The sequence below is a fragment of the Hemiscyllium ocellatum genome, chromosome 37 (assembly GCF_020745735.1).
Source record: "Hemiscyllium ocellatum isolate sHemOce1 chromosome 37, sHemOce1.pat.X.cur, whole genome shotgun sequence".
Taxonomy (NCBI): Eukaryota; Metazoa; Chordata; class Chondrichthyes; order Orectolobiformes; family Hemiscylliidae; genus Hemiscyllium; species Hemiscyllium ocellatum.
The window spans coordinates 12,980,243-13,041,190 of NC_083437.1; the positions used below are offsets into that span (position 1 = coordinate 12,980,243).

At 41.9% G+C, this 60,948-nt stretch overlaps 2 protein-coding genes across 2 annotated transcripts in view; one reads left to right on the forward strand and one right to left on the reverse strand.

Moving 5' to 3' along the window:
• LOC132833555 (uncharacterized) overlaps window positions 1-12,226 on the forward strand; it is an 18,300-nt gene extending 6,074 nt beyond the window's left edge. Inside the window, exons 3-5 of the mRNA XM_060851917.1 lie at window positions 4,102-4,209; window positions 7,800-7,903; window positions 12,054-12,226. Of these exons, the coding sequence (XP_060707900.1) occupies window positions 4,102-4,209; window positions 7,800-7,903; window positions 12,054-12,226 (385 nt within the window). The remainder of the gene's footprint in view (window positions 1-4,101; window positions 4,210-7,799; window positions 7,904-12,053) is intronic.
• Window positions 12,227-24,961: 12,735 nt separating this feature from the next.
• On the reverse strand, window positions 24,962-55,497 carry srm (spermidine synthase). Its single transcript, XM_060852122.1, has 8 exons — window positions 55,216-55,497; window positions 48,160-48,280; window positions 44,300-44,392; window positions 39,474-39,627; window positions 37,987-38,070; window positions 36,611-36,756; window positions 27,459-27,581; window positions 24,962-25,408 (listed from the first exon to the last, which is right to left on the reverse strand). Exons 1-8 carry the CDS (start codon window positions 55,344-55,346, stop codon window positions 25,394-25,396), a joined length of 867 nt encoding a protein of 288 aa, XP_060708105.1. The 5' UTR covers window positions 55,347-55,497; the 3' UTR covers window positions 24,962-25,393.
• Window positions 55,498-60,948: the final 5,451 nt, after the last annotated feature.

Genomic DNA, 60,948 nt, shown 5'->3' on the forward strand with positions numbered 1-60,948 from the left:
GGAACCTTGTCAAATGCTTTGCTGAAGTCCATATGGACAATGTCTGTCACTCTGCCTTTATCAATCTTAGTCACATCTTCAAAAACCGCAATCAACTTAGCGAGACATGATTTCCAAAGTACAAAGCCATATTGACCATCCCTAATCAGCCCTTGCCTTTCCAAATACTGCCCCTTAGAGTGCCCTCCACCACTGACATAAGGCTCATTGGTCAATAGTTCTCTGTCTTTTCCTTACACCCTTTCTTAAATAATGGCACCACATTAGACACCCTCCAATCTGCCGGCACCTCACCCATGATTATTGATGATACAAATATCTCAACAAGGGGCCCAGCAATCTTTTCCCCAGCTTCTCATAAATTCTGAAAAACACCAATCAGGTCTCAGGGATTTATCTACCTTTATGTTTTTTATGACTTTCAGCACCTCCTCTTCTGTAATACAAACACTTTTCACAACATCATTTATTCTCCTTATTCACTACATGTCTTTCTCCACAGTAAATACCGACGCCAAATATTTGTTTAATATCTCACCCATCTCCTGTGGTTCCACAAACTGACAACCACATTGAACTTTAAGGGCCTTATTCTCTCCCTAGTTACTCTTTTTGCCCTTAACGTACTTACAGAATCCCTTTGGATTCTCCTTAACTCTCATGTCCCCTTTCTGTCCTCCTGATTTCCCTTTTAAGTATACTCCTACCGCCCTTATATAGATCTAGGGATTCACTCAATCCCAGCTCTCTACAGCTGATAAATGCCTCCTTCCTTTTCTTGACCACAGCCTCAGTCTTTAGTCATCCAGCATTCTGTACACACATCAACTTGCCCTTCATCCTAACAGGAACACATGTCTCTGAACATTAGCTGTGCCTTTTGTCATATTCAGCACAGGATATATACAACAGAATGTCATGTGTTGCCATTAAGAACAATGTATAACTTAAAGTTATTTCAGATTTTTGTATTTTTTTGTGTTCAGAAGGGGAAAACATAGTGAGTTATTTTCAAGTTTCATTCGTGAACCTTGGTGACAGACGTCTGGGAGTATGTTTTGTTTACATACATTTTCGTGAGGTTTTACAACCTGAAAGTAGCGATAGGGTTAATGGTTCAATGTATTACTAAAACATTGGAGAGAAAAAGAATTGTTTCATAGCAACTGATGTTCCCTCTCTGCTCAGAGGGTCCACACGTGTCTATTGGTATGTGGACATACTGACCTCCGGTCCTGAAAATCATTGCCAAGTATGGACCTCAGAGATCTGGGCAGCAGCAAGAAAAGTTAAAGGGAATGTAGCTAGCAACAGGTGTCCAGGAACACGGGAAGGCAAAACAATCCAGAAAGTCAGTCAGTCTGTGTGTGAGTTTGCCATGAAGCTGAGGCTGAACTATTAAACTCTCTGGCAAGAAAGCTGGCAAGAAAGCTGAATTCAGGGGCACCTGTCTTTGCTCTGAAGTTAAAGTAATAATAAGTTTAATTTGTAGGTTGTTTTATGTGTTTCAGGGAGGTACTGCAGAAAGGAAATTGGTTACAGTTTTGCTAACTTGAGTAAGATTTCTTGGTGTGGAGATAGCAGTGGCTTCTTGCTGAGATTATAGTATGGCTAGGATAAAATGAAAAATGTGACTTGAATTTTTTTGCTGTTAAAATCTTTCCAACATTTTGTCTACTGTAACAGAGTTCATGTTGTTCCCCTTGTTTAATAATTATTTAATTCAACATTGCTAAAAGGAGAATAGAAGTTGGAGCTTTTTGTTTTACTCTCATCAGAACTAGGAAGCAAGAAACAGACTTTGAAAGAAAGAGACATCATTTTTGACATGGAGATGCAACAATAACTGTTAACTGTCACTCTTAATTTTTATACCAGGCAGGTAAATTCTGATTGGTCAGGGAGTTGCCAAGGAGTTGCAGCAGAGGTTGACTGACTCCATACTCCCGATTTATAATATGTACAAATTCCTTTTGCCCATATGGCTGTATAGCCCCTGATAAATCCTGCACATGGCAACAAGTGTTCCATTTCCAGGCTTCTTCCTCCAGAAGCTGCTGCTACACATGGACCTCAAAGCAAAAAGCACTACAGGGAACATTGGTGTTTAGTATGCATTTATGTGTGTGGCTTCTTGCATGTACATCACATTACAAGCCTAGCTAATGATCTTAAATTGGTTTCCAGCGTAACTCTTCGCACAGTCTTGATTATTTATCCAATGACTTCCAATGACAAAATTGCACCTAATGGTGGATATACGTTCCTGAGGGACGTAAACAGGAGTAACAGTGACTTTCTGGTGGTTGAAATATTGCAAATGCGCATATTGCAGGGGGCAGGAAGTTAATGGTCTTTCCATCAAAGATGCACTTGTCTCAGAAACCGGCAAAGATGTTAGCAAGTGCTGGATCTAGAGGGGATCCACAGTGATGATATCTATGTGAGAGTACATGCTGTCATTGAAATCAAACTCAACTGCATGAGTTGTGAAGTTTGTGAATTCATTGAACATAGATTTGGATACATTCTAGATTGTCATGATAAAGTGAATTAGTGCAGCTTCTTTGAGTGGCATGTTGGTAAGTAAGCTGGCAGTATGATCACGTAGGCGTGCTACTGGTCTCAATGTGTATGTCTTGTATGGTCTTAGCAAATGTGAAGTAGTTTGGTAGCTCAGTTAAGGACCCTGTAAAATGTGACAAATCTCTCCAAACATGTCCTTTTTCCAAACAAAGCATTTATTCTCATTTATGGGCTCAATTTTACAAGATGAAGAATCAAAGGGAGGTACCTGACAACTGAGCAAACATAGTAACAACCACTGAACTATGCCTCAGTCCTGATAATGGCCCTATGAAGCCAGTGCGGTATGTATACCCAGATTGTGTTCTGCAATGACGTCAAGCCAGGAATATGAGAAAAAGAATAAAATTCATGGGTGCAGCAATTGGGAAAAAAAAATTCTTCAATTAAGAAATTCAACAAAATTAATTTGCAATTCATTCTCTCAGTCACCAAAATGCTGAGCCCAAAGGGTCAATAATACCAGGGTAACTAGAGCAATTGTATTCTTTAGTGGGGTAAGCTGCAGATAATTAAGAGTTCCTTAACAGCACTGTTAGCCTTTCACCTTCTGTGACTGGTTATTTCTGCAAATTGTGGGATCTTCGTGTTGGTATCTTATTTCCGATCCATTTATGTGTGCTCAGCTTATATTCGCTCCTATTCAAGATTTTCATCCTCATTTTCAAATGCCTCCCCAACTTAGTCCTCCACATCTTTGTAACCTATTCCAGCTTTAAAACTCTCTGAGATGAGATCAGCTGCGATCATATAAAATGAGGGAGCAGGTTCAAGTTGCCTTCTTCCGCTTCTAGTTCTTATGAGAAATCTGTGCTGCCTCCTATTATTTGAGGTCGCATGGTGGCTCAGTGGTTAGCACTGCTGCCTCACAGCACTAGGGTCCCAGGTTCAATTCCAGCTCTGGGAGACCCTCTCTGTGGAATTTGCACATTCTCCCTGTGTCTGCATGGGTTTCCTCCCACAGTCCAAAGATGTGCAGGTCAGGTGAATTTGCCATGCTAAATTGCCCCTAGTGTTAGGTGCATTAGTCAGAGGGAAATGGGTCTGGGTGGGTTACTCTTCAGTGGGTCGGTGTGGACTTGTTGGGCTGAAGGGCCTGTTTCTACACTGTAGGGAATCTAATCTATTATCAGATTCTCGTTATACTTTCAAGTATCTGGAACAAAACTCTGGAATTTACTGTGTCAAACCTCACTGCCCCTCAGCCTTTTGTCCTGACTTTAAGATGCAATTAAATCCTATTTCTCTGAAAGCTTTTGGTCACCTTCCTTAACACTATCTCATGTGAATCAATAATTACATTTGCTTGGTGATGCTCCTATGAAGCGTTTGGAACATTTTTCAAAGATAAAGACACTTTATAAATGCATATTGCTGTTTTTGCTAAAGCAGAACAATTTTTTGATTGATTCTAATCAGACACACATATTGAAAACAGTGAACCAGTACAATCAGAATTTAATTTATCTAACTGAGGAAAATGCTTCATCTATGCAAATTACTAATTTTATTCAGGTATCTTAGTTCCAATGAAGTCTGTACAGCTCTGCAGACCTTAGGATTTCTTGTCAACCAACAAGACCTGAAGAAAACGATGAGGAATTTGAGACTTTCTAAAGAAGAGTAAGTAGAACAATTGCCACATTTCCTAGTCGGAATCAACATTTTAAGTCCAGCTCTCCTCGTATTACACAATCCATTCAATGCATCTCCACCACCAACAATCAGACCCCACCACCATACATATACTTCCATCCCCACCCCTATCTGTGTTCCACAGATTACCTCCATGATGCCCTCGTTAGGTCCACCACCCCGCCCCCACCAATGCACCCTCCACATCTGGCACCTTCCCTTGCTGCAGTACGAGATGCAAAACCTGTGCCCATACCTCACTCTTACCTCTGTCTCAGGCCCCAAAGGATCCTTCCACATCCGGCAGACCATTTTCCTGCACATTCAAACACCTCATCTACTGTAAATATTGATCCCAATGTGGTCTCCTATACACTGGGGAGACAAGACGCCAACTCATGGAGCATTTCAGGGAACATCTCTGGGACACACGCACCAAACAACTCCACCATCCCATGGCTGAATACTTCAACTCCCCCTCCCACTCCCCCAAGGTCATGCAAGTCCTGGGCCTCCTCCACCACCAAATCAAAGCCACCCACCAACTGGAGGAAGAATCTCATCTTCCGCCTTGGGACCCTTCAACCAAACGGCATCAACATCGACTTCATGAGTTTCCAAACTCCTCCTCCCCCCTCAACTTATCCCAGATCCAACCATCCAACTAGCAACACCCTCTTGAACTATCCTATCTGTCCATCTTCCTTACTACCTATCTACTCCACCATTCAGCCCAATCTCTCACTATTACACCTCACCTGCATTCACCTATCATCTTCCCAGCTACCTTCACCCCAGCCTACCCCCACCCCTCCATTTATCTCTTGGCCCCCTTCCCCCACCACATTCCTGATGAAGGGCTTATGCCCAAAATGTCGACTGCCCTGCTCCTAGAATGCTGCCTGACCTACTGTGCTTTTCCAGTGCTACACTTTCTGACTCTCAATCCTTTTAATGCAGCTAGACAGAACTCATTTGCTGCTTATTCCCTTTGATTTTACATTTTACTAAAAGTGATGACACCAAAATTGGAGGTGTAGTGGACAGTGAAGAAGGTTACCTCAGAGCACAATGGGATCTTGATCAGACGGCCAATGGGCCGAGGATGGCAGATGGAGTTTAATTTAGATAAATGTGAGGTGCTGTAATTTGGAAAGGCAAATCAGGGCAGGACTTATACACTTAACAATAAGGTCAAGAGTAAAAAATGAGGTCTGCAGATGCTGGAGATCACAGCTGCAAATGTGTTGCTGGTCAAAGCACAGCAGGCCAGGCAGCATCTCAGGAATAGAGAATTCGACGTTTCGAGCATAAGCCCTTCATCAGGAATAAGAGAGAGAGCCAAGCAGGCTAAGATAAAAGGTAGGGAGGAGGGACTAGGGGGAGGGGCGATGGAGGTGGGATAGGTGGAAGGAGGTCAAGGTGAGGGTGATAGGCCGGAGTGGGGTGGGGGCGGAGAGGTCAGGAAGAGGATTGCAGGTTAGGAGGGCGGTGCTGAGTTGAGGGAACCGACTGAGACAAGGTGGGGGAGGGGAAATGAGGAAACTGGAGAAATCTGAATTCATACCTTGTGGTTGGAGGGTTCCCAGGCGGAAGATGAGGCGCTCCTCCTCCAGCCATCGTGTTGTTATGTTCTGTCGGTGGAGGAGTCCAAGGACCTGCATGTCCTCGGTGGAGTGGGAGGGAGAGTTGAAGTGTTGAGCCACGGGGTGATTGGGTTGGTTGGTTCGGGCGGCCCGGAGGTGTTCTCTGAAGCGTTCCGCAAGTAAGCGGCCTGTCTCACCAATATAGAGGAGGCCACATCGGGTGCAGCGGATGCAATAGATGATGTGTGTGGAGGTACAGGTGAACTTATGGCGGATATGGAAGGATCCCTTGGGGCCTTGGAGGGAAGTGAGTGTGGAGGTGTGGGCACAAGTTTTACATTTCCTGCAGGAGTGTTGTTGAACAAAGAGACCTTGGAGTGCAAGTTTATAGTTCCTTCAAAGTGGAGTCACAGATAGACTGAGAAGTGAAGAAAGCATTTGGTGTGTTTGCCTTTTTTGGTCAAAAATGCATTGAATATAAAAAGGGTACAGTGGCTCACTGGTTAGCACTGCTGCCTCGTAGGGCCAGGACCCAGGTTTGATTCCAACCTCGGGCGACTGTCTGTATGGAGTTTGCACATTCTCCCTGCATCTGCGTAGGTTTCCTCCGGGTGCTCCGGTTTCCTCCCACAGTCCAACAGATGTGTGGGCCAATTGAATTGGCTATGTTAAATTGCCCATAGTGATAGGTGCATTAGTAGGGAGTAGGTGAATGGGTCTGGGTGGGTTACTCTCGGAGGGTCAGTGTGGATTGTTGGGCCGAAGGGCATGTTTCTACACTGTAGGGAATCTAATCTAATCATAAGAGTTGGGATATCATGCTGTGGCTGTACAGGACACTGGTTAGGCCACTTCTGGAATACTGCGTGCAACTTTGGTCTCCCAACAACAGGAAGGATATTGTGAAAATTGGAAGGGTTCAGAAAAGAGAGAGCCTAATAGGCTGGGGCTATTTTCCCTGGAGCATCAGAGGCTGAGGGGTGATCTTATCGAGGTTTATAAAATCATGAGGGGCATGGACAGGGAAAATAGACAAGTCCTTTCCCCAGGGTGGGGAAGTCCAGAACTAGAGGACACAGGTTTAAGGTGAGAGGGGACAAGGGGCACCCTTTTCACACAAAGTGCGGTATGTGTATGGAATGAGTTGCCAGTGGAAGCTGGTATAATTACAACATTTATTAGGCATCTGGATGGGTATATGAATAGGAAAGGTTTAAAGGGATACGGGGCAAATGCTGGCAAGTGGAACTGGATTTATTTGGGATATCTGGTTGGCATGGACAAGTTGGAAGAAGGGTCTGTTTCCACGCTGTACATGTCTATGACTCTATGTTAACTTATGATGGCGAGGGTTTATTGGGTACCAACTGTCGTGTATAGAATGAGCAGCCAGAGGAAGTGGTAGGGGGCAAGTACATTACAACATTTGGACAGGTACATGGATAGTCTAGGTTTCGAGGGATATGGGCCAAACATAGACAACCAGACTCATTCAGTTTAGGAAACCTGGTCAGCATGGATGAGTTGGGCGGAAAGGCCTGATTTATGATGTTCCGAGATCACAGGAGGTGGAAATTTCATGGGTTACTTGATGGTAGGAATACTCATTGTACTTATAAGATGTCCACTGCATGTGCACGCTTTGCTGATGCCAATTAATGCAGCTTAGGAGTGGAAATCTGGTTGATATTATTCCTGTCATAATCCTCATGGACAGGGGTCCAAATATCAATTTGTCTGGTATGAGTATGGATGAGGTAAAAGGACCACATTAGCTTGTCTGTTCAGTATCCTACCACATATCACCCACTTACTGAGAAAACCGGGAAACTAATAACTTCCATTTTTCTTGTCTATGATGAATGGTTCAATTGCCTTGGTCTTACTTCAGCTGCAATTTCTTTGCTACCATTCTGTGATGTTTTTTGGAGTGGAATAAGGGTTAGAGTATCGGAAAACTTCCCAACTTTCTGATGTTTGTATTTTCCACAGGGGAGTAAGTTTCTCTGATTTCCTTCAGATTGTAATGGAGCACCAGGGAGATTCGAGAGACACTTACGAGGAGATTAAACTGGGATTTAGTCTCTTTGACTGTGGTAGGTAATGTAAGTTCAAATTTAAAAATTGAAGCAGAAATTCTCACCAGACCTAAAATTGAAGGATATAACATTGCACCAAGATGCAGAATGACAAAATGGTAGATTGTCTGCCTGAAAGAATATCTGTTACTTGCAGATATTATTAAGCTGAGGTCCAACTGGAAAAGAAAACCATGGCAAAAGTTTAAAGACAAGCAGAAGAGTAATCCCTAATGTCCTGACAAATATTATTCTTTCAATTGATAATCTTGTCAATATTGCATTACTGGTTGTACACGCTTGATGTATGCCAACTGGCTATTGGGTTTCAACCATCTACGCTTCAAAAATATTAAATCTGGCTCTAAAGCACTTAGAATCATAAAGACATACAGCATGGAAACAGACCCTTCGGTCCAACCAGTCCATGTCGACCATAATCCCAAACTAAACTATTCCAACCTGTCTTCACTTGGCCCATAGTCCACCAAACATTTCTTAGTCTACTTATCCAAATGTCTTTTAAATGCTGTAATTGTAGCTGCATCCATCGCTTCCTCTAGAAGTTCTTTTCACACACAAACAACTCTTTGTATAAACATGTTCCCCCACATGTCTTTTTAAAATCTTTCTCCTCGACCTCAGGAATATCTACCCTAATCTTGAAAACCCCCACTCTCAGGAAAAGACACCTGCCATTCACCTTATCTATACCCCTCATGATTTTGTAAACCTCCATAAGGCCACTCCTCAACCTCCTACACTCCAGTGAAAAAAGCTGCAACCCACCCAGCCTCTTCCTGTAATGCAAGCCAGGCAACATCTAATAAATCTTTTCTGCATTCTCTCCAGCTTAATAATATCCTAATTTTCAATCATTTTGAGATGTCTGTAAACGTGCTGTACAAATGACTGTAAAAACTGGGGCTTTTACAATGATTCAGTAGTTTTATAATCATCATTTCTTGAAATGAACATTCTTTTCCCAAGATTACTTAATTAATTGATTTTAAATTCCTCAGATGCCTTTGTGAGATATAAACTCATGTCTACTAAATCATTATAGTGTCATAGAGTCACACAGATATACATCATGGAAACAGACCCTTCGGTCCAACCCGTCCATGCCGACCAGATATCCCAACCCAATCTAGTCTCATCTGCCAGCACCCTGCCCATTTCCCTCCAAACCCTTCCTATTCATATACCCACCCAAATGCCTCTTAAATGTTGCAATTGTACCAGCCTTCACCACATCCTCTGACAGCTCATTCCATACATGTACCACCCTCTGCGTGAAAAAGTTGCCCCTTAAGTCTCTTTTATATCTTTCCCCTCTCACCCTAAACCTGTGCCCTCTAGTTCTGGACTCCCCGATCCCAGGGAAAAGACTGTCTATTTATTCCTATCCATGCCCCTCATAATTTTGTAAACTGCTATAAGGTCACCCCTCAGCCTCCGACACTCCAGGGAAAACAGCCCCAGCCTGTTCAGCCACTCTCTATAGCTCAAATCCTCCAACCCTGGCAACATCCTTGTAAATCTTTTCTGAACCCTTTCAAGTTTCACAACATCTTTCCGATAGGAAGGAGACTAGAATTGCCCACAGTATTCCAACAGTGGCCTAACCAATGTCCTGTACAGCCGCAACATGATCTCCCAAATCCTTTACTCAATACTCTGACCAATAAAGAAAGCATACCAAACGCCTTTTTCACTATCTTATCTACCTGCGACTCCACTTTCAAGAAGCTATGAACCTGCACTCCAAGGTCTCTTTGTTCAGCAACACTCCCTAGGACCTTACCATTAGGTGTATACGTCCTACTAAGATTTGCTTTCCCAAAATGCAGCATCTCACATTTATCTGAATTAAACTCCATCTGCCACTTCTCAGTTCATTGGCACATCTGGTCCAGATCCTGTTGTAATCTGAGGTAACCCTCTTCGCTGTCCACTACACCTCCAATTTTGGTGTCATCTGCAAACTTACTAACTGTACCTCTTATGATCGCATCCAAATAATTTATATAAATGACAAAAAGTAGAGGACCCAGCACCGATCCATGTGGCACTCCACTGGTCACAGGCCTCCAGTCTGAAAAACAACCCTCCACCACCACCCTCTGTCTTCTACCTTTGAGCCAGTTCTGTATCCAAATGGCTAGTTCTCCCTGTATTCTATGAGATCTAACCTTGCTAATCAGTCTCCCATGGGGAACCTTGTCGAACGCCTTACTGAAGTCCATACAGATCACATCTACTGCTCTGCCCTCATCAATCTTCTTTGTTACTTCTTCAAAAAACTCAATCAAGTTTGTGAGACATGATTTCTCACGCACAAGCCATGTTGACTATCCCTAATCAGTCCTTGCGTTTCCAAATACATGTACATCCTGTCCCTCAGGATTCCCTCCAACAACTTGCCCACCACCGAGGTCAGGCTCACTGGTCTATAGTTCCCTGGCTTGTCCTTACCACCCTTCTTAAACAGTGGCATCACGTTTGCCAACTCCAGTCTTCCGGCACCTCACCTGTGACCATCGATGATACAAATATCTCAGCAAGAGGCCCAGCAATCACTTCTCTAGCTTCCCATAGAGTTCTCAGGTACACCTGATCAGGTCCTGGGGATTTATCCACTTTTAACCGTTTCAAGACATCCAGTACTTCCTCCTCTGTAATCTATTTCCCTACAGTCTATATCTTCCATATCCTTTTCCGCAGTAAATACTGATGCAAAATATTTATTTAGTACTTCCCCCATTTTCTGTGGCTCCACACAAAGGCAGCCTTCCTGATCTTTGAGGGGCCTTATTCACTCCCTAGTTACCCTTTTGTCCTTAATGTATTTGTAAAAACGCTTTGGATTCTCCTTAATTCTATTTGCCAACACTATCTCATGTCGCCTTTTTGCCCTCCTGATTTCCCTCTTAAGTATACTCCTACTGCCTTTATACTCTTCTAAGGATTCACTTGATCTATCCTGTCTATATCTGACATATGCTTCCTTCTTTTTCTTAACCAAACCCTCAATTTCTTTAGTCATCCAGCATTCCCTATACCTACCAGCCTTCCCTTTCACCCTGACAGGAATATACTTTCTCTAGATTCTTGTTATCTCATTTCTGAAGGCTTCCCATTTTCCAGTTGTCCCTTTACCTGTGAATATCTGCCTCAATCAGCTTTTTGAAAGGTCTTACCTAATACTGTCAAAATTGGCCTTTCTCCAATTTAGAACTTCAACTTTTAAATCTAGTGTATCCTTTTCCATCACTATTTTAAAACGAATAGAATTATGGTCGCTGGCCTCAAAGTGCTCCCCCACTGACACCTCAGTCACCTGCCCTGGATTTTAGCCTGACAGCTGGATTACTAATACAGTAACATAACCATTTTGATACCTTACTTTCTGACGATACATGTTGTGAGATTTTGTTTTAAACAGTGATAGCTTAATGAAGATAAGTAGTGATTGTGTAATTCAACTGAAGTTTACGCAATTCTGCCAGCTTTTTACAAATAGTAATTGGATAACACCATTCTCATGTTGTCCTCAAAGTGGTACTCAGCAACTCATTAATATTAGTACTGATTGTTTAGATAATAGCAGTTTATTTTTGTAAACTATTCAATTCAATCTATCAAATTTAACCCTCAATATCTTCCTAGAAGGCATTCCTTTGCATTTGTAACTAAATTTCATGTCAACATTTTGCAGTTTCATTCCTCCACCCAGTTCTAAAGACACTGGCTCATGCAAGTGTTTTTAAATCCCTCACTCAAATTGCTTCCCCAAGTCAATAAAGCTTGGCAAAAAGATCACGGCCAATTGCAATTCCATACAGCGCACCTTACCTTATCAAGGAAGACAGAGCAGAAGTGCTTTCTGTAGCTTAGAGCAAATATGAATAATTAGGTTGATTGATTCATTGCAGTACAGCATCCCAGAAATATCAACTTTTGATGTTGTGGTGTGATTTGCTGACCAATTTTACATAAAATGCCCTGCTGTCAGTTTCTGAGTAGGTCTGCAGGAACAAAGTATCTGTTGCAATAAGTATTTTGTTCTCTCCCTGACAACAAGATTGCAAAGAAAAATGGAAAAAACAAAAATCAAAAAGAAATATTGTTCGTTATATAAGCGTATCAATATGATTATTTACAGATGGTGATGGGAAGATTACTTTTGACAATCTTAAAGATGCTTGCAAATCTGCAGGCGTCCACTTTTCACATCATGATTTGCGGGAGATGATCAAGGAAGTGGACACAAATGGTGATGGTACAGTTGACATGGAAGAGTTCATCAATCTCATGCTACAAACAAATTTGTTCTGACTGGTGAACCACTTGGACATTTTCATTCTGTTGGCATGTTCACTCCCATTCAAATTTTAACCATTTCTCTCTGTATCTGGTCAAATCTGCCTGAGGATGAACAAAAAAGGGCACAGCTGTTTTCAAGGTACAAATAAAAACTTTACACCTTCATCTGTTGTCGAACACTTTGAAATGCAATCAGAAGTAATTCACCTTTTCATACAAGACAATAAGAAATGGGAACAAAGTACGCCATTCAGCCCCCTCGAGCCTGCTCCTGCATACAATAAGATCATGGCTAATCTGAATTTCTCACATCCACCTTTCTGCATTTTTCCAGTAAACTTTGATTCTCCGACTGATCAATAATTTGTCTATCTCAGCTTTAAATATGCACAAGCCCTCCCAGCTCTCTGTGCAAAGGAGTTCCAAAGGCTCATAACTCGAGGAAAGAAACGCCCCCTCTTTCCAGTCTGAAATTGGCCATAGTCTCTCTATTCTGTGAGTGTACTCTCTGATCCCAGACTCTCCCGTGAAGGGAAGCATCCTCTCAGCATTTGTCCTGTTAAAGCCCTTTAAGAATCCTACAGATTTCAAAAAGAATGTCTCTTATTCTGCTAGGTCCAGAGAGTTGAGTCAAAATACAATTCCTCATAATATAGTGAACCTTCCCTGAATTGCATTCAATGAAATATCCCTCCTTAAAAAAGACCAAAACAATCTCAGTCCTCCAGATGTAGTTTCATCAGCACCTTGTACAGTTGCAATAAGATGTCCCCTACACTTTTAACTCCAACCCCTTTAACTAAGGGTCAATTATTCCATTAGTCTTTCTGATTACCTGCTGTATCTATATGCTGGCTTTCTGTGTTTCATGAACAAGAATCCCCAAACCCCTTTGTGTTACAGCTTTCTGGAGTTTTTCTCCACTTAAAGCTGCATTCTCTATATTCATTGTAGATTCTGAAATATTAGAATGAACTCTATGTTTACTGGGGATGTTTCTCAGGAAGCCCAATAGTGGAGTTGAATTTCACCGGAGTTTCTAGTGGCCCACTGCCATAACTCGACTGAATTTTTGTTTATGTTTACATCATGGTTCTGCCAAATATTTCACTGAAGGTATGACAGCAGAGGCCCCAAGGAGATGATGACATTTACTTTGTAGTTCTATTCACACTTCAATCTTTCAACAAAATGTTAGTCCTCGCTCCAATATTTGGACTAGAATTGTTTAAGTTCCAATCTCATGTTACTATTTTTCTTGAGCTTCCAATCAGGACATTTTCTAGACTGGTTGATCTTTTTGTAGATTTGTTAGATTTTACCTGTCATTCAGCTTTCTATATATGCACTCGGAATATTCCCTTGTTTTGTTATTTCTTCCAACATACATCGGGACACTAGGAAACTCAGAGGAATCTTGGGGTGATTGTCCTCAGATCCCTGAAGATGGTTATTAACTTGAGTAAGGCGACCTAAGGGACACCTTTATCTGTCATGGCATAGAATGCATAAGCAGGGAGGTTATTTTGGAGCTGCACAAAATTTTGCTTAGCCCACAACTGGAGTACTGTGTGTAGTTCTAGTCATATTATTGTAAAACGAATATCTCTCTATTCCAGTGGCTTCAACTTTTGTAGTTTCCAGTTACGTGTACACCATGGACAGTATCAAACCATTCTGAGACGATGAGCAAATCAGGTCAATATTCTTTGGACTTTAGAAGAATGAACAGTGATGGAGAATGATAGAGACTGAAATGTTTACAATTCTAAAAAGAGATTTGTCAGGATAGACTCTGACAAACTGTTTTCTTTGCTTATTCTCAGGATAAGGGGCTAATCATTTAGGACTGAGGTGAAGAGACATTTCTTCACTCAAACAGCATATCTCCAAGAATTGTCAAGCTCAATTGTTGAACATGCTCAAACCAATGTTTGACCCCTCAAGGAGTCAAGGGATATGGAGAATGGGTATGAGCATGGAGTTTTCAAATTGATGATCAGCTAATATCATATTGAAAGCTGTAACTGGCTCAATGGAGTCTTCCCCCTACTCCCATTTCTTCTGTCCTTTCTCCCTACCAGATGCAGTTATGCTGCACAGCTTTGAACTGATCTGTGGAATTGTTTAGCTCTGTCCATGATGTATTTTCGGTTCAGCATCCTTGCAGTCCTGAGTTGCACCTTCCTCAGATTGGCAGCTATGATATTAAGTAATCAGATTATAAATCTGTCTCTGGCAGATCACATGACCTATTTTGATGTTGGAAATGTCCATTATTCAAAATGAAATGTTTTTTGTTGCCATATAGTACAAGGATACCAGCAACATCCTGGTGTTACCAAATAGGCATCATTATACTCCCTCAGTTAACTGCATTACATATGAGCATTAGGATAATGACTGTAGCATTAGGTCGTAGCAGTGTTCCCCTTTCTATCGACTGAAAACCTTTCAACCTGTTATTTTTGCATTTAAGTAACAGAAAACCTGTTCACAGTAAGGTGAAATGGGTATCATTGTTTAATAATGCAATTGTGCAACACATGAATTGGCACTGAGCTGCTGTTGTTTGTCAGTGTCCTTTCAAGAACTTAGCTTGTTATCTGGCATGGTAATATTCTGAACCAAATCAGCACAATTAGAGATCAGAAACAAAGGGACAGCTCCATACCCATACTTGAGTTTATAGTGTCAGTGCTTAAATGATTTATGTTCACGACTGTCAAAGTATAGACCTACAACCAGTAATGCTCTAGCTACTCTGAGTAAAGGGCCCTACCACTGAGTTGGGCAATAGAACAGGGATTTTGAAGCAAGAAGATCTGGTATCTTATCAAAACTACAAATGTTGATGATGATAAAGAGGAATAGTACTATAATCAAAGGTGTGAATAATATCATTCATGACATTAGATTGTAGAGCTATGGCAGGGGCAGAAATCTAATTGGGGAGATTCAAGTTAGAGTCATAGAACCCCTACCATGTCTAAATGGGGCCATTCGGTAAATCGAGTCCACACAGATCCTACAAAGAGCATCCCACCCAAACCCCTCTCTCCCCTGAAATCCTGCATTTTCTATCTGTAATCCATCGAGCCTGCACAGCCCAGGACACTTTGGGCGATTTTGCATGGCCAATCCACGTAACCTGCACATCTTTGGTGTGTGAATGGAGACCAGGGCAAACCCACACAGACACAGGGAAAACATGCAAACTCCACACAGACTGTCACCAGAGGCTGGAATTGAACCCAAGTCCCTGGCACTGTAAGGCAGCAGTGCTAACCACTGAACCACTATACCACCCTCATGGGAGAGCTCAAAATGGCTGAAAAAGACAACATATTCAAAGGAAGCAGCTTGACACATGTACAAGATTCAATTTCAACGCAAAACTCTTGTCATGTGGAAATGCTAATGACACTTTTATAACAAACCCTTTCCAAATATTCTCGGTACAAGATACGTATTGAGCTATTAACATAAATAATGAGTTACAAAATGTCCACATAAACATTAATGAACTGTGAGAAATGCAATCTAATTGAATAGCTGTGCTATGCTGTGGTTGTTATTCAAAGATGGAAGTGCTTGTCCTGATGTCCAGCTGCATCAGCTCCTTAAGTGGGTGGAGATGATTGCACGTTGGAGATTAGCTATAGTGTCTTCACAGCTGATGGCACAGCCTGAATTGGATCAGGTTTGTGCATAGCTAATTCCCTTCCGCTGTTGCTAAATAGGTGCAGCAGGCATTGTAGGTACAGTCAGCTGACATGCTTTTAATTATCTTTAAGAGTATGAGTGCTTTGAAAGAAAATGAAACAGAAGATTTAACAAATGAGCTAATATGATGCATAACTTGTATTCTTTTCCCCAATGTGACAACTGTTGTCCAATGTTATCAACTTTTAAAAGGCAGACAAGGGAGGACTGGTACTTGATTCTGCCAGTCAAATGAAAAGTGAAACAGAGGCACCTTCTCAAGTTGTGGTCTATCCCTCAACTGGTACGTTTAAAATAGATTTGATTTGTTACAAAATAGACCTGCAGACCACCTTGCACAATTAACAACCCTTATTCTTTCCCATGCAGACAGCATGTGAACCTCATGCTCCCTGTGCATCATGTGATTACAGCTTGCAGCCAGCGATAACTGCACTCCTGAATGACTGCGCACCTAAATACAGAACACAACATTGAAAGGCTAGCACCACTTAAAGCTAGCTAGATATACAAATTTCCAGCAACATCCTGTTACATTTGAGCCTTTTCCATCCATCTTCACTAGGTCCTATGTTAAAGATTACTCACATCATTGCACTCAGTGCATCGCCACTAGCCAAAATTTAAGATAAATATTTAGTAACATGGCCAATATAATAAACAGAAAACTTTGCTTATAAATTACTTCATCTACAGAAGCTACTGTGTAGTTTCTAAGAAACACTTCTGTTTTCAAAAAGCAATTAAGTCATGACATCAGATTGTGCTCTAGAGTTTAATTAAATGAATGGTAATATCTAGGGTAGGATGAAACATACTTTAACAATAAATAGATTGTATATTAACCATTAAATAAATAGTTCCTCTTCATTAACAGTGTAGAGATTCAGATTTTATTTTTCATGGAACCACGTGCTTGGATCATTGCAGTGATTGATAGTTCAGATGTGTGTTAGCCTTTGAAACACTGAAATAGATGGGAGGGTTCTTTAATTAATTGGTTTGTTATTGATTCAGCTATTATTTTCCTACTTCAAAAGTTTCAATATATTCAACTTTGGAGGCTTTTGTGACCCAGTGTGCAACAGAACTTCATTATGAATACCTGGCTAAACTCCTAATCTTACTATTTGATTTATCTCAGGTGGGGATGTTAATATAGTTTTAAGGATAATTGTGATATATTTTGATTGACAGTTTTAGAAATCTCAGAAAGATTATGCTGTTTCCAAACCAAGTTGAATAAAAGTTCATTTCCACAGTTCCCTAAGTTATAGGGTGAAAAAATTCTGTCTATATTCATGACAGACTAGGACGTCTAACATTTACTCTCAAAACTAGGCCGACACCCTGCCTGCATTAGCTCACCTCAGTTTGTGTTTCAGGAGGTAGTGGCCTAGACACCAGCCAATCTCTGCCCTTTCCTTATGAAAGTAGCATGGGTGGGCATTGCCAGACCAGAGGCAGCATTGCTACTCATGATTTCCATCTCAGATAAAGTTCTGACCCCTTGTTTCGTAACAGTTGCCAAACTAAACATGACCACATTATTTGTTTTTGGAAAGCTTCCATGAAAACTCAGCTTTTATTGTAACCGTGGTTTTGGACAGATGTGGCTAACTCTGGCCTCTGGCACAGGGGTTTGAGTAACCAAATACATGCAACAACGGAAGCATAGAAAAGCTATGGCATTGACAGAGGCAATTCAGCTCATGTCTGCATCAGATGAATAAACCAGCCATCTATCCTAGTCTCGTTTACCAGTACCTACTCTGTAGTCTTGTAGATGACAGCACTTCAGGTACAGATCAAGGTTCCTTTTAAATGATCTCAAATCTCGCAGGGTTCCACTCAAAATTAGCACGAAAGGCATTTAAATGGATGGCTATTACTCAATACCATTAGCTTACTAGAGATGACCAATTTATCATCTCAGAACAGCAGGCCTCAATACATCCTCCTCAGGGACAGATATGACATGTTATCTAGGCACCTTAAACCCAATGACCACTGTAGCTATGCATCTTACAGTACTGTTACAATGCATACATTGAAGCAGAAATAGAAGGAAATAACAGAATGGAGGTAGTTATTGAGTTTCAATAATGCCAGTGGAGCTGCAAGAATAGGAACCAGACCAGTGCCAGTAGATTAGCATTTGTGCGAAGGAAAAGCAAGATTTGGGTAAGACCATTCAAGCATTAGGTAAATGCGTTCTTTGCTCACAAATACTCCTTACTAAAAACATTAGTTCTGGTTGACAGATCCTTGGAATGACCTTTTTTGGCCTACCCTGAGGATGCCACTTCTCAAGATATCATCCTACAGACCCTGAAGGCCTGTAGGAGCACCTGAACCACCACTCAGTGTATGCGAAAGTAGCAGATGACAATCCAAAAATAAGCACAGAGGTCATTAGCTTTTTATTTCATGGGTAGAACCCATCAATTTTGTTTCTAGTTGAGAGCATTGATAGAAAAGACCATCTTAAAAATACAACATCATGGTATCATTGAAGCACACAAGTAAAATGTTCACTTTCTTAATCAGGGGCATTAGTCACAAACTAGCTGGACATGAGCATACATATAATCTTTTCCAGTGATACATTTAATGGAATTTGCAATAACTTAATTGAAGAACTCCCCAAAAGCACAAAGTTAAAATGTGGCAAATCTGGTCAATGTTAAAAATGATTTCACAGTCCAATAGATATCCATTCCTAGCCCAACAGAACATTGCATTTAAAAATCAGAAAATATTTGAGGGCAAATCTAGCCTAGTTCCTTTTCTTTTGGATTCATTGTTTCATCTCAAGATTTTTTTATCTCAAGTTCAGACAGCAGAAAGTTATAAACAGAGAATAGAATTAAGAAATAGGTTTGCGCGTAATAGCAAGGCTTTTCTCTAAGAATTTTACGTTCAAATACCTGAAGGAAAGTAGCAAATATTTCAATGGTTGGGCCCTGATTAGATCAACTCTCCAATCAAATTGAACATAACGGTCCATTTTGATGATTAAAATTTAAAATTTTCATTATTATTAGGTGTATATTAAACAATGGTAGCAATTATCAAATAATTGAGCACCAGTTATACAACAGCTTTTCAGAATAAACTCAGATTGCCTGGCCACAGTGTATGTGAAACAGCAAATTTTGAACGTGTAACATTATTTTCTGTAATGGCCCAGAAACATGCTGTTGTGGGAATGCCTTGGGGTGTGTGTTAATACTTTTATTTTTCATAGTATCTCTAGTGAGGAAATGATGGCCCAACAAGTTGACACCGCTCCTGTGAAGAGTCACCCACCCAGACCCATCCCCCCTACCCTACTACTCTACATTTACCCCTGACTAATGTACCTAACCTACACATCCCTGAACACTAATGACAATTTAGCATGGCCAACTCAGCTAGGAATGCCCTCACCATCTGTTCATGGAAAATTTGCAAGTCAAGTACAAATCAAATATTGCAAGTAAAGTTAGAGGTACTTTGGGAAATGGCACAGAACAGAATGTAATAAAGTGATTCTAAATTAGAGAAAAGCTGGAGTATTTAAAGTTTTATTTTCTCATGAACATTAGTACTAATAACTGTAGCATTAAAAAGTTTTATACATCGCCAAGTCGAATGAATAAATAATGAAACACATTATGGTACAACACAAAATCTTTATGTCGATGAAAATCCAACAAGCAGCGGCTAGAAGTTGCTGTTAAAAAGACTGTCTGGGTCATACTTTGTAGAACTGTTTAAATGTCCACCTCTTTCCATATCAATTTAACGTCATGGTAATCTAAGCCATTCCAACATAGGTGAAAACTGATGTGCGAGGACATAGGAGATCACTCAGAGAATGAATTTACAAACTTGGTTACTTAGTACAGCAGGAGGAAACCTTGTTCATACTTTCTGGCTCATTGGAATGTCAGGTTACCACTCATGACCAAACAAAGGAGGCACTAAAGGCTTTGATCCAATCTCACTCAAAAGAATAGCATACCAGAAAACTAAACAATTTAAGGTGAAAATCCAAGACAACAAAATGTAAGCTGCAGATGTCAAAAATCCAAACCAGGAAACATTAGTGGGCATATACATAAAAGCCCACCTAGAAGTCACGCCTCTACAGAGCAGTTTATTGTAAAACCTGAACAATCTGTAGGATCGTTGAAACCAAAATAGGGACTAAAATTGGGAAAGCCTCGTGGATTGGAGCATTACTTGTTTACCAAAAACAATTGTCTGTTTCATCAGTATTAAATGAAACACACCAAAATATGCTGAAGACACCATACAACATCTACAAAAAAAGGTTAATTAACCTCTCAGATTCCTCCAACAGTACAACAAAACATTAGTCTGTCTTTTTCCTATAAATATCCATAGACCTGTGCTGTATTTTCAGTATGTTATGTTTTAGATTTTCTGAATTCAGCTCCCAACTTTCCTGGCACCCCGACCTCAGACTGGCAGAAATTGGGAAACTACCAAACCATTTCAAATTTACATGATTACACTCAAGAAGCTACAGCTCAAGAACTAATTCATCCATCGAGAGTCAGCAAAAAAAAGAAAAATTAGAGCCAAATTTACAAGAGACTTTGAAAACTGTTGAATGCATATGAGAGAATCCTTTGTAAAAGTACTAAAACATTTGTACAACACTAAAATCACTAAAGGAAAGTTAGGTATTATTATCAGCATTTAGTAATTAGAGTGTAGATTCTACTTTAAAGTTTTATAATAGAAATATAAGTCAGCAAAAAAGGCCACTTTTGTCAGAAATTCTTTTCATCTTTAATATTTTTTTCATCTAGATTAATTTAGTATTTTAAAGCCTTAAAATAGTCTTTCTGAACTCAGGCTGCCCTTTCTCTCCTCATGATAAGAAATTAAACACTATTGCCAATGTTCAGATCTTTAAAAATTAGCCAAAACCAATGGCAAGCAGGTTCCCTTTAAGATGAATTGTATTTAAAAAGTAAAGTGCCTGTATTTAGGGCTGGAACACTTGCCTTATTTCAGGCACCTAGCTGGCAGAATTAAGCATTCCCCAGATCAGATACTTTACCATGGGATGTAATAAGGGTCCTATTATTTTGCCTAATGATTATTCTATCAGGTTTTTAGTCTCCCATACCAACTTTCTGACTTCCAAAAAGGTATATACTTTGGTGTCAAATTTTATGAAGGAAATGAAGGTTTGTGCCCTTTGTAATATTTGTAATGCAGAAAAATATTGAACTTTGTTGGATTTAAACCACAGAGGTGAAGCTGTGCATCTGCTACAATATAGCAACAAATGCAGGAAACCACAAAGAGAATTCAAATGCCCAATTCTACTTTGGAAAACAAGACTCGAAATATGTATTGAAATTGCATATAAATACAATTATACTCTATTCAGATGAAGAAAATTCCTGACTAAAGATCAAATTCCGTCAAAAGCTGCTGACATTTGATGCTAATCTTACAAACATTAATCCTTAAATACATAATTCAAATCATACAAGTTAAATTAGTTTAAATAGTTAAATTACGACAAACAAGTTAGAACCCCAAAGAGGTAGAAAATTCCTACATGACAGCTCTTTGGTGCTAAATTCAGATTAGCAGTTATTCCTCTGTCTAAACTATTGCTTTTGAAATGGCAACGTAGATTCTTGAAATTTATAAAAAGGTGCATAAGGCTCTTCATTAGTACCATTATATTGGAAATAGTTTAATAATACACATTATTACTTCCTCTTCAGAATGCTTGAGCATGATATTGTCGATCTCGTATTCAGACTAGCCTTTTAAAAAGGCTTAATGTAGTTATTTCAATTGATGCCCCTAACAGGGCTCTTGTAGAACATGGTAGTCTCCCTACCTGTGAGCCAAAAGGACCAGATTCAGATCCTACCTGCTCCAGAATTGTGGCACAAGTCTAAGCAGTTTGTTATATTAAAAGGAAAAAAAGGTTTACTGCAATCAAACTGAATTCTGCAAAACCTTTCAATTGCTGAATACTTACAGAAATGTAAACAATGTTGTGTTTCTTTTAGAAGATTAGCTTAGATAACAATGACACCCTACATAATCACGTCTTGCTGTTATGGTCATGGACAGCATACTTATGCTGATTTCCTAATGTACATAGTAAGTTAAAATTCTCTTTTCATTATTAGTATTGGAGATGTTTAAGCATCTTTTGGACTACAATCTGTTCACCAAAATGGAAAATCTGCAATTGTAACTAAATGCTTAAAGTCAATAATTACTGTAAATTAATGTCCAAAGTCAAATGACATTTTATAACATTAAATTCCTACCAGCATACTGAGGATCATATTCTATTTTTATGAAACAAGCAGTGCGGATTTGAGAGGATTCTATTAGAATATTGCACAAAACTCAACACTTTCAAAAAATCAAATCCCTATCTGAAGGCTCAAAGAATCAGTCACCTTACTCATTCCACAATGGAGAACCAGTATCAGTATTGAAAAGGAGGCCAGTGGTAGTCATAACGGAGAGCTGATCAATGGCTACAGACTGTAGAAAAGTCACCGATTTGGATAATTAAAAAAAAACTCCTGGAGTATTCCTTCGCCCAAGATGTACAATAACTCAAAACCACAAGTCCAAGTTGAGGTACTGAACCAGAAGACTAACAATGTTAAAGACAAGGTGACTTAACGAAATGCTGAAATTGACTTGCCTCTGCTGACAAGTTTTAACAATTGACCAGAATGCTATAATCTAAAAACTATTCAGAGTTCTGACCTCCCTCACACTAACACCTCTTCTCTCCATATTTCATTAATGTGGAGGGTGAGTAAAAGCCACCCTAGTCAGTGGATCACAGGTTCCGCTCAGAGGAATGATTGGTGATGTGCTTAACTTTATGGTTACCACGTCTCAAGCAAGGGGCAAGGTTGGAACGGCAGTATCTACAAGGGGAAATAACCTCTCTGCGTCTACCCAGTCAAGTCTAAGTGTCTTGTATGTTTCAGGAAGGTAGCCTCTCATTCTTCTAAACTCCAGTGACTGCAAGCCTAACCTCCTCAACCTCTAAGAAAACCCCTCCACACCCAGAATCAACCTACTGAATCTTTGCTGAAGTGACTCCAATGCCAACATATCTCGCTTTAGATAAGGGGGACCAAAACTATTCAGAGTATTCCAGCTGTAGTCTGACTAGCAAGACTTCCTTATTTTTATTTCAAAACTAAGAGGAGGGTAAAGGCCAGTCCATCTGTCTTCCCTACTACCTACAACACTTGGATGCTAGATTTATAAGATTCGTGCAAGAGGACATCTAAATCTGTTTCTGCTGCAGCTTTCTGCACTTGCTCCCTATTTAAGGAATATTCAGCACTTCTTTTTCCCCTGCCAAAATGCATAGCTTTACATTTTCCTACATTGGTCAATAGCTGATACTACTCATTTAATCTGTCTATACCCCTCTAGTAAGGAAATCACACTTGCCTTCCCACCCACGTAGGTCATCTACAAACTTGGCAACAAGACATTCACTTCCCTCATTCAAGTCAATAACATTTGCTTGGTAAATAATTGCAGCCCAAACTCCTGTGGCAATTCGCTAGCTACAGGGTGCCATTCTGAGAATGCCACTTTTACCCCAACTTTGTCTTTTATGAGTTAGCCAATCCTCTATGCTAACCTACTACCACAGGCTTATATTAAGTAGCCTTATGTGGGACATCTTTTGGAAATCCAAATATATTACATCCACTGGTTCCCCTTTATTTATCCTGTTACCTCCTCAAAAAAATTGTAATAAATTTGTCTGGTATGAAATCCCCTTCATGAAGGCATGCTGATACAGCTTGATAATATTATTTCTAAATGTTCTGCCACAATATTCTTTGGAACAGACTTGAATATGTTCCTAATGACAAATGACTGGACTATAATTACTGGTTTTGTACCAATGTTTGGGAGAAGATTTGTAGCTCGGGTGCTCGTTGTTGTGGTTCTGTTTGCCGAGCTGGGTTTTGTACCATTCTCCCTTTTTTGAAGAAGGGTCTTAGTAGTTTTGCTACTGTCTGGGATTTTCATCCCCCAGAATCTCAGGATTCTTGGATGCAACCAATTAGGTACAGGATTCTCATCAACCTTTAATGCCGTTGATTTTCCTTGTACTTTTTTCCTCTATTAATAGTTGCATTTATTTTCTTCATCCTTTCTGCTATTAGTACCTACTTCTGTGAAGACTGAAGCACAAGTATTTATTCAATTCCTTTATAATTTTCTGTTTCTCCACTATATCTCCAGTCTTGTTCTCTAAAGGGTCTACGTTCTCTCCCTTTTAAAATATTTTAAAAAGCCCTGAATGTCTATTTTTTTTAATAATCTTATTAATTTGTCCTTATATTATGCATGCCATTTTTTTCCGGAATCTTTTGTTGGCTTTTAAAACACTTTCATTTCCCCAGTTTACCACTCAGCTTTGCCACACTGTCCTCAAGAATCAGCCCCTAATTCTGAGACTGTCCCACTGTGTTCTAGATTCTCCAGAAAGGGGAAACAATTGCTAATTTTCTAACCTGTCAACATCTTTATAATCCATTAGTACATTAATAAAACTATTAAATATGGAAGTCACTCATTAATTTAGCTGGTTTGAAAAATTTCAGTACATACAAAGGCTGCTTTGGGGTGAGGTAGATGGGAGAAGAAAGAGTCAAACTCACACATTGTATGTGTTTGCCTATCCAAAAAAAAAAGAGAATTAAAATAATGCGACAGGGAAAGTAAAAAGGTGATGCTCAAAGGAAAAACAACAATGAAAAGCAGGGGGTCAAGACGCAATTCATTCCATATTGAGTTAATTGTGATTAGCTACTTCAACACAAAAGTAGTGAATCCTACTGAAGAGAGCATTACACTTTAAACCACAAATATCCCACTTGATTTATGTCCAATCAGAAATTTGTGTCCCTTTTTTTTCTCATTATGAAAGCACTTGATGTCAAAAGTTTTCACACAAGTTCAAGTTCCAAGTATTATCTGGTTGCATTTTTATTAATATTTTCTTTAAAATTTTAACCCTTTCCAGTCTAGGGCCATCATAGATTTAAGCCTCAGCGGTCCACGCTGTCAGCCACGTGCAGTATCTAGAAATGGAGTTTATTGATTAGTCAGCTGATCTTACAAGGTCGTGAAGCCAACTCCACAAGAATTAGAGATCACCCAGGGGGAAAAAAAAATCACAGTGACTTTCTTTAAAAAGAACTGAACACATGGTCTTTTATTCCCACCAAGAGCTGCTGTTTCCTGGCTTCCTGGGCAGTTGAAGAATAATTTTCCTCGTTGTAGACAGGAAAGGGTTAATTTCAGTATAGAACATTATGAATCCATTACAAACCGATGATAGAATTTGTAAAAATGTTTTTCAGTATTGATGACATCAAACATCAGGCAATAGAGTTGGCTTTATGCATCAAGTGCCTGCAAGGTAAAAGGAAAACACATTTAATTCTCAAGCAAGAACTCAGCTTTCAAAAAACTACAAAATAAAGGAGTAAGCCTGCAGAACGTGATCCTCAAACTGCAGGAATTTTGTGCAAGGAAGTTCAGTTACCACAAAATGTTGTTTTTGGAATATAGCAGATAGCAGTCTTGATTGCAAGGATACTTCCAATTTGATATCATTTTGTTTGAAAAGGTATTGGTATAAGTTCCAGAATAATACTTACATGTTTGTAGCAATAACAGACTCAATTTAGTCATGGCAAAAGTAGCCCATCAATATTTGCATTTTTAAAAAATGTATTCATTTTATGGGATGTGGGTGTTGTTGGCTGGCATATTGTCTGTCCCTAGTTACCCTTGAGGTGGTGGTGAGCTGCCTCCTTGAGCTGCTGCAGTCCACTGGCTGAAGGTTGACTCACAATGCCATCAAGAAGGCAATTCCAGGATTTTGACCCAGTGACAGTGAAGGAACGGAGATTTATTTCCAAGTCAGGATGGTGAGTGACTTGGAGGGGAACTTGAAGATGGTGGTGCTCCCATACATCTATTGTCCTTTGTCCTTCTAGATGGAAAGCAAATCTTAGCAGGACTTATACACTTAATGGTAAGGTCCTAGGGAGTGTTACTGAACAAAGAGACCTTGGAGTGCAGGTTCATAGCTCCTTGAAAGTGGAGTCGCAGGTAGATAGGATAGTGAAGGCGGTATTTGGTAGGCTTTCCTTTATTGGTCAGAGTATTGAGTACAGGAGTTGGGAGGTCATGTTGCTACTGTACAGGACATTGGTTAGGCCACTGTTGGAATATTGCATGCAATTCTGGTCTCCTTCCTATCGGAAAGATGTTGTGAAACTTGAAAGGGTTCAAAAAAGATTTACAAGGATGTTGCCAGGTTTGGAGAATTTGAATGATAGGGAGAGGCTGAACAAGCTGGGGCTGTTTTCCCTGGAGCAGAGGCTGGGGGGTGACCTTGTAGAGGTTTACAAAATTGTGAGGGGCATGGATAGGGTAAATAGACAAAGTCTTTCCCCTGGCGTCGGGGAGTCCAGAACTAGAGGGCATAGGTTTAGGGTGAGAGGGGAAAGATATAAAAGAGACCTACAGGGCAACTTTTGCACACAGAGGATGTACGCGTATGGAATGAGCTGCCAGAGGAAGTGGTGGAGGCTGGTACAACTGCAACATTTAAGAGGCATTTGGATGTGTATATGAATAGGAAGGATTTGGAGGGATATGGGCCGGGTGCTGGCAGGTGGGATTAGATTGGGTTGGGATATCTGATCGGTATGGACGGTTTGGACCGAAGGGTCTGTTTCCATGCTGTACATCTCCATGACTCTATGATTGTAGGTATAGAAGGGGCTGTCTGAGGATCTTAGGTGAATTTCTGCAGTGCATCTTGTAGATAGTACACACTGCTGCTTCTGAGCATCGGTCGTGGAGAGAGTGAATGCTTTTGGATGTGGTGCCAATCAAGCTGCTTGTCCTGGATGGTGTCAAGCTTCTTGAGTATTGTTGGGGCTGCACCCATCCAGGCTAGTGTGAAGTATTCCATCACACTCTTGACTTGTGCCTTGGAGATGCTGAACAGGCTTTGGAGGAGCCAGGAGGTGAGTTATTCGCCACCGTATTCCTAATGTCTGACCTGCTCTTATAGCCACTATGTTTGAAGTGAGTCCAGTTCAGTCTCACATGCTGAATGCATTTCACACATGATTGAAAAACTAATGTAAAGCACCACAAAATTTTGTAAACGTGGGTGAAGACGTCTGCTTTTTAAAAAGTATTTCAAGTGGGCTATCAGAACAGGCAACAATTGAATTATTTCCTCAGTAAGGGAAAGCTACATTGGCAAAATAAGTGAAAACATGTTTGAATATAGGGTTTATCATTGCTAACCAAATCTGATGAGCTCAGTTAAGAGTCACAATAGCAGTGTACCCACAGCATGCAAAGAAACAGGAAACATTTAAACCAAATCAATCTAAACTTGAAGCTTAGCTGAACTAAGCTAATTGTGGCAGATTACCTTTCTGGCAAACTCAGGCAAAACAAATGCTGCCCGGTGCATATTTGCATTGTAATATTTCAGTTGCATTCTGTCCACTTCCTCCGCTGATAGCTGTCTCACAGGTTCACGAAAATTAGTGTCCTATAAAACATAATCCAATTATCAAACTTCCATTGAATAATGAACCCATGGTAAAACATTTTACATCAAAAAGCCAGGATATTCATCTGCATCATTTCCAATATTCAATTGCTACTCCTAATCGAATAGCCTCTGCATGCACACAACTCCACTTTCCCTGTTGGTCTGTCCAGGCAATGCACACGGAAATTATTTTCTAACATTTGTATTTCAGATCTTCAAAGTTAATAATGTTCACTGTGAAATAGGGAGTGAATGGTTAGTTGATAGGTCAGCAAATAATGTCCACTTTTATTTCCAAAATTATTAGTTCCAAATTTATCATTTATACTGGAAAACAGTACATATAATTACAATAAAATCATTACTGTCTGCAGATTTGTCTTAATGTTAGAAGGTCTGCAGAGACTAACAATATCGAAAACCACACATCGACGTTGTAAATCTGCTGACAAGTGATGCAAATGGAAATATGCATCCTCAGCTGCCAGTTTCCCACCCTCCCCGAAAATAGTTGGAGGTGATTTGCACTGTTGTTGGGACCAGTTCATAGAGTCAGATGTACAGCACAGAAAGAGACCCTATGATCCAACTCGTCATGCCGACCAGATATCCTAAACTAATCTAGTCCCATTTTCTAGCACTTAGCCCATATCCTCTAAACCCTTCCTATTCATAAACCCATTCGGATGCCTGTTAAATGCTGTAATTGTACCAGCCTCCACCACTTCCTCTGGCAGCTCACTCTATCCCTTATTTTGATGTTTGCTACCCCACACCATTTCGGCTTGTATGACTCATATCTGACTGCTCAAAATATATCAGTATAGTTTCTTGCTTCATAGATTCAGCCCCCATGTTGTGCTTTTTATTTCAGATTTATTAACTTCACACAAGCAAAATGTTAGAAAAGTCAGGAATTGTGCTCATTTGGTCTGAGCTAAGAATGGCTGTTTCACCATCAGATGCTGATATTCCACTGTCTCTACTTATTATTTTGTATTGTAAGCAGCACTAATAGCAGCAAACATTATCATTTCACTATTGCATTATGACTAATCTGTGTCAAGTCTCAATAAAGAAGGGCTTATGCCCGAAACGTCGATTCTCCTGCTCCTTTGATGCTGCCTGACCTGCTGCACTTTTCCAGCAACACATTTTTCAGCTCTGATCTCCAGCATCTGCAGTCCTCACTTTCTCCAAGTCTCAATGAGCACCAGTATCTAGCATTTATTTCACTTTATTTGAGAATTAATTATTGAACTGGTCTCAGCAACATTGGAAATCACTTCCAAGTATTTTTTTGAGGGGGTGAGGAACTGGCAGCTGAGGGTGTAGATTTCCATTTGTGTCGCTTGTCAACAATTTTTACATTGTCTACGTGGTTTTTGATTTTGTTGGCCTTTGCAGACCTTCTAATATTAGGACAAATCTGCAGACAGGGTAATGATACCATGATTTTATTGAGCTGTATGCACTGTTTTCCAGTATAAATGATAAATTTGGCACTAAGATAACTTTGGAAATAAAAATGGACATTTGCTGTTCTATCAAACTAATCATCCACTGTTTATTTCACAGTGAAGATTGTTAACTTTGAATATCTTAAGTGCAAATGTTAGAAAATAATTTATAAGTGCCTCAGATGTTGACGGCTAGCACGAGGGGACAGATCTTTAAATTGAGGGATAATCGATATAGGACAGTTGTCAGAGGTAGTTTCTTTACTCAGAAAGTAGCAAGGGCATGGAAATGCCTTGCTTGCAGCAGTAGTAGACTCGCCAACTTTAAGGGCACTTAAGTGGTCATTGGTAAAATATATGAATGATAATGAAATAGTGTAGGTTAGATGGTTTCACAGATCGGCGCAACATTGAGGGCCAAAGGGCCTGTAATGCGCTGTAATGTTCTATGCATTGCCTGGACAGACCAGCAGGGAAAGTGGCATTGTGTGCATGCAGAAGCTTTTCGGCTAAGAGTAGCGATTACTGGAAATGATGCAGATGCATATTGGGTAAGCCTGGCTTCTTGACGTAAAATATCGCAAAAGTCTATTGCAGAATGAACCCTCATGAAGGACCTATGCCCGAAACGACAATTCTTCTGCTCCTTAGAAGCTGCCTGACCTGCTGTGCTTTGCAAGCACCACAATCTCAATTCTGGTCTCCAACATCTGCAGTCCTCACTTTCTCCTTACTCAATATATATCCGCATCATTTCCAGTAATGTATTCTTTACTTTGACTAAAGAGCCCACCTCTGACATTTGCCCTATGTCTATCACCCCTCAGTTTAAAGCTATGTCCCCTTGTGCTTGCCATCACCATCCGAGGCACATGTAAACAATTTTCTAACATTTGCACTTCAGATATTCAAAGTTAACAATCTTCACTGTGAAGTAGGCTGTGGATGGTTAGTTTGATAGATTAGCAAATAATGTCCCCTTTCATTTCCAAAGTTTTCTTAATGCCAAATTTATCATTTATACTGGAGAACAGTACATATAGCTACAATAAAATCATGGTATCATTACCCTGTCTGAAGGCCTGCAGAGGCCAACAATATCGAAAATCACACAAAGACAATGTAAAATCTGCTAGCAAGCGATGAAAATGGAAATCTGCATTCAGCTGTTAGATCCCCACCTCCCACCCCCACCACTGAAAAATAAAGTACTTGGAGGTGATTTGCAATGTTGCTGAGACCAGTTCAATGTTTAATTGTCAAGCGACGCAAATGGAAATCTACACCTTCAGCTGCCAGTTCCTCCCCCCCCCCAAAAAATGCTTGGAAGTGATTTGCAATGTTGCTTAGACCAGTTCAATGGTTAATTCTCAAATAAAGCGAAATAAATGCTAGGTATTGGTGCTCATTGAGACTTGTAACAGATTAGTCATAATCCAATAGTGAAATGATAATGCCTGCTGTTATTAGTGCTGCTTACAATACAAATAATAGGTAGAGACAGTGGAATATCAGCATCTGATGGTGAAACAGCCATTCTTAGCTCAGACCAAATGAGCACAATTCCTGACAAAAGCAAAATGCTAGAAATCTGAAATGAAAAGCAAAATGTGCGGGCTGCATCTATGAAGCAAGAAACCATACTGATGTATTTTTTAAAAGTCAGAACAGTCAGTTATGAGTCATGCAAGCAGAGACAGGGCAGGGGAACAAACATCAAAACATGGAATAGAGTGGAAAACAAGAGAAATTAAACTGCAATGATCAAATGTCGGCTTTACTCAGGAGGAGGATGATGATGCAAGTACAGAATTCAAGAAGATGAACTGAGAAGTTCACGAGCAAACTGATAGAAGCAGCAAGGAGGTATCGGAGGTTTTGAATATTTAAAAGTGGACAAATTACCGGAAGAATTACAATCCAGATAGCTTGGAGAGATGAGGGAGAAAATAATACACAAATCTTTAAAATCATCTCTGGCCACAGGAAAGATGCTAGAGGACAGCTAATATTGTTTCACTTTACAAGAGGGAGGTACAGGTAGACCAAGGAATATAAACCAGCGAGCCTCAGTGATAGGGGAACTATTGGAGAAAATAGTGAAGGAGAAAACTCATCTCTATTTAGAAAGGCAAGGGTTGATTATAGTCAGCATTACTTTGTCAGAGGGTGGTCATGCCTAACAAATCGGATTGAATTTTGAGGTGGTGACCAATGAGGGTCGGGTAGTTGATGTTGTTTATTTGGATTTTAGCAAGGCTTCTGACAAGGTTCCACATGGCAAACTGATAAAGATAGAAGCTCATGGGATCCAGTTTAATTCGACAAGTTGGATCTAAAATTGGCTTATGGGCAAGAGACAAAAGGTTGGTAGTAGAAGGCCATTTCTGGAAGCAGTATCCTGTGTGCAGTGGCAAATTGTTTGTAATAATCATGAAAAGTGAGCATGAGATTGCTAAGTTAAAAATTGATTGATCACATGAACAGATCAGTGGCAGGTGGAATTTAGTCATAGAGTAACATCAGCATACAGCATAGAAAGATTCCCTTCAGCCCACCAAGTTATACCACCAAAATATCAAACTATACTCAACCCATTTACTTACACTTGGTCCACAGACTACTATGTCCTGGTATTTTAAAATGCTTGTCCAGATGTTTCTTAAATGTTGCACCTTTCCAGGGGTGCATTCTCTATTAATACCACCCTCTGGGCAAGAAGAATATTTCCCCAGATTCTCTCTAAACCACTGCTCATCTAGGAATGTCTGCCATGGGGAAGAGATTCTCAATCTACTCTGTATATGCTTTTCAATTTTGTCCATCACAATTCACATTCCCTGCTCCAATGAAAACAATCCCAGCCTATCTAGTCTCTCCTCATAATGGAGACTTTCTACCCAGCCAACATTCTGGTGAATCTCCTCTGCATCCTTTCCAATGTAATATGTACTCCCAACAGTGTGGTGAACAGAACTGCACAAAGTATTCCTAACCAATGTTCTATAAAAATTTGAAACAAGACTTCCCTGGTCCTATATTCTATGTCCTTGTTAATGAAGGCAAGCCTTCTTCACCACATTATCTACCTGTACTGACACTTTCAGGGATCTATGGACTGGTATATCGAGGTCCCTTTGTTCTTCAATATTCCCTGGGGACAGATCTTTCATGGTGTAAATCCTTCCCTTTTTAGACCACCTAAAATGCTTCACTTCAGACTCATCAGGATTAAATTCCATCTGCCTCTGCTCTGCCAATTTACTAGCTGGTCAATGTCAGACTGTAGCCCAAGACCATCTCAACGACACCGATTTTCATCTCTCTGAAAACTTACTAATTATACTTTCAACATTCACAGTTATTAATGTACATTAAAAAAAAATCAGTACTGGACCCTACGGTACACCACTGGTCACAGGCTTTCAATCACAAAGGCAATGCTACACCATTGCTCTTTGCCTTCTATTTGCAAGCCAATTTTGGATCAACCTACAAAGATGTGCAGGTTAGGTGACTTGGCCATGTTCAATTGCCGAAAGTGTTCAGGGATGTGTAGGTTAGGTGCATTAATTAGGGGTAAAATGTAAAGTAATAGGAGAATGGGTCTAGGAGGGTTACTCTTTGGAGGGTTGTGGGGACTTGTTGGGCCAAAGGGTCTGTTTCCACACTTTAGGGATTCCATCTAAAAAAGGTTCGCCAACTTGTCTGGGATCCCACAAGCTTTTACTTGTTGGATCAGCCTTCCATTGGAGACCTTGTCAAAAGGCTTTTCCAAAATCTATGTAAACATCATCAACTGCACTGTCCTCACTACATTGATTAATTTTGTCCCTCAGAACTTTTTTTGCAATAATTTCCCTACCACTGATGTCAGACTAACCGATCTATAATTACTTGGCCCATCCCTGGTGCATTGTTGAACTAAGGAAGCACGTTAGCTATCCTCCAGTAATCTGGCAGTTCACTGGTGGCCGGCAAAGTATTAAATATCTCATTCAGGGTCCCAGCAATGCCCTCCCTCGACTCCTATCTCAGTCTGGGATACATCTCATCAGGTCCAGGGATTTATGCACCTTTATGCCCACTAAAGCATCTAATACTCCTTCCTTACTAATCTTTACATGCTCAAGAACCTCACTATCCCAAATGAAATCCCCAATTATAACGTCTTTCTCCTTTGTGAATAAAGATGAGAAATATTAATTTAAAAAGACCTTATCCACATCCTTTAGATCCAGGCACAAATTGCCCCTTTGATTTCTAATAGGCTCCACCCTTTCCCTAGTAATCCTCTTGCTCTAACTATAGCAATGAAATGTGTGCAGTTTTTCTCATTTCTAAAAGTCAAAAATATTTAATGGCCCCTTGTTGCCCTCTTAATTTGTTTATTTGAGCATGCCTATACTCCTGAAGGGCCACCCATTTTTATTGTTCTGTACCTAACATATACTTCCTCCTTTTTCTCAGAGGCTCCAAAGATCCAAAGAAAAGGAATTCATGGAATGCTTACAGGATGGCTTTTTGGAACAGCTTGTCATGGAGCCCACAAGGGAACAGGCTATTCTGGACCTAGTGCTTTGCAATGAAGCAGACTCTATAAATGATCTTAAAGTAAGGGAACCTTTAGGAAGTAGCGATCATAATATGGTAGAGTTCAGTCTGGAATTTGAAAGAGAGAAGGCAAAATCAGATGTAATGGTGTTACAGTTAAATAAAGGTAATTATGAGGGCATGAGAGAGGAACTGACAAAAATAGACTGGAAGCAGAGGCTAGCGGGGAAGACAGTAGAGCAAAAATGGCAGGAGCTTGTGGGTATAATTGAGGACACTGTACAGAGGTTCATCCCCAAGAAAAGAAAGGTTATCCGGGAAGGGATAACCATGGCTGACAAAGGAAGTCAGGAAATGTAATTAAAGAAAAAGAGAGATCCTATAAAGTGGCCAAGAGCAGTGGGAAATCAGAAGATTGGGAAGGCTACAAAAACAAACAGAGGATAACAAAGAGAGTAATAAGAAAGGAGAGGATCAAATATGAAGATAGGCTAGCCAGTAATATTAGAAATGATAGTAAAAGTTTCTTTCAATACATAAGAAACAAATGACAGGCAAAAGTAGACATTGGGCCACTTCAAACTGATGCAGGAAGCCAAGTGATGGGAGATAAGCAAATAGCAAGAGAACTTAACAAGTACTTTGCGTCAGTTTTCACAGTGGAAGACATGAGTAATATCCCAACAATTAAAGGGAGTCAGGGGGCTGAGTTGAGTATGGTTGCCATTACAAAAGAGATAGTGCTAGAAAAGTTAAAAAGTCTTAAAATTGATAAATCTCCTGGCCCCGATGGGATACACCCTAGAGTTCTGAGAGAGGTGGCTGAGGAAATAGCGGAGGCATTGGTTGAGATCTTTCAAGAGTCACTGGAGTCAGGAAAGGTCCCGGATGATTGGAAGGTCGCTGTTGTAACCCCCTTGTTCAAGAAAGAATCAAGACAAAAGATGGAAAATTATAGGCCAATTAGCCTAAACTCGGTTGTTGGTAACATTCTAGAATCCATCATTAAGGATGAGGTTTTTAAATTCTTAGAAGAACAGAGTCTGATTAGAACAAGTCAACATGGATTTAGTAAGGGGAGGTCATGCCTGACAAACCTGTTGGAATTCTTTGAAGAGGTGACAAGTAGGTTAGACCAGGGAAACCCTTGTAGATGTGGTCTATCTAGACTTCCAAAAGGCCTTTGATAAGGTACCACACGGGAGGCTGCTGAGCAAGGTGAGGGCCCATGGTGTTCGAGGTGAGCTACTGGGATGGATTGAGGATTGGCTGTCTGACAGAAGGCAGAGAGTTGGGATAAAAGGTTCTTTTTCGGAATGGCAGCCAGTGACGAGCAGTGTCCCGCAGGGTTCAGTGTTGGGGCCATAGCTGTTCGCATTATATATTAATGATTTGGATGAAGGGACTGGGGGCATTCTAGCGAAGTTTGCAGATGATACGAAGTTAGGTGGACAGGCAGGTAGTACTGAGGAAGTGGGGAGGCTACAGAAGGATCTAGACAGTTTGGGAAGAGTGGTCCAGGAAATGGTTGATTGAATTCAATGTGAGCAAATGCAAGGTCTTGCACTTTGGCAAAAAGAATAAAAGCATAGACTACTTTCTAAATGGTGAGAAAATTCGTAAAGCCAAAGTACAAAGGGATCTGGGAGTGCCAGTCGAGGATTCTCTAAAGGTAAACATGCAGGTTGAGTCCGTGATTAAGAAAGTGAATGCAATGTTGTCACTTATCTCAAGAGGGTTTGGAATATAAAAGCAGCGATGTGCAACTGAGGCTTTATAAAGCTCTGGTTAGGCCCCATTTGGAGTACTGTGCCCAGTTTTGGTCCCCACACCTCAGGAAGGACATACTGGCACTGGAACGTGTCCAGCAGAGATTCACACAGATGATCCCTGGAATGGTAGGTCTAACATATGAGGAACGGCTGAGGATCCTGGGATTGTATTCATTGGAGTTTAGAAGATTAAGGGGAGACTTAATAGAGACGTACAAGATAATACATGGCTTGAAAAGGGTGGATGCTAGGAAATTGTTTCCATTAGGCGAGGAGACTAGGACCCGTGGACACAGCCTTAGGATTAGAGGGGGTCAATTCAGAACAGAAATGCGGAGACATTTCTTCAGCCAGAGAGTGGTGGGCCTGTGGAATTCATTGCCACAGGGTGCAGTGGAGGCCGGTATGCTAAATGTCTTCAAGGCAGAGATTGATAATTCCTTGAGACAACAAGAATCTAAGGCCTATGGGGAGAACGCTGGTAAGTGTAGTTGAAATGCCCATCAGCCATGATTGAATGGCAGAGTGGACTTGATGGCCCGAATGGCCTTACTTCCACTCCTGTCTTATGGTCTTAAAGTGTCATAACATTCAAGGTTATGGGCCTAGAGTGGGGAAGTGGGACCGGTGTAGGTAGCATGTAGCAGTATATTTTTGAAGGTACAGACCCAGTGAGCCAAAGGGCTTCTTTTGAACTGTATTATTCTATAATGTCTGGATCATCCCTGTAGACTGAATGCAGGCATTTGGTTTCCCCAAGCGAAAATGTTCGTCATTTAACTTTCATCCTGCTCCCTGTTGATCTGTCCTTAGCATTCTCAATAAAGCTAAATAAAAAACCTATTACATCTTTCAAGTAGGACCTTTAACATCTCCTACACAAAGATATACTACTTTTTTTCGGGAAAGATGCTGTTGAAAACGATTTTAATGATGCCATTTGCAACTCCTCTCGACCCATTTCATTGCTTTTCTCTTTTCCAACTATAGCTTTTATCATTTAATCTCTCCTGCTTCTGTAAATTAAATATGGATTTCATTTCTAAATATTTCTAGTTGCTTTGCAAGGTTATTGTCCTGAAATGTTTTCTCAATTTCTCTTCCTGCAGGTGCCACTTTACCTGCTGAGTAATTCAGCCTTTTTGCTTTTACTATCCACCCCACACACTACCTGACAGCAGATAGAACAATCTAGAATTGAACATTAGAATCGAACGTAACTGAAAGGCACTTGACTCACAGGATTTTTACTGCACAACATAAAACCAATCTGTCCACTGGGGTACGTAGGGATTGTGCTGTATGCATATTCAACTACAGGAAACAAAGATTTACAGAATCTCCGCATCTCCTTTATGAGTTCAAGGTGCAGCCACTGACATTCACCTGCAGAAATCACAATTAGATCAGGTTCAAATCTAGGTTTCCTTTAAAAACAAATTGTTAACTTGTAAAACATTTTTCTCCAACATTATCCCTTCAATTCGCACGATCTGACATCTAATAGTGCTTTAAATTCACATTAAAAGCAGAAAACTAGTTTGGCTTTGATCTATTTCTAGGTCACTGAAGCCTTTACTGAGATTAGCTATCTCAGATGAAACCTGAAACTTTTGTAATTTGTATGGCTCATTACTCATTTGAATAGTGGGTTAACTTCTAAAGCAAACACTTCAAAAAAATTATAGATGCCCAACATCTTACAGGCTTAAAATTTGAATCGCTTTTTCCATTTAAGAGATCAGGTAGTGCCTTTGGCCAAAAGATCAATCTGGCTCATTTCCTTATTTCAACAGCAATAGTATTGTTTCTGTACGAAGGAAAATTGATTCATTTCATGTTGTAGACTTTTAAATGAAAGGAACAGACATGCAAAGCATTCATATCTTCTAGTACATGCGCCACTGCAGTTTACATCTTTTAGTAATTGCATTATAAATGTATGGTGTAGGTCTTAAATCTACAACATTAGAGTTCTCAAAAACAATGTTGGCAGGGTATCTGAAAAAAGGTGTTTTCAAAATGCTGAAATTGATTAGACAAGTTATTCAGTTTATGCCATGCAAGAGGGAACAGCATGCATAAATTGTTGCTAATATTATGAAAAAAAGGGGGAATACCCAATGAACAAAATGCTAATATTATATTGCTAGTGGAGAAACTGAATAGTGGATCTGTTAAAGGGGTAATTGAACAATTGAAGATTTCCTCACAGAATAAATATTTTTTTAAAACCATAGACAGATATCTTGGCCTCTGACTTGAAGTATATTGTTAATCTAACAGCCCTAGAATTGCAGTGGTTCACAGCAGCCCATCACATTCAAGAAAATTAGTGATGGGCATTAGCCTAGCCAGCAACACCCACAATTCATGAATTAATAAATAAGAAAATGCAACAAATTAAATTTACTGCAGAAAATTGTCACATTTTGATAGGAAGAACGAGGAGAAGCAATACAAAAGGATATAATTCTAAAGGAAGGTGTAAAGGTATGTGAACAAATTGTTGAAACACAGTAGTTAATAAAACGTGTGAAATTCTGGGCTCCAAAAATTGGGCACGCTGCTCAATGTAGGAATATTCTTTGGGATCCAAGAGCAAAAAACACCTACCTTGCGCACCAAGGATTCCATCTTCATGCAGAGCATTCTTCATCAGCTGGTAGTAAGACTCCTGAAACAAACTCTCAGCAGGTCCTTGACGTTAGACAGAAAGGTAGGAGCATGGAGAGGAGCCATGGAAAAAAAAGTGGAATAGATTATAAGCAGGCTGGACTATACAAATGTAGAACTGATTTATATATTCATCCACTTCATTTTTAAATTTTCAGCTTCTGGATTTCTTCCATTTGTTTGTAAATCAGGTTACCAAATTGTTAGCAGCAGCTATGACAAGCAATTTTCTTCACAACTTGTTAAAAAAAATTAAAAATCTCGAAGTGAAAGCCCAGTAATCATGAGTATTTCAAAAATGTCTTAAGCAAATTCCACATAACTCATTCTAGCACAGTATTGCCAGTTCTTGAAAAGTGGGTTAACCAGAATAGACTGTCAAGGATAAATGCGAAACTGGGAATCACAGGTGCCATTCAGCCTGGAAGACCTGTTGAAAATAGGCTTTGCCTAGACTCATTTTACCAAGTCTCAGGAACTGTTGGCAGAAATGCAGTTGTGCCATGCAAAACCAGTTTTGTTTAGGCCACAACACGAAGACAACATTTATATGATTAACAAAATAGCTGGTCATATTCAAAGGGTTAAGTAGCGGGAAATGTGTAGCAAATTACTTTTCATTTTAAATGTGCTGTTGACCGATCAGGACCGAGAATCCATTTAACCCTGCTGAAGAACCAAAGTTAAAGAACTGTCTTCCAACTGTGATGACACCTCAGCTGAGTCAGGCCATTTGACCAATTTTACTTCACCTTCCAGGAAGGTCCAACAGTGCCCTCCTCTCTACAGTGTTCAAATGTTATCAAATAATACCATGTTTTGAACACTATAAGATGCATAAATCTGTTCCAAATGCTGATCACTGTCAGAAGAATCAGTGCCAACTTGGCATTTTTTTTTAAAACTACTATTCACGTTTTTGCTTGAAGTAACTTCCAATTTACTTTTCTAGTTTACAGTTCAATATTGACAAGGCAGCGTCTCCTGAAATCATCAAAAGATTGATATTGCACATGCAAAGTTCTGTGCATGCACACATGTAGAATACTCTGCCTGTGTAAAGCATGATGATGCCCAAATAAGCACAATAAATGAGCAATCAGGACAGAACGACGTCACTGCACATGTATATCAACTGTTTTCAGGGTGCCAGACACATTCGCTATTTACAATCATGTGCTATAAAATTGAAGCTCTCTTTCAAACAAAATGTCAACCATGCAAAATTTTAAAAGCCTAAGAGATTGACAGGGATATTTCATGATCAACAACCCTTGTCAATAACAAAGTAATCAGCCTTTCAATCAAACGTCAAAGACTACATAACATTCGAGAATATCTCCACCTGGTTATCGAGAAGACAGCTGAAAGAGACCCATAGCTAGTTAACATCACTCAATGTCAACTGAACTTATCAGAATTCGTACCTACTGGATCTGAGGAATCAGTGATAATTACATCAAATGCATCCTGGTTCTCTTTCATGAACTCAAAGCCATCACCAACATGAAGTTTCAACTTGGGGCTTGAGAAACCCACTGCCATACTAGGAAGGTACTGTTTGGAAACCTTTATTACATCCTAAATATTAAAAAAAATACAAATTACACAGGTATGCATTACAGTGTTAGCATTCAGTTAATGGTCCATTCAAATTTCACCATAATGCTACAGTGGAAAAGTAAGAGAAAGGCAGAGTGAAAATTGGATGTGCCACGCACTGGCCTGTTAACTCTGGGATCAGGTTTGATTAAGTTAACATCTCTTGATTCTTAAAAAGGTCTGAGTGGAACACAATTGGGAATGTGTCACTTCATCCAATCTGGGAATATGCAATTAATGTGGAAAATGAGAAGAGTTCAATTTCCTCTCAATGTAATTTGACAGCTTGATAAGCAAAAAATTGAAATACAGAATGTACAGCAAAAGGGAATTGAATATTGAAGAACAGCTTGTGACATTAGAAATTGAATTGTCAAATTAAAACTACTAGATCTATAGCTAGGACACCCAATTCAAATCCGCTCAAAAAAAATCACAAAAAAGAATTGGAAATAAAGAGGAATCATGGGACACTCCTTTTGTCACAGCTAATAAACCACCTCAGTTCATGTGATGGAACTGATCAAATTTAGAAATAGATAACATGTTTGTGCACAGAATACATAACTGGAAATTGTCTGTTTTACTGAAGCTAAGGATTGTACTAGCCCTTAATTCAATTGTCACACAAATAAACTATACAGAAATAGCAGTAAAGAACAAATGATCAAGTATGAATGATGTGTTGTGCATTCTATAAAGTTTCAAATGCTTTTGGTTACATCAAAAATTAACTTAAATAGAACACTGATCATCACTTGTCTGCCTCAGATGGTAAAAGGGTTTAAATCTGCAAGTAAATGGATCATTGTCATTCATGAAACATAGGCAGCAATCTTTTTGACAGATTGAAAAACAAAAAAACACTATGTAGCCATAAATATTATTTTAAATACAAACTAAGTGTATGATAAAGCTGCTCCTCTACATAGCTAAGGGTTAGGTTTTACTGGAACTGCTGCAACACAGAATCAATCATATATGATTGACATTAGTCAATTAACAAGGGCAGAATTCACATTTAAGGTCAGAAAGTTTGTTTGGGCGTAATTTCATGCCAAGTCTGACACAGGGTCCAGAGGACCAGGTTAGTACCAATCAGCTAGGTCACCATCTCTCCAGCTAGTAGTTTGCCTATACACCTTGCAATTCAAAAGTTACTTTCCTGTCTATTCAGTTCATGCGTTCCTGATTCAGGAAAGAGAAGGAATAAGTGGGAGGAACAGGAAATAGGAAACAATTAGTAAGTCAGGATACATTTTATGTTTTCACAAAACATAGAAATTTAGAAATGCCATGTTTAAATATTTTAACACAGTTATCATTCAGAACAAGGTACAAAGAGATAAATGAATATGATCTCATTGCCCATTACAGAAACATGGTTACTGGAAGATCAAAACCGGGATCTTAACAGTTGATATTTGGAGAGATAGGACGGATGGAGAAGGTAGTGAGATAGCATTGTTAAGAAGAAACAAAATGAGAACATTTGAGAAAGATGATCTAAGCTCAGATGATGTTGAATCCCCATTTGGGTAGATGTAAGAAGAAACAGCAAGGGAAAGAAGATTGGTAGGAGTAAATGTCCCGACTGCCAACAGTAGCAATTCCATAGGCAAGGCTATAAAATCAACATATAGAAGCACATAAAATGAAGAGTAATAATTATGAGGGACATTAATCTTCATGTTGATTGGGTGAATCAAATTGGAAAACAAATCTATGGCAATAACTTATTAGCACATTAGGGATAGTTTCCAAGAGCAATGTTACGGAGTCAGTCAAGGAGCAGGCCGTCTTGGATCTGGCAATGGGGATCTACGCAGATTTAATAAATGAATTTCAAATAAAAGATCCCATAGGAGGTAGTGATCATAACTGGAGTTTAGAAAGATAAATACTGAGAGGAGGTTTCCCCTTCATGGGAGTCTAGGACCAGAGGGCACAGTTGCGGAATAAAAGGGGCACCAACTTAGAACTGAGAGATAGAGGCATTTTTCTTCTGAGGGTTGAATGTCTTTGAAAGTCCTTTTCCTGGAGAGATGTGGGACAGAGTCCTTGGATAGATCAGATAGATTCTTGATCAGCAAGAGTTATAGGGAAAGCACAAAAACGTGAAAGCAAGGAATATCAGATCAACCGTGATTTTATTGCATGATGGAGTAGGTTCAAGAGGCCAAATGGCCTATTCCTACTTCGTATGGTTTTATTGTTCAGAGTAGAAGTAGGCCACTCAGCCCCTTGAGAATCGGGCCAGAAAAAGGTCCTGAAGATGGGTTACACCTAAAATGTCAACATCTCCACTCCTGATGCTGCTTGGCTTGTTGTGTTCTTCTAGCCCCCTGCCTGTCTATATAAACTAAAGAAGCAAAAAAAGGTCATTTGGCCTAATGCATCTGCTCTGCCTTTTGATCATGGCTGACAAGTTTCTCAACCCCATTCTCCTGCCTTCTCCCTGTAACCCTCGGTTCCCTCATCAAGAACCTATCTAGCCATTTTGGCATTAATGACTTTGCTTCAGAAGGCTGTGGAAGCTATGAGTTCCACAAAGTTACCACCTTCTGGCTGAAGAAATTCCTCCACATCTCAAATCTAAAGGGATGGCCCCCTCAGATTCAAGTCTCTCTTACTAGTCTACTTAACAATAATGTATCCAGGACACTCAATATTCTTGTATCAATCAGATCACTCTCAACCTTCTAAACTCCATTGAGTACAGACTCGGAGTCCTCAATCACTCCTCCTATGTCAAGCCCTTTTTCATCCCAGAGATCATTCTCAAGAACCCCTCCAAGGCCAGCACATCCTTTCTTAAATGCAGGACCCAAATGCAGTTTGACCAAATGCCTTATATTGCTGAGGTTACACATCCTTGGTCTTGTATTCTAAACCTCTTGAAATGAATGCTCATATTGCATTTGCCTTCCTAACTGGCAAGTGAACCTTCACATTAATCTTAAGAGAATTCTGAACTAGGACACCCAAGTTTTCCAAAGCCTTTGCTCATTTAGAAAATAGTCTGTCTATAATCGTCCTACCAAAGGGCATAATTTCTCACTTACTCACATTATATTCCATTTGCCGCTTCTTTGCTCACTCTCCTAACCGGTCATTCTGCAGCATGTCAGCTTCCTCAACAACACCTGTTCCTCCAACTATCTTTGTGTCATCAGCAAACTCACCAATAATGCATTCAGCTCCTTCGCCAATAATGTGCAACATGAATGATAGTGCGCCCAACAACGTTCTTGTGGATCTCTACTGATTACTCGCTACAATCCTGCAAGACCCCTTTCTCCCTACTCACTGTCTTCTATCAGATAGCTAATCCTCTATCCATGCCTGTACCCTGCCCCTAACACCACAGCTCTTCTCTTATTTAGCAATCTTGTGTGGCACCTCCTCAAAAGCCTTCGGGAAATCCAAACGTATCACATCCACTGGTTCATCTCTCTGACTTCTCTGTTGCCTCCTCAAAAGAAAAGAACGCTAACAATTTTTAGGCATGACCTTCTCTTGGTGAAGCCATATTGACTCAACCCTATTTTACCATGCACTTTCAAGTCTCCACAATCTCTTCCTTAATAATGAACTCTAAAATCTTACTAACAACTGAGGTCAGTCCAATAGTTTCCGGTCTTGTTTCACCAACCCATCTTAAAACAGTGTGTTACATTAGCTATTTTCCAGTCCTGTGAGACCCGCTCTGACTTTGATTTCTAAAGGATCACCACCAATGCCTCCACAATCTCCCCAGGTTTCTACTTCAGAACATGCTTCACCATTCATGACTGACTTTTCTTTGTATGTGGAGTAGGCCAGAGCATAAGTAATCCCTTCAACTCCTCAAGCCCCACCCTGCAATTCATCAAGATCATGGCTGATCTGACTGCAATCACCACTCCGCATTCCCACCTACTCCAGGTAACGTTTCACACTCCTGTTCAACAAGAATCTACCTATCTCTGCCATAAAAATATTCAAGGGCTCTGATTCCACTGGCTTTTCAGGAAAAGCCTAGCAAAAACTTTTTTGCCTCATCTCTATTTTAAAATGACAGTCTTGATTTTTAAACAGTGACCCCCCACCTCAGACTCAGACTCTGTTAGCTTTCCGAATTACTTGATTACTTGCATAAAAGCCTTATGATTCACGTGCTAGAGCACCCAGATCCCTCTAAATCTCAGATCTGCAACCTCTCAATCTCTTTTCTGATGAGAAGTCCTACTGAATCAAATCAGAGCTTTTACACTGTTATAAATGGAAAAGTCCAACTCATTTAACAACTTTAACTGAACCAATATTACCTGAAATGCAGCCATAATATTAAAGACTTGCTGTACATGTTTGCACACAATGATAAAAGCTTACAATTTGCTACCAAAGGAGTAGTTTGAGGGAGATTCCATAGATGTGCTCAAGGAAAAACTGGAAACGTACATGAAGGAAAACAGTTGAAACATACCCTCATGCAGAGAGACAAGTGTGACAAGTATTTTAATGATTCATAAACAGTGGCACATAGAAACTGGTCAAATGGTCTGTGTTGTATGATAGGTTTTCTAATTTTTAGGTCACTGCAGAATAAATAGAGGTGCACAGCAGAAGAAAATAGTTTCTTGCTCAATCAACTGTTTATTTTCATTACCTCATCGATTTCACATTGTGCTACAGACTCTACAGCAGAATGTTTGACCACTTCTCGCAGCACACCACCATCACCACCTCCAATAATAAGTACCTAAAATTGGAAAGAAAAAAAAAACTAACCTGAGCAATTATATTTCTATTCAGCATACATTTCTAACAAATTCCTTTAACCATCAAGAATGTAAACTCAACAGCAATTTCATCAAATTTCAGATTGCCTAAATGCCTGTAGCATTTGCTCACAAAAGAGCATGGCTTAGTGTTTGCAATATCACCCGAGAACCCTTTCCAGGATTCGTGTGCATAATCCCTGTTGATACATACTACAGGAGAGAGACAGTACATAAATACTGGCAAGCCACCCTCCTGGATAAAGCATTAAGTAGACACCCGCACTTGAAAGATATGAACAGCTCAGAGTCAGAGAGATGTACAGCACAGAACTAGGCCCTTTGGTTCAAGCTGTCCGTGCCGACCAAATATTCCAAACCAATCTAATCCCACCTGCCAGCACCTGGTCCGTATCCCTCCAAACCCTTCCTGTTCATATACCCATCCAGATGCTTTTTAAATGTTGCAATTGTATACCACTTCCTCTGGCAGCTCATTTCATTCATGTATCACCCTCTGCGTGAAAACGTTGCCCTTTAGGTCTCTTTTATATCTTTCCCCTCTCGCCCTAAACTTATGCCCTCTAGTTCTGGACTCTCCCACCCCAGGGAAGAGCCATTGTCTATTTATCTTATCCATGCCCCTCAATTTTGTAAACCTCTATAATGTCACCCCTCAGCCTCCGGCACTCTGGGGAAAGCAACCCAAACCTATTTAGTCTCTCCCTCTAGCTCAAATCCTCCAACCCTGGCAACATCCTTGTAAATCTTTTCTGAACCCTTTCAAGTTTCACAATATCGCTCCATTAGGAAGGAGACCAGAATTGCACACAATATTCCAAAAGTAGCATAACCATCGTCCTGTACAGCCGTAACATGACCTCCCAATTCCTTAAGTGTATACGTCCTGCTAAGATTTGCTTTCCCAAAATGCAGCACTTTGCATTTGTCTAAATTAAACTCCATCTGTCACTTCTCAGCCCATTGGCCCATCTGATCAAGATCCCGCTGTAATCTGAGGTAATCTTCTTCGCTGTCCATGACACATCCAATTTTGGTGTCATCTGCAAGCTTACTAACTATACCTCGTCTGCTCACATCTAAATCATTTATATAAAATGATGAAAAGTAGTGGACCCAGCACCGATCCTTGTGGCACTCCACTGGTCAGAGTCCTCCAGTCTGAAAAATAAACCCTACTACAACCCTCTGTCTTCTACCTCTGAGCCAGTTCTGTATCTAAATGGCGAGTTCTCCCTGTATTTCATGAGATCTAATCTTACTTACCAGTCTCCCATGGGGAACCTTGTCAAACGCCTTACTGAAGTCCATATAGATCACAGCTACTGCTCTGCCCTCATCAATCCTCTTTGTTACTTCTTCAAAAAAGAAACTCAATCAAGTTTGTGAGACACAGAAAGCCATGTTGACTATCCCAAACCAGTCCCTGCTTTTTCAAATACATTTATATCCTGTCCCTCAGGATTCCCTCCAACAACTGCCCACCACTGGCATCAGGCTCACTGGTCTATAGTTCCCTGGCTTGTCCTTACCACCTTTCTTAAACAGTGGCACCACGTTCACCAACCTCCAATATTCTGGCACCTCACCTGTGACTTTCGTTGATGCAAATATCTCAGTAAGAGGCCCAGCAATCACTTCCCTCTTCCCACAGAGTTCTACAGTGTAATACTTGCTCATAAATAACTCACAACCAACAATACTAAATAGTTTTACGTAATTTAAATCGAATTGCTTTTCACAAATAGGCTATCATATTTTGCAACATAGTCACATGATTATTCTGTAAATTCTATTTGGTTAACTGAGTCTGTGCTGACACAGTATGAACAATGTAGCTAATACAAATCTCTCGACTTTCATTTGTATTCTAGGAAAAACCACTTCAGGTGGCTAATCATCTTAAAGAATTCTTCAAATTCAGTTCGAGTGCTTCCAAAAACCACATATGAACATCAACACAGAAGGTATTACCACGACGGCCTGAAGTCACCTAAACAAATGAGTAAGAATGGAAAGTAACACCAAGAAGTAGCCTTCAAGAAAATCTTAAGAGCCCTCAAAAGACTTCGTTGTGCACTGAACCAGGGCACTTATTCCACTCATCAAACCAGGATTTATTCTATCCTCATCCATCCAACTGCCATGACATGGATAAAACTATTTTCAGTATGGTTTTTGTTTAATATTACAACAGACCTTAAATTTGCAGTGAGTACTGCCGTGCAAGTTGTGCTCATGTCCTGCTGTTGTCTTTATAGCTGTTTGAATCTTTCCTTTCCACAACTTGGCTGCTGAGCATTTCATCCTCAACATGGTAAATACTGCTTAGATATTACAAGAGTTGCTGGCTCACCCTTTCAGGGCAGTGAGTTCCAGACTTCGAGCACCCTCTGGGTGGAAAATGTTCCCAACTCTCAGTGTTTACCACTTACCTTAAATTTACATCATTTAGTTACTGATCCCTCTTCTAATAGCAAAAAGAAAGTGCTCTCTAACCTAGTTAATGCCCTGCTAAATCTTATGCACATCTATCGGGTACCCTCTCAACCTTTGCAGTTCCAAGGAAAACACCACTGGCCTATCCAATCATAGTCAGACCTTCTAGCTCGGCCAGCAAGCATCCTGGTAAAACTTTCCTCTGAACCTTCTCTAGTAAAATAACATCATTCTTATAATTCGGTGATTCAAATTGTATTTAGTACTTCAGTTTTGGGCTAATCAGTGTTTTATACTGGTCCAACATACCCTCTTTGTTGTTGACTTGATTAATAAGTATCCCATATGCCCTCTTAACCACCTGCCTTTATTTATCTACCCTGATCTCTAGATTCAGTGATCTCCAGATAACCACACCAAAGTCCCGCTGATTTTCATTACTACATCACCAAATTCCCTCACTGCAGGAGCTATTTGATGAATTTGGTGATTATTTGCTTGAAATGAGTTTGTACTTCATACTTTTATTGGAGGACTCATTTCTGCCCCTTGATTACTATACAACATGGATTCAAGTAGATGAGATACTCCACAAGTTGACTCTAGGTAATAAAACATGTATTGCTGGGGAAAAAGCTAGAACAACGCAATGACAGGATAACATTTCTTAGCAGAAACTTAGTGCGCAGAGTCAATGAAATTACATGCTAAAAGGAGTCTAAATATGATTTAAACTGCTAAAAAGATTAGATGCTCCGTACCCAGTTATCTATGCTGCCTTTCTTCATAGGACTGATTGCATACTTGAGCACCAGAAGGGAGATTGAGTGGTACAGTCAGTACTTGTGAGAAAAAAAAAGAACAAACGGTTGCATATTCTCTTGTCTAATGCAGTTAATAACTGTCATTTATTTGGCAACTTTAAAAATAAAGGCATCATAAGCAGCTCACTAGATTTCACACGTTTCGTTACTCGACATAAATGCAAGCTGTTTCAGTGCATCAATCTTGTCCATCTGTAGACACCCAATGAATTATTGTTAAAGAACATAGTCACTTCTGTTACATAGGTAAACTGACAATGTGTAATGAACAAAGTCAAATACAAACAATTAAAGTCACTGGATAATCGGTAGTGACGGTTGAGAATTGGCTAGGAACAACATTCCTTGATTCCAAACGGATTATGCAGAGAATGCTAACAATGCATTCAATGTTTTCTTTAAAAAAAAATCAAACAGTGACATTTTTATTCCCAAAGATTCCAAAAAGATTCATTGAATCATACCTTTTTAGGATTAGGATGGCTGCACAGAGTTAGATTTGCGATCATCTCTTGGTAAGCAAATTCATCCCTTTCAGTGCACTGTATCACACCATCCAGCACTAAGACATTGCCATAGGTTTTGCTGCACCAAGAAAAACAATTTTAGTTTGCGAGGGCATCTCAAGCTCTCCAGTCTAATGCAGTCATGTCACAAAGCAGTTGAAAAATATTTTGTAGTTAAGAAGTATCTTGTGAAAACTCAAGCTAGGCACGCTTCCAAAAAAGAAAGAAGAGACAGAATTCCATAAAAACACAATGGGTAAAACTTATCAGTTTGGTACCGAATATAACATCAAATCTGCATTAGACTGGAGTCAAGACAGTAGTTAGGGGGATACGATCAGTCATAGTGTACTTGGAGGAGGAAAAAGGGGAAGGAGATAACAAGGGTTCTAAGGGAATCAGGCAAGTTCAGCATCACCTGCAATTACTACATTCAATACGTAGGTTCAGCCATACACAGTGACCATTTTAGCATTCAATATCACACCTCAGAAACCAGCCAGACAACTGGAAAGAAGTTTAAAAATGCAAGTGTAATTTTAGCCCTGAGCACTGACTTTTATTTTCTTCAGTGATTGACCATAACAACAGAGTTTCAAGAAATCACAGAATCCCTACAGTGTGGAAATAGGCCATTCAGCCCAACAAGTCCAAACTGACTCTCTGAAGAGCATCCCACCTCGACTTACTCCTACCCTATTCCTGTAACCCAATGGCTAATCCACCAAACCTACACATCCATGGACACAATGTGCAATTTAGCATGGCTAATCTACATAACCTGCACATATCCTCTGGCTGGTTTCTGAGGTGTGATATTGAATGATAAAATGGTCACTGTGTATGGCTGAACCTACGTATTGAATGTAGTAATTGCAGGTGATGCTGAACTTGCCTGATTCCTTTAGAACCCTTGTTATCTCCTTCCCCTTTTTCCTCCTCCAAGTACACTGTGACTGATAGTATCCCCCTAACTACTGTCTTGACTCCAACCTAACACAGATTTCATGTTATATTTGGTACCAAACTGATACATTTTACCCATTGTGCTTTTATGGGCGGCACGGTAGCACAGTGGTTAGCACTGCTGCCTCTCAGCACCAGAGACCGGGTTCAATTCCCACCTCAGGCAACTGTCTTGTGGAGTTGGCACATTCTTCCCGTGTCTGCGCGGGTTTCCTCCGGGTGCTCCTGTTTCCTCCCACAGTTCAAAAATGTGCAGCTTAGGTGAATTGGTCATGATAAATTGCCTGTAGTGTTAGGTGAAGGGGTAAAATGTAGGGGAATGGGTCTGGGTGGGTTGCGCTTTGGCGGGTCGGTGTGAACTTGTTGGCCGAAGGGCCTGTTTCCACACTAAGTAATCTAATCTAATATCTGGACTGTGGAAAGAAAACAGAGCACCCAGAGGCTGGAATTGAACCTGGGTCCCTGGTGCCATTAGGCCACTGAGCCACCATGCTGCCCCTAATGTTGATCAGAAACATTAAAATTGGGTAAATTTGTTCACTAGACTCATGACGCAGAACGAATGCACAGCAATGAGAATCTCCAATAAGAGACGATCTAACAACCACCCTTCTCATTTAATAGTTTACCATCACTGAATCAATCCCCCATTATCAACATGATTGGAGTTACCATTAACCAAAAATTCAACTGGACACATCACAGTGACTATAATAGCAGGTTAGAAGCTAGGAATACTGCAGTAACTCCTCTCCTGACTCCCCAAAGCCTGTCAATCATCAATATAGCACAGGTCAGGAGTGTGATGGAATATCCCCACTTGCCTGGATGAGCACAGCTTCAACAACACGAGAAGCTTGACACCGTACAGGGTAAGATTAGAGTGGTGCTGGAAAAACACAGCAGGTCAGGCAGCATCCGAAGAGCACAAAAATCTATGTTTTGGGTAAAAGCCCTTCATTAAGAAACAGGATTCCTAATGAAGGGCTTTTGTCTGAAATGTCGATTTTCCTGCTCCTCGGATGCTGCTGGTACCTGCTGTGCTTTTCCAGCACCACTCTAATCTTGACTCTAATCTCCAGCATCTGCAGTACTCACTTTCACCGTACAGGACAAAGCAGCTGCTTGATTGATGCCACATCCACAACATCTACTGCCCTCACCATTGATGCTCAGTAGCAGAGTGTGCTACCTACAATATCCATGCAGAAATTCACCAACGATCCTTAAACAGCACCTTCCAAACCTACAACCATTTACATCTTAAAAGGTAGCAGTTCCCTGGGAACACCACCAGCTGCAAGTTTCCTCCAAGCCACTCATCATCCTGACTTGAGAGATATTGCTGTTTCTTTAGTATAGCTGGGTTACTATTCTGGAACTCCCTCCTGTATGGGCATTATGGGTTAATGTACAGCATGTGAACTGCCCCCTTCTGAAGGGCAACAAGGGACAGGCAATAAACGCTGGTCAGCCAGTGACATCCATGGGTCAAAAAATGTGGTGCTGGAAAAGCACAGCCAGTCAGGCAGCATCCAAGGGGCAGAAGATTTGACATGTCGAGCATAAGCTCTTCATCAGGAATGTCCCATGACCCATGAGTGATTAAAGAAAAGATCATAAGAAGTGGAAGTGAGACTTAGCATAGGAAAAGGATCCACCTCAGCAGAGACTGGGTTCATAGTCCCTGGAACTATGGAATTTGCGAATGATCTTAATTTGTGATATATGAAAATCATTGTTCCCTAATTATAAAAAGCTAGAAAAATATTAATGCAAATATTAAGGTCCATTCTAAAATAAACTTCTAAAATAAATGTGATAGTAAATATTGTGCTACAACTTGCCTTGGCCTTCCTGACACTGAGATGGATAGTTGGGAATAGGGAACCATTCATCAGCCAGAAGATGAAAACGTACATCAGGTGAAAATAGCAGGCTCAGCTGCAATGACCTCCTACAGGTAGAAGGGCTTTCATTCACACAGCACCAATTATGACCCAAACAAATGAACAAGCACTTTATAGGCTGTAGAAAACATTAAAATGTAGTCACTGATTCAATGTCAAGAGAAAAAAAATTACTCCAAAAGTATATAGTTTGAAACTTATTGTCTACATTCATTAAGTGTGAATGGTCAATTGAGAAGGGTACACACAATGGAAGGGGCAGCCCCCAGAGTAGAGCAGCTACAATCTCTGTCTCCAGAAGTGATATAAATCAAAAAAGAAAAAAATAGTTCTCAAAGGCACTTCTGTAGAATAGTTTGTTAAATGCTCCATCAAGGAATAATTTAATGTTTAATTAATGTAAAATGAGATACTAAAATGTACATTAAAGATCTAGTTAAATGCATCTCAGTCAGGCAAGAGAAAAAAAATGAGAAAAACACAGCATCATGTGTAAGCAGAGCATGATAAACATGCACCTCACGAAAAAAAAACTGCTATTATTCAGATCTATGCACTAAGCACGAATTTGAGAGCTTCTGAGAGTCTGATAAAAGGTTATGGCCTGAGATGCTGTTTTGCTCTCAGATGCTACTTACCATCAGTTTATTTTCAACATTTTCCATTTTGTCAAATGGTTCAGTTTTGTTCATTAAAGAGACTACAAAAAATTTACAAGAAATTAAACACTAGATTTAAAAACCTAAAGGTAACTTTACAACAAGTAAGATGGGATTAATGTTGAAATAAGTTTAAAATATTTTGTTGCACCTAATATTTAAAAAGAAAAATCAAGCACTTTAAATGCAGCAAGTGTTTAAAAAAAATCATATGAATTCAAAAAGCCCAGGTTTGGTTCAATCACAATTTTTAAAATTCATTTTTGTGAGATGTGGGTGTCATTGGCTGGCTCGCATTTATTACCTAGCCCTACATGTCCTTCAGAAGGTGGTGGTGAGCTGCCTTTGTGAATTGCTGCAGTCCACCTGCTGTGAGATGACCCACAGTGCTGTTTGGAAGGAAATTCCAGTATATTGATCCAGCAACAGTGAAGGAATTTGTGAAGGCAATACATTTCCAGGTCAGGATGGTGAGCGGCTTGGAGGGGGATCTTGCAGGTGGTGGTGTTCCCATGTATCTGCTACTTACGTATTAGCTACTCTAAGCATAAGGGTGATACAGAGGGGTGATGTACTGCGCTCAATACTCTCGGTTGAAGGATCTCTATTGACTATCTCATCTTGGGGCGTGTATTATGATGGGAATGACAGGAAACATTCAAGAGACCAGAACTGTTAAATTGAACCTAGTGAGACCCATGTGTACCAAGCTACATAGTTACTGTGTAAATCACAGCAGATAGGATACAAGCAGAAAAAGCTGACAGCTGAAAATGTGTTGCTGGAAGAGCGCAGCAGGTCAGGCAGCATCCAAGGAGCAGGAGAGTTGACGTTTCGGGCATGAGCCCTTCTTCAGGAATGAGGAAAGTGTGAAAGTGAGAAAGCCCTTCCTGAAGAAGGGCTCATGCCCAAAACGCTGACTCTCCTGCTCCTTGGATGCTGCCTGACCTGCTGCGCTTTTCCAGCAACACATTTTCAGCTCTGATCTCCAGCATCTGCAGTCCTCACTTTCTCCTAGAAAACGCTGACAGGTTTGGAGTAGTTACTGCTTTAAAAAAAATGACAAAGTTCATTTCAGTAAAATAGCAGCAAGAACTTAAATAACTACAATCCAAGAATGCTGTTTGTATTAGCGAGTGAGCCAAGTCATCAGAAGCTCTGTTGATTCAGTTCCCATCTGCCACAGTGTGCAAAATCAAATGCCACGTGTAGGGAATCCAGCATTAAAAAAAGGAAGCTGACAGATACCACAGGACTTAAATTACATTCATTTAAAAAAAATGACAAAAATGTACGAATGCAAGAAAAGTTAATCAATTAAAAGATTGTAGTAAAGTATGAGATACCTAACAGAGAATCTCAATTATTAGAAACAAAGATATATTGCTTAGAAGAGGGACATTAGTTCATTATGTCAGAGTTATCTAGTCTGTTACATTAAGAAAACGAGGGTCTCCAAAAACTATCCATTGACTCAAAGTCATTCTACAGACCCACGACATTCATGCACACTATTCACACAGTTCAGTTATTCAGTTCATGTATTCATGTCTGTTCAGTTTTGAGAAAAGATACAAGAGTATACAGTATTTAAAATCCAATCTTGATTAATTACACAAACACTTGAGTGAAGGATTCATTCATAACCGCAACACTGAGTAGTAGAAAATCACAGATCCATCATGTCCCATAACTCTGGTGAAAGATACTTTTCTATTGTTTTAACTTCATTTTGAAGTAAACTCAAGAGGTGGACTGGTTTCCCTAAAAGGTTTCATCAGGGCTTCTATGGAAAGAGGGAAGCACTGATTGTATTGTACTAAGGAAGCATCTAAGCACACCTCTGAAAGTTCTTAATCTACCACCATGCATAGCACTCTTAAAAAGCAACGTCAGAATTACACATTATTTAACAATGTCTAGTCTCTCCAGTTCTTCTGAAATTGCTGTACAAAAACAAAGTGGAAAGAATAGGCTGTTTTCTTTCAATTATAACTGCAATCAGTGCTACTCTTCTCAAGCTCACTGAGTTTCGTCTGCTCCCCTTCCACATTAACAGTTTTGATTAAGTACAACTTTTTTATATAAAATTTATGAAATGGATTTGGGAACACAGGGGACAATTTCAAAAAGTCTGCAAACAAGAAAATTCGTGGGATCAACAGTGAAGATGATAAAAGCAAACGTTAAGACTGATGAAAATGGCAGTCACTAGTCAATGAAAACTATCACAGAAATGATAGTGATTTACTTTGGTAGCAGGAATGAGGGGATGCAACATATAAACTAAACAAACAAAACTTTGAAAAAGGGGGTCAAGGATAAACAACAATAGGAGGGGTGAATGAAGGTGCATTTATGTGGTAGGATAAGGCAAGTTGGGAAAACTGATAAAAGGTATATAAAAAATAATGATTCAGGAATATCACTGGGTAGATCTAAGTTTCAGCATTGTGACCAACACTAAGAACACTTTTTAAGACTTTGATATTTGTCCTAAAGTAGGTGCAATGGTAATATAATACAGGAATAATATATTTCAGTTAAGTAGAATTAGCAGAGAAATTGATTTGCTGCTCCTCAAGATTTGATCGAGATAGAGAGGACAGGAGCCTTCCTGTCTCAACATTATTTTATTTAGGTTAACCAGAAATGTACCAAGAAGTAACAGAAAGGGAAAAATGAATTATAGATGTGTTATAATCTGCAGTAGACATCACAAAGGATTGATGCAAGTGAATACTATAAACTCCAATGGACAATTTAAAAGATTAAGCAGAGCTACAAATTAAACTCAAGATCTTATTGATTTGATGCTAATTGCCTTGTGACTCATGTCACGGTCCACAGATTATTAACATCACAATTGCATGTTTTAGTTTAGGTCCCCATGTGATCATACCCCTCAGCACAACGTCTTAGTCCCACACATCACTGGTTCGTACTTAGCATCTCAATCATAGGAACTAGACCCTTCCCTATTTACAAAATCCTGCTCCCAACTATTCTGTCCTTTGCCACTACTGCATTCTCTATTTCCCACCCCCCAGCTTGACTGACTCCCTGTACCATGGGGATGTAGTCATTGGGTACCAACTCTGCCATGGGTACAGAGTTGAAGCTGGACTGCCCAGTGACTTCATTTAGTGGCTGCTGAGAAAATCCACTGAATAATGAAGGAATTGGCAGAGGACTGAGAGAACCAGATTGAGCAAAACCAAACACATCTCGAGACTAAACAACGAAAGGCAGATTTTTATTTTAAAAAGAGAGGGGAAATCAGCAAATGGAGAAGAAAACAGACCTTACTGTTTAAAGAACTAGGGTAGAGACTGTGTGATCTGTCAGCACAGTGGAGGCCTGGACTATGCCTCAGGGATGTACATTCGTCCTCATTCAGAACAAGCTCCTTTTTCATTCAGAAGCTTATTTTTAAAAAAAAAATGAAAATACAACAGTATGTTTCAGAACGTGCTGACCTTTTGAAGACAACCACATCTTGGAAAGGGGATTTCTGGTTGTAAAGGACCTCATCCACCTCCAGGGACATGGCCTGGCCCGGCCACAAGGTAGAGGTTTCGGTGAACCAGCCGCGCTTGATGGTGTCCATGGCTGAGCTTGCGGCCGCTCTCGGTGGTGGGTGAGTGAGGGTGTCGGTGTGGACCCTCAGAGGCCGGCCTCACTGACTGACGGAGCAGGAGGGCTGGGGCCTACAGGGGCCTCGCCGCCCAACGACACCCCCGCGAGGCGCCGGCTGAGTGACGGCCCGCACCGCCAATCGGCAGCCGCGCCCCGGCCGCGCGCTCAAGCAGCGGCCAATCGACGGGGCGATGGGCGGGGCTAGATCCTGAACTGATCAAGAGTGGGTTTGTGTGAGAGAGAGAGAGGGGGAAAGGGGCGAGAGAGGGGGAAGGGGCAAGAGTGGGTGTGAGAGAGAGTGAGGGGGAAAGGGGCAAGAGTGGGTGTGAGAGAGAGAGGGGGAAAGGGGTAAGAGTGGGTGTGAGAGAGGGGGAAAAGGGGCAAGAGTAGGAGTGAGGGGGAAAGGGGCAAGAGTGGGTGTGAGAGAGGGGGGAAAAGGGGCAAGAGTGGATGTGAGAGAGTGTGAGGGGGAAGGGGCGAGAATGAGGGGGAAGGGGCAAGAGTGGGTGTGAGAGAGAGTGAGGGGGAAGGGGCAAGAGTGGGTGTGAGAGAGAGTGAGGGGGAAGGGGCAAGAGTGGGTGTGAGAGAGAGTGAGGGGGAAGGGGCAAGAGTGGGTGTGTGAGAGAGAGTGAGGGGCAAAGGGGCAAGAGTGGGTGTGTGAGAGAGAGTGAGGGGGAAATGGGCAAGAGTGGGTGTGTGAGAGAGAGGGGGAAAGGGGCAAGAGTGGGAGTGAGGGGGGAAAGGGGCAAGAGTGGGAGTGAGAGAGAGTGAGGGGGGAAGGGGCGAGAATGAGGGGGAAGGGGCAAGAGTGGGTGTGAGAGAGAGTGAGGGGGGAAGGAGAGAGAGTGAGGGGGGAAGGGGCGAGAATGAGGGGGAAGGGGCGAGAATGAGGGGGAAGGGGCAAGAGTGGGTGTGAGAGAGAGTGAGGGGGAAAGGGGCAAGAGTGGGTGTGTGAGAGAGAGAGGGGGAAGAGGGGGAAAAGGGGCAAGAGTAGGAGTGAGGGGGAAAGGGGCAAGAGTAGGAGTGAGGGGGGAAAGGGGCAAGAGTGGATGTGAGAGAGGGGGGAAAAGGGGCAAGAGTGGATGTGAGAGAGTGTGAGGGGGGAAGGGGCGAGAATGAGGGGGAAGGGGCAAGAGTGGGTGTGAGAGAGAGTGAGGGGGAAGGGGCAAGAGTGGGTGTGAGAGAGAGTGAGGGGGAAGGGGCAAGAGTGGGTGTGAGAGAGAGTGAGGGGGAAGGGGCAAGAGTGGGTGTGTGAGAGAGAGTGAGGGGCAAAGGGGCAAGAGTGGGTGTGTGAGAGAGAGTGAGGGGGAAATGGGCAAGAGTGGGTGTGTGAGAGAGAGGGGGAAAGGGGCAAGAGTGGGAGTGAGGGGGGAAAGGGGCAAGAGTGGGAGTGAGAGAGAGTGAGGGGGGAAGGGGCGAGAATGAGGGGGAAGGGGCAAGAGTGGGTGTGAGAGAGAGTGAGGGGGGAAGGAGAGAGAGTGAGGGGGGAAGGGGCGAGAATGAGGGGGAAGGGGCGAGAATGAGGGGGAAGGGGCAAGAGTGGGTGTGAGAGAGAGTGAGGGGGAAAGGGGCAAGAGTGGGTGTGTGAGAGAGAGAGGGGGAAGAGGGGGAAAAGGGGCAAGAGTAGGAGTGAGGGGGAAAGGGGCAAGAGTAGGAGTGAGGGGGGAAAGGGGCAAGAGTGGATGTGAGAGAGAGTGAGGGGGAAAGGGGCAAGAGTGGGAGTGAGAGAGAGTGAGGGGCAAAGGGGCAAGAGTGGGTGTGTGAGAGAGAGGGGGAAAGGGGGCAAGAGTGGGAGTGAGGGGGGAAAGGGGCAAGAGTGGATGTGAGAGAGAGTGAGGGGGAAGGGGCAAGAGTGGGTGTGAGAGAGAGTGAGGGGGAAGGGGCAAGAGTGGGTGTGTGAGAGAGAGGGGGAAAGGGGCAAGAGTGGGAGTGAGGGGGAAAGGGGCAAGAGTGGATGTGAGAGAGAGTGAGGGGGAAGGGGCAAGAGTGGGTGTGAGAGAGAGTGAGGGGGAAGGGGCAAGAGTGGGTGTGAGAGAGAGTGAGGGGGAAGGGGCAAGAGTGGGTGTGTGAGAGAGAGTGAGGGGCAAAGGGACAAGAGTGGGTGTGTGAGAGAGGGGAAAGGGGCAAGAGTGGGAGTGAGGGGGAAAGGGGCAAGAGTGGATGTGAGAGAGAGTGAGGGGGGAAGGGGCGAGAATGAGGGGGAAGGGGCAAGAGTGGGTGTGAGAGAGAGTGAGGGGGGAAGGGGCGAGAATGAGGGGGAAGGGGCGAGAATGAGGGGGAAGGGGCGAGAATGAGGGGGAAGGGGCAAGAGTGGGTGTGTGAGAGAGAGTGAGGGGGAAGGGGCGAGAATGAGGGGGAAGGGGCAAGAGTGGGTGTGTGAGAGAGAGTGAGGGGCAAAGGGGCAAGAGTGGGTGTGTGAGAGAGAGTGAGGGGGAAATGGGCAAGAGTGGGTGTGTGAGAGAGAGGGGGAAAGGGGCAAGAGTGGGAGTGAGGGGGGAAAGGGGCAAGAGTGGGAGTGAGGGGGGAAAGGGGCAAGAGTGGATGTGAGAGAGAGTGAGGGGGGAAGGGGCGAGAATGAGGGGAAGGGGCAAGAGTGGGTGTGAGAGAGAGTGAGGGGGGAAGGGGCGAGAATGAGGGGGAAGGGGCGAGAATGAGGGGGAAGGGGCAAGAGTGGGTGTGAGAGAGAGTGAGGGGGAAAGGGGCAAGAGTGGGTGTGTGAGAGAGAGAGGGGGAAAAGGGGCAAGAGTGGGAATGAGGGGGAAAAGGGGCAAGAGTGGATGTGAGAGAGAGTGAGGGGGGAAGGGGCGAGAGAGGGGGAAGGGGCAAGAGTGGGTGTGAGAGAGAGTGAGGGGGAAAGGGGCAAGAGTGGGTGTGAGAGAGAGAGGGGGAAAGGGGCAAGAGTGGGTGTGAGAGAGAGAGGGGGAAAGGGGCAAGAGTGGGTGTGAGAGAGAGAGGGGGAAAGGGGCAAGAGTGGGTGTGAGAGAGGGGGGAAAAGGGGCAAGAGTGGGTGTGAGAGAGGGGGGAAAAGGGGCAAGAGTGGGAATGAGGGGGAAAAGGGGCAAGAGTGGGTGTGAGAGAGGGGGAAAGGGGCAAGAGTGGATGTGAGAGAGAGTGAGGGGAAAGGGGCAAGAGTGGGTGTGAGAGAGAGTGAGGGGGAAGGGGCAAGAGTGGGTGTGAGAGAGAGTGAGGGGGAAGGGGCAAGAGTGGGTGTGTGAGAGAGAGTGAGGGGCAAAGGGGCAAGAGTGGGTGTGTGAGAGAGAGGGGGAAAGGGGCAAGAGTGGGAGTGAGGGGGGAAAGGGGCAAGAGTGGATGTGAGAGAGAGTGAGGGGGGAAGGGGCGAGAATGAGGGGGAAGGGGCAAGAGTGGGTGTGAGAGAGAGTGAGGGGGGAAGGGGCGAGAATGAGGGGGAAGGGGCGAGAATGAGGGGGAAGGGGCAAGAGTGGGTGTGAGAGAGAGTGAGGGGGAAAGGGGCAAGAGTGGGTGTGTGAGAGAGAGAGGGGGAAAAGGGGCAAGAGTAGGAGTGAGGGGGGAAAGGGGCAAGAGTGGATGTGAGAGAGAGTGAGGGGGAAAGGGGCAAGAGTGGGAGTGAGGGGGAAAGGGGCAAGAGTGGGAGTGAGGGGGAAAAGGGGCAAGAGTAGGAGTGAGGGGGGAAAGGGGCAAGAGTGGGTGTGTGAGAGAGAGTGAGGGGGAAAGGGGCAAGAGTGGGTGTGAGAGAGAGTGAGGGGGAAAGGGGCAAGAGTGGGTGTGAGAGAGAGTGAGGGGGAAAGGGGCAAGAGTGGGTGTGTGAGAGAGAGGGGGAAAGGGGCAAGAGTGGGTGAGAGAGAGAGAGTGAGGGGGGAGAGGTGCAAGAGTGGGTGTGAGAGAGAGAGTGAGGGGGAGAGGAGAGAGAGTGGGTGAGAGAGAGAGTGAGGTGGTAAGAGAGAGTGGGTGTGAGAGGAGGGGAAGGGGCAAGAGTGGGTGTGAGAGAGAGTGAGTGTGTGTGAGAGAGAGTGAGGGGGCAAGGGGCGAGAGTGAGGGGCGGGTAAGGGGCGAGAGTGTTAGGGGGAAGGGGCAAGAGTGTGGGGGGAAGGGGCAAGAGTGGGTGTGAGAGGAGGGGAAGGGGCAAGCGTGGGTGTGAGAGGAGTGCGGGGGGAAAGGGGCAAGAGTGGTTGTGTGTGTGAAAGGGGTAAGAGAGAGTGAGGGGAGAAAGGGGCAAGAATGGGTGTGAGAGAGTGAGGGGGGGGAAAGGGGCAAGAGTGGGTGTGAGAGAGAGGGGGAAAAGGGGCAAGAGTAGGAGAGAGGGAGAAAGGGGCAAGAGTGGGTGTGAGAGAGAGTGAGGGGGGAAGGGGCGAGAAAAGGTGTGAGAGAGAGTGGGGGGGAAAGGGGCAAGAGTGGGTGTGAGAGAGATGGGAGGGGTAAGAGAGGGCGAAAGGGGTAAGAGAGAGTGGGGGGAAAGGGGCAAGAGTGGGTGTGAGAGAGTGGATAAGGGGCAAGAGTGGGTGTGAGAGAGTGGGGAAGGGGCAAGAGTGGGTGTGAGAGTGAGTGAGGGGGAAAGGGGCAAGAGTGGGTGTGAGAGTGAGGGGGAAAGGGGCAAGAGTGGGTGCGAGAGAGAGTGAGGGGGAAAGGGACTAGAGTGGGTGCGAGAGAGAGTGAGGGGGGAAAGGGGCGAGAGTGAGGGGGGAAAGGGGCAAGAGTGGGTGAGAGAGAGAGTGAGGGGGAAAGGGGCAAGAGTGGGTGAGAGAGAGGGGGAATGGGGCAAGAGTGGGTGCGAGAGAGAGGGGGAGAAAGGGGCAAGAGTGGGTGTGAGAGAGAGGGGGAGAAAGGGGCAAGAGTGGAGGTGTGAGAGAGGGGGAGAAAGGGGCAAGAGTGGAGGTGTGAGAGAGGGGGAGAAAGGGGCAAGAGTGGAGGTGTGAGAGAGGGGGAGAAAGGGGCAAGAGTGGAGGTGTGAGAGAGAGAGGGGGAAAGGGGCAAGGGTGGGTGTGTGAGAGAGCGGGGAAAAGGGGCAAGAGTGGGTGTGTGAGAGAGAGTGAGGGGGAAAGGGGCAAGAGTGGAGGTGTGAGAGAGGGGGAGAAAGGGGCAAGAGTGGAGGTGTGAGAGAGGGGGAGAAAGGGGCAAGAGTGGAGGTGTGAGAGAGAGAGGGGGAAAGGGGCAAGAGTGAGTGTGTGAGAGAGGGGGAAAGGGGCAAGAATAGGAGTGAGGGGGGAAAGGGGCAAGAGTAGGAGTTGGCGGGAAAAGGGGCAAGAGTGGATGTGGGAGATAGTGAGGGGGTAAGGGGCGAGAGTGAGTGGGAAGGGGCGAGAGTGGGTGTGAGAGAGAGGGTAAGAGAGAGTGATGGGGAAAGGGGCAACGGTGGGAGTGTGTGAGATAGAGGGGGGGAGAGAGAGTGAGGGGGAAAGCAGCCAGAGTGGGAGTGTGTGAGAGAGAGAGGGTGAAAGGGCAAGAATTGATGTGTGTGTGAGAGGGGGTGGGGGTGGTAAGGGGGCAAGAATGGGTGTGAGAGAGAGTGTGGGGTAAAGGGGCAAAAATGGGTGTTAGAGTGAAGGTGAAGGGGGCAAGATTGGGTGTGAGAGGGGGAAAGGGGCAAGAATGGTGGA

Excerpts from the sequence above, each read along its gene's own strand:
- srm (XM_060852122.1), bottom strand. The coding sequence starts at position 55,346 with ATGGACACCATCAAGCGCGGCTGGTTCACCGAAACCTCTACCTTGTGG. Across the intron at positions 44,393-48,159 it reads GCCATCCTAATCCTAAAAAG|GTACTTATTATTGGAGGTGG; the intron begins GTATGATTCAAT and ends TTCCAATTTTAG. Across the intron at positions 38,071-39,473 it reads TGATTCCTCAGATCCAGTAG|GACCTGCTGAGAGTTTGTTT; the intron begins GTACGAATTCTG and ends TCTAACGTCAAG.